The sequence below is a fragment of the Amia ocellicauda genome, chromosome 9, assembly GCF_036373705.1.
Source record: "Amia ocellicauda isolate fAmiCal2 chromosome 9, fAmiCal2.hap1, whole genome shotgun sequence".
In the NCBI taxonomy this organism is placed as follows: Eukaryota; Metazoa; Chordata; class Actinopteri; order Amiiformes; family Amiidae; genus Amia; species Amia ocellicauda.
Window position 1 is genome coordinate 34,539,268 of NC_089858.1, and position 66,149 is coordinate 34,605,416.

Consider the following 66,149-nt stretch of genomic DNA (forward strand, 5'->3'; position numbering starts at 1 on the left):
TGGAAATTCAAACTTGAAAAAGATAAATAAATAAAATTCCAATTTCATCAGGGCTAATGGAAAAACAGAATACATGGCTGTGCATGAACAACCTTTTCCTCTTTCCTTTCCTTTCTTGCCTCAGTTAATTCCTGACTAATCGATTGGGGGCGTCAGCTGTTTGTCAGTTCTACAGGCTAATGACTTACATCAGTGTCAGTCCAACCCCTTTCGAGAAAACCCAATCCCAATAATCAAAAACGTCCTGGCAGGTTGTACTTGGACAGAAGAAACCACAGGATAATCTGGGCATTTCTGGGAGTTTAGGAAGAAAGACCAATAGGGGGCGCTGTGTTATTTAGGGACCTGTTTTACAGACGGGGGCTCGTCCACACAAAGAAAAATGAACAATGCCAAGATGTTGTTCTTTCCAGAGCATGGTGGTGAACCCTGGTGCCCTGAAGAGCCAGCCTACAAATCACCCCCTTGCTGTAGATTAGTCTGCCACACTCACCACCACTCCCAAGGGCCCTCTTGCAAATATAAATCTTTATTATAATGGGAATTGTACGTTAGATAACATACAGATGTGTGTTTATGCTTATATACATTATGCCATGCGCTTAGTGCCTCCTGTTATATCAACATTTCTCTTTCCTGAGCCTTTTCCTCCCCTATGTGTGTCCCTCTCTCTTGTACCAATGCCAGCCCGTGTCCTGCCAATTTTCAAAGCCCATCCCAGCTCTGACTATATATTTCTTTGGACAGCAGGTTAATCTGGGAACGCGGTGCCGAGATTGGACACTGAGCTGGGTGCTCGCAGAAAATGAAAGGAACGCGCTCTCCGCTGTAGCCTTGTAGGAGCCGATTTGAAGAAGATTAATACCAGCAGGCAGGGGCTGCGTGTCTCTAGTCATTGTTTTAAGCTATTAAGGAAAAAATAAAAGAGCTGCTGGGATTTTAAACAGCTTGCATTCAGTACACATCCTGCAGGTCAAATGAGAATCACAAGCAGCACGTAAGAGCGATTTAGATACATTTTTCTCACACTGGTCCATTTTCAACGAGCTCTGCAGATGTTAAGTACGACTGTTTTGGCAAACGCCAGAGCTAGGCTGTCATTTACTGGGTTTCTCTTGCTCTTAACCAGGATTGTTTTGCAGAAAACATGTGTTTTTAAGGTTCCGACCAATTTTCTTTGAGTTTTAACTGTAGCTATTCATACTGTTATCCATAAACCTGTGATTTTGTTCCTTTTTTATGTTTCATAGGAATGTCAGTTTGAATGATCCCTGACTGTGTTTGCATCAGCACAACATTATGTAGGTTTTATTTCCCAGCTCTATTACAGATTCACTGTATTGTTCTGTTGAAACACATACATCCTTCAGGTTTATTGTTTTTTTTCACCAAATGTACAATATGGACTTTCATAAATATTCATTCAGGTATAAACAAACCTTTAAATGTATTTCACAGGCGAATTGTATTGCCTTTCGGAAAGCAGATGAAACATGTTTAGAATAACAGGAATACTGTAGAGACTTCCGCAGCAGATACTGACGGCGTGGAGCACGGCTCAAAGCGGCAGAGCCTGTTACCGTGATGTCAGGCCTCTGTACTGCGTAGTAGTGCGTGATCCCCCGTGTCGGAGGGTCGCTCTGTTGACGTCAGGGGTTTGTTGCCGTGTGGTTTGTTGGTGAGACTGTGTGAGTCAGACAGGCGTGCGGGGGTTTGCCTGACAAGACAGATCCAGTCTGAGGGGAGGTCTGATTGCACACATACAGACGTGGCCAAAAGTATTGGTACCTTTGCATTTTATTCAAATAATGTACCATTCGCCCCGGAAAAGTGTTGAAATGAAAATATCTTTTGTCATCCATACATGCATGGCTTTGGTTTGTAGTTGAACAAAGCAAAAAAACAGTGAAAAGAACTGAATTCTTGCTTATTCTGTAAAGACATTCTAAAATGGCCTGGACAATATTATTGATACCCTTTAGAAGTTATATGAAATAACTGTATTGTAGTGATACCTCAAGCAGACCATTCTGTTTTAATTAGTATCACAGGTGTCTTCAATCACATTACCACTCATTCAGTAAGTTTAAATGAAGAAAAGTACTCACTCTGCTGTTTTGTGTCACTGTGTGTATCACAATGAACTTGGAAAAGAGAAAGAAAACCAGAGAGTTGTCTGAGGAGGTTAGTAAGAAGTTAATAGCCAAGCATTGTCCTACAAGACCATCTCTAAAGAGCTTGATGTTCCTGTGAGCACTGTTGCCAATATTATTAAGAAGTTTAAGGCACATGGGACCGTAGCCCACATCCCTGGACGTGGCTGCAAAAGGAAAATTGACCCAATGATGAAGAGAAGGATTGTTCGAATGGTGGAGAAAGAACCAAGGAAATCCTCAAAACAGATCCAAGCCGACGTTCATGCTCAAGGTGCAACAGTTTCAAGTTGCACCATCCGTCGCTGTCTTTTTGTCTTCCAGCAACAGCCCCCTCTGTGGGTCCGACGAGGCACCTCGTCACCCACCATGGAAGTCTGACAAGGCACAACCCTCCTCCAAGGCACCCCACCATATACGGCCAACGGGGCATCCACACGCAAGGTCTGACGAGCCATCGCCACCCAAATGCTGTTAATGGTCCAACCCCCCCAACCCCCGATGGCAGGCGAGAGGCCCCCACCAGAGGGAAGACCACAGCCAGCAGAACCAATCAAGAACTTTCTGATCTCTTTGCTGCTGTAACAACTAACCTGCCTGGAAAGGCAACAAATAGGCCTAGGCCCTAAGTCGTGGACCCACAGAAATTCATTTTCTCCTACATGCCATCCATAGGAGTTTTTTTAGTTTTTCTCTCATCCGTGCCAAAATGGTTTATTTATTTAAATGTTCATTTACTTTATTTTAGATCATGTAAATTGTTTAAAGGTCTATTTTTATTTTACTTTATTGTATTATTTTATTTTGCAGTACATTTTTTGTATGTTTACCAGTCTGTAAAGTGCTCTGTGGCTACCCTGTGAAGGGTGCTATACAAATAAAAATTGATTGTCTGAATGAAAATGGGCTCCAATGGTAGAAGACCTCTCTCTAAGAGAGAAACACAAGAAAGTCCAACTGGAGTTTGCCAAAATGCATGTGGACAAGCCACAGTCCTTCTTGGGAGAATATCATTTAGACAGACGAAACAAAAGTAGAGCTTTTTGGTAAGAGCTGAAACTTGCAGTTGGGAAAAGGCACCCATCAAACCTGAGAGAACAGGAGTGGTTTGCTCAAGAAGAGTGGGCCAAACTACCAGTCGAGAATGGTAGATATCTCATTCAGAGCTACAGACAGCGCTTGATTGCAGTTATTGTCTATAAAGGCTGTGCAACGAAATATTAGGTTAAAGGTCCCAATATTTTTGTCCATGCCATTTTAATTTGTTATACTACCTAAAGTAATAGGTTACTTCATAAATCAAAAGCAAAGTTTCTGTTCTATTGAATGTGAAATAAAGAATCGTGGATACCAGATATTTTCTACTTAGTTCAGAGAACATTGTGAGTGTTTTTAAAAAAGTGGAAGGGTACCAATACTTTCGGCCATTTCTGTACATGTAAAAGCGTATGTGTGTGTCTGATGATACAGATGTTTTAATGACAGCAATAAAAACATCCTCTAGAGTCCCAGTCCTGTGCATCAACCCCTCTGGCTGTGACCGTGCATCCCAACCCCCTGTGATCGATCAGCCCATTGCCACATACCTGCGTGATACATTCATGTATTTCTATAAATATATATGCATATATTTCCACCGCACATGACAATACTTTTTTCCCATTCTTTGCAGAGCTATTAGGCTTTTTTTTGTCACACTGCGCATTGGGCCCCTCTCACACCGCCACAGTGTTCCCAGAAACAATCACGGAGCTTAATTAAAAGATTATAGAGCTGCAAAGCAAACTGCCAGCCACCTCCTTCCCCAGAGAATGGCTAAAGTAATGCTGTGTGGCTTCTCCCATTGAAAAAGACACTGAAAATATTAATAAACTATGGCAGGGGCGTATGTTTACATACAGCATACATGCACTGGCCTGGATATTTATTAACTTATGGGAGCCATTGTATTATCATTATCTATGGTGCAAAACTGACAGCGGAGTTTAAAGAGTAGAGAAAAGCAATAAGTTACAGGTATCCAGTAAATGGACTGGCAATGCCAACCCTGGAGCTGTAACACGTAGCAGAATTAAAAGCGAAACAAAAGGTGATCTTGAAATCTACATGCCTGCCATGTATATGAAAACAAGCAGGTAGAAACGTTGCAATTTATTGATTGAGGGTCATTAGGCACCTTTCACTTTGCCTTTTCCATTATTCATGACAGGGACAGAAAATTAAGCGTAATAGATTGCCAAGTCTGAACTTCTGCAAAGCAGGTGGTTGGCCCTAATTCTGAAGAGATTAAGTGAGATTAAAACTACTTAATACCTGGCAGTCGTGGGCTGGGCTCCTATCCATTAAGGGCCGGCACCAAAGGTGACTTTCGAAAGTGCAAACACTATCTGGACACTTGTCATCTCTGAGTAGCAATCAAAGCAAAGCTGGAAAAGAAGCGCTTGTGCTTTCTGCTGCCTGGGTAATTGAGCACTTTAGCCTGGGAAAAGAAAAATAGCGAGTCGGAAATTATAACCTTAAAATTCTCCGGCTCTGAAACTCTGACTGAGCATTGCGCCAATCTATCAGACACAGGTCAGCTGTTCTTATGAAGATCTATCTGGTGCATTCTCATGGTTTCTGTCCAAATAAAAAAATATACATTATAAGGATGATAATAATAATAATAGTAGAAGTTTATTTGCATCCCATCTGCGGGATCTAGATAAATGGAGATAAATATTAGTCTGTGGGTGAGAGAAAAGGACAGGTTCCACAAAGACGTGTGCCAGGAGGCCGGTGCTGACCCAATTATTTATTAAGTGATGTCTCCCGGAGAGGAGGTGATCGCTAAGGATGCATTTCGTGTTTCCACTAAGTGCGCCCAGTCCAGTCAAGTCCAGTCCAGTCTTACTAAGTGTCCCAAGCAAAACTCCAAACTGCACCTGTAGGTTTGTGTTACTCTCTCAACTGAACCCAATACAGTACCGGGGCATCTTGCATGACCATTTTCGAAGGGTCCATCATTCTGTTAATCAAAAAGAAGGAGAAGAAGATGAACTCCTGTAGTACACAGTTTTGTCCCATATTTGTAGGGGTTACTGGCCCACCCAGCACAACTCCTCACAGGATCCTGAGTTCAGATCCAGATCCCAAACCAAACTTGACTCCTGCCTCAAGATGGCCAGGGGGGCAGGGATGAAGATTGGTCTGTGTCGTCGCCGTCTTCGTAGGGAGCATTAACTGCGCCTTCACGCCCCATTACCTGGTTCTTCCCCAGGTCAGCGCTCAGTATGCAGCTAACAATCGTGAACAGAGACGCCGGGGCGTTACGCTGTGTGCTATGTCAAACGTGGTCAGCCTACGCATCGCTCCGTTTCCACCATGTGACTGTTATTCTGCTGAGAGTCATTAGCGTGTCGTAACCGTGGAAAATCAAACCCACGTGGTGCGAGATTTAGAATCTGCCACAGAGCTGACATTGAAGGCTGAAGTCGTGTTTTTTTTTTGTCGCTTTTGAAAAGAAATTCTGTTTTTGTTTGTTTGTACCTCACTGTATAAAAAGGCATTAACCCAATTACGTTTGCAGGAAATGAAGAGTGTTTGAAGAATTAAACCGTGAAATGTCGAAATTGCATTCCAATGTGCAAATGCATTAACATCGCGGTCGCAGTCTGGGAGCTGAGAGAGGGGAAGGGTGCGCTCTGGGACAGCTGGTGGTTGGAGTTCTGTCAATAGGAGATGGAACTGTAACTAGCTTAGAGGATTTATAGCTCCATTTTTAATATCCATGAATGAGCACAAATAAGGTTTAGACTCCTTGAAAAATCCGAGGTGAAGGAGGGGGTTCAGATCAAGTTAACACGCAGGGTTTAGGCAGGTTTCCTGGCTGGCAGTTCATCTTAGTACAGCTCCTGTCTGCTCATGGCACCTAAGTCCCTCTGCTGACACCACTGTCCTGTCCGACCTCCCAGCTCGAACCGCCAACCAGCACGGCCTCCCAGTCCCTCAGCTGGAACCACCAACACAGTCCCACACTTCCAATCACTTCGGACTCCCCTCCTCTGCCCTGAGCGCCACTCTCTGCACCGCACTGCATTTCTCTCTCCCAGGTGCCACAGCTGCTCCATCTGACACCCTTTACACCGCCTCCAGATACCCACCGTTCTGTTCGGCCAACCTGACAACTGCTAGTCCCTCTAGGCAAACCAGAACAGCTCCAGCCACTGCACCCCTCTCTCCCACCCCCACCCACACTGTCCCTCAGCTCCACTAACTCCCATTCCCTCGGCTCTGTGCACTTGAGTGGTTTTTCTCTGGTCCTCTGGGATCGCCAGCGGTGTTGGATTTTTTAATGTATTTTTTACTTTTTACCTTGGACCATTGTGTTCTGTAAAACTGCACCACTTTAGGTGATACAGTAGGTAGAACTAACTCAAAAAGCTCTTAGGCATCAAGGAAAATATCATAGTTTTGATTTTCAAGGTCGAGGGGGCCTCGATTGGACCCAATCCTTCCTGGTTAATTAAAATTCACCCGTTAGCAACCGAATGTTGTTAAAGGAGAATGTAGCTGCAGACGGCACCGTGGGGGGGCTGTGACGGCTGTGTCGCCAAGGCAAACGAGGCTCATTAGAGCGCCAAACACGTTGCGTTGCCAAGTGGCAGACAGTGCAATTCCACGCCCTCGCTGGCAGGGGCAGAGAATCGAGGCTGGCAGGGTCGCAGAGAGTCCAGGCACCCATTTCACTGTCCAGTCCCACTACTGTGGAAGCCCAGACAAACCATTCGGAAAGACAGCCAGCATGTGTAAGCTGGAATTCTGCAATCTACTGAATGCAGAGCGCCATCGTTGAGGTGGGGTGGGCCGACAACAGAAGCTTTCTTCTTGTCTTCATACATAGGCAAAGTTAGTTTTTTTTAATCCTCTTTTTTCTTTTTCTCATCTTGACAGAACAGCACATAGAGCCCAATTTTCCCTGTGGGCAAATTGCCCATCTAATTAATGCAGCACAGTGAAGGGCAGTGTGGAAGAGGGGCCACAGTTTCGAGCTTTCTCTAATCAGATGATTGGGTTTTAGCGGCAAAGACCGGCTTCCTTTGTCTCGCGATCATAAGGAGCTGATGTTTTTGTCTCTGCAAGGCTGTGCCACAGAAAAATACATATTGCATTGTGAGGTGGTGGGGGGAGGCAGGGAAATGAACTGACCTGAGTCCGAGCCGCTCAGTGCATCACACGCTGTTTGTCACATTATTGTCAACCCCGGCAATAATCCGGCGTTAGTCACAGAGCAGCGGGGTCTCTTTGCATGCAGGAGAAAGCCGTTAGGATTCCTCTGGCTGCAGATGTGGGGCCAGAGACAATGAAATGAGAGACAGAGAGAGAGAGAGAGAAAGAAAGAGAGAAAGATGTACTTCACAGAAGGCAGTGGTACGTGAAATATACAGCTGCCCCAGTTTGTAACTGCAATTAATATAATGTTCCTCGCAATCCTGTTAGCTCCTTCTAATCCGGCTCAGGATGGCACCATTCCCAGATCACTCTCCAGTTCGGCGCGAGGATTACCGGGCAAGGCAAGGATCGCACTACCACCGCCCAATGCAAACATGCCCAGAGGCTTCCTGTTCGCGGCTGCCAGGCTGCCTCACGGCACGGCCTCGCCAGCTCTCTCACGGTGAAACACTTGGACAGACCGGCACTGACTCACGCACACCCGCGAGCGATCAAACTCTCATTGCGCTCTCATGCGTCCACACTCACCGTCACACTAGCGTCAAACACGCGATCACCCAACTCGCATGAAGACACACACACACACACACACACACACACCCAGGCAAACAGAACCGCACGCAGACGCACAAACCATCACACAAAATGAAGACATTCTCACTCCAACACACGCACGCACCCCCACAGACACCGAAATTCCACCCACTAACATTTGCTTTTGCGCTTTCCTAGAATAATTGACCCCCCGTTATCTTTGGTAAAGTCATTACCACTTCAATCAGCTTCAGAAAGAGAGTGAGAGAGAGAGAGAAAGAGAGAGAGAGAGTCTCAAAGTGAGGACACCAATACAAGATGAATTCAAACCAACCACATAATCAAAGATGTGTTTTAGATCTGTGACTCAGTAAAAGATCAAATAAGGGGAAGCCTGTCACAAATATCATTTAAATCTATAAGTCTAATGGGGCTCACAGTGTTCAAAATGACTCTGTCGCCGTGACATCACTGCCTTTAGACTTGGTGGAGCGTTCAAAGCCCCCCCTGTGGCTTTCGGAGACAGGTCTTGGGAGCCGCCGGGGGGGCTGTGGTGTGAGTATCAGGCACGCGGAGGCACTGAGACGCCAGTTCCAATCCGAGCGAGGGTCTAACTGTACATGCGACATGAGCAACAAGCTGTAAACGAGAAGGTAAATAAATGTGGGGATCGTATGACTGGCTTAAGGCAGCCGTCTGGATTAGGTCGGCCTGCGCTCCATCTGATTTAAGGCCAAAATGGTAAGTGTAAGAGGTTTAAATATGAGCGACCTTCACTCACTACTAAACAAGTGTGGGATTTCATTCTGCAGGGAGCTGGGAGGCACAGGGGCCACATTGCAGGCACCGAAGCTTGTGCATCACCAAAATGCTCCCCTCCTTTGTTTCCTAACTTGGGGGAATATTTACGAGATATACAATATTCTGGGAGATGTTGTCACAGCATCTGATGGAATCCTTCAATGAGGCAGATAACAGAGAGTCCCTAGACACACACAGATGAGGACAGGGAGCATGAGGCAATAGAGAGGATACTTTTAATTTCTTATGTTTTCCACCATGTATTTTTTAGACCGTTCCACAAATCTTCTCTGCTTTGCAATAACTCTGACTGCCTGAGGAGATGTCTATGCATTTGGTAATGAATACCTGCACCCGTTGACTGGTTTAGTCAGAGAGAGAGAGCAATAAACAATCCAATAGACTTTCAATTTCCTATGATCACTTTATCGTAGGTGCTTTCGCTGAGGCTCTTTACAGTGAGCATCTGTTACCCTGGTCTGGGAAAGAGTAGAAAAGCTTTCACTGTGAAGCACGCATAAGAGGGGATAGAAAATATGTTTCAGACACAGAGGTCTTGCAAAATGCAATAGTTCTCTCAAATTAATTGCACACGGAGAGCGCTGTCACAACTGCTCAATCGCTGGGGTATGTGCGAGGTGCCTCATGGTCACACATGGCTTTGAGGAAACACACAGGACATCTGAAGAAATGGTTAAATCTGGTGTGAAATACGCATTGCTCAATTATGCATGGGGCCAGGCTACATTAAAAGTGTGGTTATCTTTTTAAATTTTTATAATGAACATTTTTAATTGTTAAATGTAGGTCTCCTTCTCTGTCAGCTTGAGATACCATAGTGAAATGTAAAGGGTTTGTTTACAGTCTTTCTAAAATGCTCTGCTATATTAGTTAAAAGGATTGAACCCTTTTTCGGAATATACCGACTTTTCTGGAGTCTTATCCCAGTGGCACTTGCTCCCAGCAGGTGGAAAATCGGTTTGGAGACAGTTGACAGAAGCTGACAGACGTGTTGTGCGGTTAACACAGTTAAATTAAAACAGAAATGCTCTGGATGTCAAGTGGTGTATGATAAGACCTAAGTGTGCCTTAAAGCGGGGAGCAGGCGTCTTACGTGACAATGTCGTTCTGTTCCACTGTGGAGCACCGTGGTGTGTGCTCGACCAGCGTGCCCAAGTCTGGAGTATGTGAAATACTCCCTGGCGTGTGACGGGTTTCGGGGAGGGTGCAATGTGTGAAGAGCATGCGTGTGTTCCCGCGTTCCTGGGTGCACTCTTCTCACGTGGCCGTGCAGATTCGGAGTGGCAGAAAACACACAAAGCTAGCGAACGCCGGCCTACAGCATATGAGCCTCGAACTGCACTATACTGCACTATAAGAACATAAGACAGTGTCCAAGCGAGAGGAAGCCATTCGACCCATCGTGGTCGTTTGGTGTCCATTAATAACTAAGTGATCTAAGGATCCTATCCAGTCTATTTTTAAATGTTCCCAAATTGTCTCTTCAGCCACATCGCTGGGAAGTTTGTTCAGATTGTGACGCCTCTCTGTGTGAAGAAGTGTCTTCTGTTTTCTGTCTTGAATGCCTTGAAGCCCAATTTCCATTTGTGTCCCCGGGTGCGTGTGTCCCTGCTGATCTGGAAAAGCTCCTCTGGTTTGATGTGGTCGATGCTTTTCATGATTTTGAAGACTTGAACTGCACTGCACTGCTCTTACTCCTACACCAAAAGCATGGGAGGGGTTGGATTCTACTGAAACCTCAGGGGGGTAAAAGTGATGAGTGACATCACCTGATCAGGCAGACAGACACACAGTGTGCCCACATTGTGCCGGGCATGCTGGGAAAACGATTCCAGATTCATGTGAGGTTCTCTCTCTGCTCAGCAACTGCTGCTGTTACACCCACTGGCTCCTGATTGCCTGGCTCTCCGACTGGTGAAGTGGGAAAGTGGGAAAGTGCGCACCTGGATGTGTGTGAGTGGAGGAAGGGGAAGAGGAAGGCCAGGGGGGTGCTGATGATGATGGTGAAGGCGATAGGGGTAGGGGAGGGTGCGCTCTGAGGTCGTAGAGAAGGGCGGACTGTGCTGCCAGCGCTGCTCTCTGACAGCCAGTTGATGGATGTCTCACTTAATTTATTTTTTATTATCGTCTGCTCCCCTCTGGGGGGGCGGCTCGGCACTCTCCATCCCCCAAGAGTCCGCACCTTCACCGGCACGCCATGTGTTTACCGGGGAAAGGGAGAAGAGGAGGAAAGAGGGAGAGAGGAAGAGAGAACACAAGAGAGGGATCCTGGGGGGGGGGAGTATGATCTCTTTCACTCCCTCTATCATTATTTTTCTGTATTTGACTTTTGACAGCTCTGACTTTTCTGTCGCTCCATATTTCATAGGTAGATTAAGCTGATGTCAGAAATTAAGTACCAGTCTTTCTCTCTCTCTCTTTCTCTCTTTCTCTCCCTCTCCACCCCCCAGTCTCACTCTCACTCTTTCTCACTCTTTCTTTCTCTCTCTCTCCGTCACTCTCTCTTTCTCACTTTTTCTCCCCCTCTCTATCTCTCTTTATCTCTCTCCCCTCTCTCTCTCTCTCTCTCTCTCTCTCTCTCTCTCTCTGTCTCTCTCCTATGCAGAAAATTGCATGTAAGGAGGACTGCAATGTTTAATTCTAACATAAAGGCTTGCTACAGTATTCATGAAATGAGTTATGGGTTTTTCTATGCATTGAGCAGTAATGTACTATTAAAGCAAGTAGCCTCTCACTTTATTAGGGTGTGGGTTGGTAAATGCCTTGTCAGGAACACAAGTAAGTTCTTCCCTTGCAGATCTTCAATTTGAAAGGGGAAAAAAAAACTGAAGAAAAAAGAATTGCTTTGATTTAGTCTGGAGGGGAATGAAAATCTTGACATAATTTAGATGGATTAACCAAAAATTCCCATCTCTCTCCTTATCTTTTTATCTATCTCTGTCTCTTTTCATAAATTTGATAAGCCTATCAAAGTCACCGCAGGTAAAGGGAAAGCCGGCGCGAACATACAACAGCCAAGCAGATTTGCCTGAAATAGATCGATTTATACGGCATAACAAGGAACATGCTCACAGACTAGCTATGGCATATGGACCTGGAAAATCACGAGACGTCAATTCATATATTTAAAAAACAACAACAACAACAACAACAACAACAACAACAACAACAACAACAACGCATAAGCAGAAATGTTAATACTTCTAATTGAGTTGTCGAGTTTGTGTTTGCCAAGCAGCCTCAATAACAGCGTTGTTCAGGTTGTCCCTAAACCGAAATTAATGAGTGCAAATGGAGCTTTAATCCTTTGCTAAATTGACACTGTTGTTTAATTGTAATGAGGCAGCGTTAAAATATAAGAGTCTTAAATAGTGGGGGAGGGAGCAGGCAAGCAAACAAGAAAACACACCATCAGATACAAATATCTCTGCCGTCTAATAGCGGTTCATTTTTCATTAGCGTAGTGTGTACGTGTTTCTGGGAAATTGTTTACCCTGTTTTTATTGTGGCTGTACCAGGGTTTTACTGTGTTTTCCTATGGGTTCGATGTGTTGAGAGGCTTGAGAGTTGTTTATTTATTTTTTCCTCTTCTCTTTAAATGCCACCCTCATATTTATGTCTTTTTAGTTTAGGCACCAGAACACAACACTTTGGCAAACTTTCTTCCCACGTGGCAGATGCTGCCAGCAGATGAAACAATCAAGACTGAAACAATAGATATATTCCGTACCGATGTCTAAACCTGCAGGAGCATATGCCCAGACCATAACCTTGAAGTAAGAGCGGAGACTTTGCGTGGCGCTGGATTTAAGCACAGTGTGGGGAATACAACGGCTCTCATCATGAAGGTTTCGCTGATCTTGAAGCGTTCGAAACTTACAAACCTTCGGTGTTTAGAGGTGTTCAGCCCAGCAGGTATCCATGCCTGTACATAACTAGGTCACTATAACCTAGATAATGTTACCCTCAAGACTTGGCTCTTAATTAAAGCTCACACATTTCAAAACAACTGGATGAGCTGCTCTCCAGACAGCAATAAAGCAATGAATAGCAACACTTTACGAGCGTGGGGGGGGTGCAGGTACAGCTGGTCCTGTGTCGGCCTGAGAGTCAAATTTTGGCGGAAAAGTGGTATTTGTTGAAAAGGAAAAAAACTAAAGCTTGAGGAGACATGGAGAAGACGAGGGGAGGAGAGCGAGAGAGGAGAGGAGAGAGAGAGGAGAGGAAAGAAAGGGAAAGCAGAGAAAGGGAGAGGATAGGAGAGAAAGGAAGAGGATGGAGAGGAAGGGAGAGCAGAGAAAAGGGGTGAGGAAGGGAGGAGAGAGGAGAGAAAGGGAGAAGAGAGGAGAAGACAGGAGAGGAAGGGAGAGCAGAGGAGGGGAGAGAAAGGGAGAGTAGGGGAAGGGAGAGGAGAGGAGAGGAGAGAATGGGAGAGGAGATAAAAGGAGAGGAGAGGTGAGGAGAGAGGAGAGAAAGGGAGAAGAGAGGAGAGAAAAGGAGAGGAAGGGAGAGGAAAGGAGGGGAGAGAAAGGGAGAAGACTGGAGAGGAAGGGAGAGGAGAGGGGAGGAGAGAAGGAGAAGAGAGGAGAGTTGAGGAAGGGAGGAGAGAGGAGAGAAAGGGAGAAGATAGGAGAAGAGAGGAGAGGAAGGGAGAGGAAAGGAGGGGAGAGAAAGGGAGAAGACTGGAGAGGAAGGGAGAGGAGAGGGGAGGAGAGAAGGAGAAGAGAGGAGAGGAGAGGAAGGGACAGGAGAGAGGAGAGGAAGGGAGAGCAGAGGAGAGGAGAGAAAGGGAGAGGAGAGGAGTGAGGGTCAGGAGGAGAGGAGACTAGGCCAGGACAGGCCTCAGACTTGCTGGAACACAACTAAGGGAGCGCGGGCTGTTATTGACGCTCGTCCTGCTAATTAAGCAGCGCCGATTGTAAACCGCAAAATCTGGGGCTAAGAAGTCCCTGTTGTCAAGGGTGACAGCCAAGCTCCAGAGAGAAGTCGGTGGCAGTCAATGCTTCTCGCCCACACACAGTCAACACCCACACTGGCTCCTTCCACAGCACACCTCTCTGCCCGAGCTCGCAGGCAATGTACAAACAGGAATCCGTCTTTAGGGGAAGTTGGAATCATCCTTTTGATTTTAATATTTTATTCTGTTGATATTAAAGAGAGTTATTTACTTATATAACTGCAGTTTCATGTCCCTTGTAGCTTCTGAAAGCTTTGCTCTGGGGCGCTATGGAGAAGGAGTTAGACATGCGCAGAAGCAATGCTGAGCAGCAACAGTAACTGGGAGCAGCAGGGACAGTAGCTGGGGTGAACGGCCTGAGAGTCAATGTGAACATGTGTGTGTGTGTGTGTGTGTGTGTGTGTGTGTGTGTGTGGTGCGTGTGATTGAGAGTGCATTGGGGTGTGTCTGGGTTCATGTACTTCTATCGCCAGCCAGAGGAAATTAAAGCGGAAATCGAGGGAACTGAACTGCCTCGAGAGTGAGGTATCACTTCTGTGCATTGGGTTGTGTTTTATCATATTGAAAATTCATTTTTTTTAAACGTGCAAAATGTTTAAGAGAGGGAATGTTACACATCAAGGGGAAACAACTGTGATAAACATAATAGAGAGAGAGAGAGGAGGGGGAGGCGGGAGTCAGGCTGCCTCTTCCCGAAGTAATTATCTCAAGATGTCACGATTTTCATCTTACCCAACACACAACGACTTTATTTGCGGAGCCGAGAGCAAGCAAAAGCAGATGCCTATGGTAACAAACCAATGAAGGCCTCTTTTTTTTTAATTTCCCCGTTGTAAGCTGTTCCCGTTTACCAATGAGCAGAGGAAAGAAAACAACAATACAAGAAGAGACAAGAAACAAATGAGCAACTATAGTAATAAGGATTGCGCACAGATCCCGTAGATTGTGCCAAGTTCTCTCGGGATCCTGGTGTTTATTCAGGTCAGTGTCTGCAGTAATTTGCTCCTCGCAAATTGCCAGCACACAGCAAAAAAAAAAGATAATATGTTTTATGATCTCTGGATAACTAACGGGCGAGCGCTAATATCTGCAGACGATTATCTGGTGCCCACTAAGGTATGACCGCTTTCTCCTGCCATTGGCCCTTAATTAGGCCCCGCCCTCATCCTCTGCTCAACTGTGTTGAACACTCCATTATCGCACTGCCGCCCGTGTTGGTGCCAGCGTAAATCAGTGTAAACCGTCATGTCTGCCTGTGCTCGGCAGGATTACAGGCCCTGGGTAGGTGGCCGAGGAGGGGGTTGATTTAGAGTGAGGTTTTTCCCAAAGCGGTGCCTTCAGGTTCTCACGCTACGGCTAAAATATATATGACAGTTATCTAATTACTCGGCTGACAGCTTCCTTGTTTGTTTTCAGTGTCTGTGTGTTGTTGGGTCGCTGGGGGTGATATTACCAAAACAGAAATGATAGTGATTTTCAGTTGTGTTTTTGTTGTTGTTTTTTTAAGTTTGCTTCTCTTGCTTTTTTTATTTTTATAGTTTCAGAGCTAGTTTATTAGTTATTTATTCATTTTGATATCTAGTTTAATGAGGAATACAGGTCTATAGTTGACAAGTACTGCAGGCAGGGCGCTATATTGAGAGCATCACAGAAGTGGTACATTGAGAATTTAGTGAGTCATTACGTACCAGTCACTCCCTATGCAGGTAAAGAACATCTGGCATCATTATTTGGCAGTCTGCTGTATATTTAGGTGCTCTGTCTGCCACCGTAGCTCTGCTGTTTGCGCTGTGGGCTTGCAGGGTGCCCAGGAGGCTGGCATGCTTGGGGGTTGCCTACAACACACACACTGATTAAACAATAAACTGGGAATGAAAATCAAAAGAAAAAGATGCCAAAATAAGTTTGTTGTTTCTTTCCAGAACTTGCAGACGTTTCCCTCAACTCTCCATTGTTACTTCACACTTTGACTTGCAAAAAATACCCATTTGAGAATCTTCTTAATCTTCTTTTCCCCCCCCCCGCATGTCATGTGAAGTTGTGACCACACCTTGTGACGGCCCCGGCAGCTGCACTGCTAAACTGCGCTGCCATTAAATCATCTCTCCAAGGGTGCTTTTATACACTTCATCAGACAGGCAAGACACAGGCAGGGGCTGATAGCTGTTGTTTGTCTGCTAACCTTTCTGAAGGGCCCGTTTTAAACAAACAGCGGCTATATTTAGCCCCGCAGCTGTTGATATCATTAATATGCCTCCAGATGCTGCCTATTAATTAAAGCAATCATTTACACCACTGAAATGTTCTCCAACTCCCATTCCTTCTCTTCTCATCAAGGTGAAATGAAACCGAGCAGTTGGCGGCCGAGTGGAAAAGCGCTTTTACGAGGGGCGGTTTGCGGGGAAGCTGAATCAGACTCCTGTCGCGTAGCAGCTTGATCCGTTTCGGCCTTTACGAGCTGCAGGCCCTCGTGCGGTACGCGCGGTAATGAGCCAGAGGAGAGATGAATTTCGAGACTGACTTTGCACGTCTGGCGATGCAAATTCCACCCATGTAAGGTCGTGATCTTGGAACAGCCAGCTCCCGCCGTCGGCAGCGCGCACTGATAAAACCTGGGGAGGCTGAGACCGTGGCGCAGGGGGAGTTTTTGATTGTTTTTGTTTTTGAGGGGCTGCAAGCATGCCACGGATGTCTAATCATTTCAAACTGGTCCCCTTTGCCCTGAGTAAATTTGCACAGCCGGTCATGTGACTGAGGCAATGACGGGAGGCATCACACCGCTCTGCTCGCTTCAGTTTGCGGCAGCTAATGAAAATCTGAATTGAATCACGTAATGGGAGTCTTATCTGTTTCCCCAGTAACTTAATGGGTATTTCCGCTCTAGACCAGCTGTAACTTTATCGAGAGCGTCATCGTTGCAATCTCGACCTGTAATCTAAAGGAAGCTTTTGAACGGAAACTTCTTTTTTTTTTTTTTCACGCTGGGCATTATCAGTGTTCCTGAATGCCTCAGCGCCCACACTGCGCTTCATAAGCATCATTTCACTGCCGTGCAATGTTATACAGTGAGTGGCATTGCTGGGCTGGGAACTTAAATCTCTCAAATCCATTCTGAGTGCGCCAGGGAGCGCATTAGTGAATTATCACGAATGCAACAGAAGCAGAATTGTCAATCCGCATTTCGGATGTGCTGGTCCAGCGAAGGCAAGGTCTTGGATCTCATGCAGATGGGGAAAAATGAATAGGAAAATTACATCCGTTACAAGTCCTAGATTAAACTGTGGCAGAGTATTCTCCTGCACACGAATCTGCCCGACAGTCAGGGCTGCTGCCTTCTCTTCAGATATCAGTGAAATGTATTTATTTTCAAATCAAAGGCGTAGTTACAGAAAGAAAATATGCATTTCATTGGTAAGCATTAAATCTATGTTTTGATAACTGTTTATGCAGTATTATTGCACTTTTCCAGTAGTACATATTACAGAAGCGAACATTTAGTCCTAGTTTTCATAGCACTGTAGCACTGAGAGAGATGCACAATTACACACCATCTTTCATCCATCTTTATTAGCCTTTTCGGTCATATTTAGGCAAAACAAGGAATTATATAATCTAAAAGTAACCTTCATATAAACTTAGCTTTCAAAATGCAAACACCCGATATACACTGACCTGCATATTGGTTAAAACAAGAGATCAAATCACATTCGCTCCAGTCATCAGTAAAGCAGGTCTGAAGAGTGAGCAACCGCACAGGTCTCTATCTGACGCTTTGAGTGTCGCCACCAACAGGCTGCGCCACAAACTACAGGTTTGTAGTTAAAAAAAAAACAAATCCATTGGGAATAAACTGTTTGTTTGCCTCTAATCTGAAGGGTGTTACACATCCACACAAAACAGTGGAATCTAAAGGCCTCTGTGTGGGGTGGGCTTAGTAGCAGGGCTTGGTGTGCACAATGTCCGTGAGCTAACTGTTCATTCTCATTGAAAGGAATAGACTCGGTTTCAGGCCATCAAAAACAGTGGAAGAATATAAAAATGTGCAGGGATTGACCAGTTCTGATCTTTAATTCATGCCTTTCATTTCTGACTGCTGTGCAAGTGGTTTCACGAATACATGAATCATGCAATGCTCGTTAAGTCACAAATACATAACAAGCAAATGCATGAATTAATATCTACCTGCACTCTCACATGCCGCAGTTAAATACATTGAAAGCCAGATCTGGGCTGCCTTTAAATCCCTGTTCGTTCCCATCCCGGTGAACAGAGGGTTCTGGCTCGAGAAAACAGCTGGACGGGCCTGCGATCTCTGCCTGCTTTTTACACGGCATCGTGCGCCACTTATGCGTGGGCCTCCATTGCAGATGCTCTTCCCACAATCTCCTTAAAGGGATCGCCCTGCCTAAGCCTCCTAATGAAAAGGTATTTATGGACTCAATGGTAAAGTTATCTGGAGCAGGATAATCTGATCTCGCTTGCATGTAATCTGTTTAAAATGAGCCGTCATCCCCTGACCTTTCTCTCTGTTATTTCTGTCTGTTTTACAGTGAAATATTTGGGGGGGGGGGTCAGATTGCCAGATACAGGGCAACGTTATTTAAATGGGCTGCTAACCAGTGTGCATAAGTTCTGATTGCACTGGGAACTCCTGTGCCAGGATTTATTGATTCACAGCTTGAACTTCAGTCAGACAACCTTATCTTAGAGTAGAATCCTGCCGAGAAAAATAAATTACATAACATGACAGCCGCCCCCCCCCCCCCGACACACTCACACCTCTCTGTACCCGCACCCCCCCTCTAATTAAGTGTTCACATTTTCAAGCTTTTATTTTATTTCTCCGTGTTCTGTCTGTTTCATAACTGCATTAAGTCTGTGGTCGGAATGCAGCCTTGCGTTGCCATGACAATCAGCTACTAGGAGGAAGGGAGGAAAAAAATAAAAGCGGGAGAAAAGGGTGACATTCCCAGCACAGTCACTCGGACAGACTACTGGATGCGTCACACCTGACAGACACACCCACGCACACTGCACACCTTGACAGGGCTCACACTTCAACATTGACTTTTCCTTTGGATCACCTGTCATGTTCTTCCAATTATGACATAACCACTTTGCGATGAAAGTGACACTGACCGCATTCTTGCATATGTAAAGCATTCCTCCAGTCCTTCTCCAGGCAGCGCAGATTCCTCCATTTCTTCCTCAGCCAGAGCTGTTCGGACCAACACACTGAAAACCCCACACTGCTAATCGACTGGTCGCTAAGTGCAGCACGAAGCGCAACACCCACCCCCCACCGAACTGTGCTCATCTTGAAAAAAACAACAACGGTAATGAGTGCTCTGACCGGCACATTGCACACCTGATTAGATCTAAATATATCAGCTACTCCCCACCTGAGCACGATTACTGTGTTTTGAGAGCTTGCGCATATAGCAGAGTTTCGGGAGTTCGGACAACCCTGATAGATGTGTGTAATATAAGGTGAATGGTGTTTATTTGGGTCTAGACTAGCTGGACTTAGGGAACAATGACCCGGCCATGAGGATGAGGCCATCAGAACCTCACGATGAGATGGAATGAGCCAAGGAACTGCTGCAGGGCAGGCTGTGCGTGGGGTTGAGGAGCGATGCAAAGTGATGAATGCTGGGAAAGTACTTAAGCTGGGCGTGGAGATAGTCAAGGCAGAGAGAGAGGTCATCCTCCTCCCAAATCTCTGTTAAAAACTCCATGTAGACCGATGGTGGGCCATGCCAGGCTTGGAGAGCAATACAGCCTTTTGGTTTTCGCTCACTGGTTGGATTGCTCCTTTGGTTGGGTCAATGGGACCAGGTAGGCATTGTTTTCAGGTGGGAAGCAGCTGGCGGGTGATAGGAGACCATAACGTCCTGCAGAAACTTGATCTTCAAGGAACAGGATGGCCAGCTCCAATACCATCCCGATCCCAGTTTTCCCTCAGACCAGTGTTCCTCGTTTTTCCCAGCACTCTTCTGCATGTGCTCTTGGTTACTCAATTGAGCCTTTAAAGTGGACTAACAAGTTGCAAATTAGACTTTCAATTAAGATGTAAATTGAAACCTGCAACTTGAAAACGACGAAAGAGGTTGAATTACACCAAATTATGAGTTCAATTGGGAATGAGCAAACTCTGTCAGAAGGCAAAGTAAAACTAAAGCAGTAGACACTGGGCTGTTCTAGATGTTTGTAATCACACACAATCACACACGCACTACCACTGCGCTTAACGGTCCCATACACTGGGATGGGCTGGAAGTAGGTGGTTTCTGTTACAGCATTGTTCGCACAGAAGATGTTTAATGTCCCGAAGATGTTGTATAGTCTCTGTGAGGGTCCAGGAGCTCGAGGACGACTCCAGCAATGAAGGATGCTGGCGCCTGGGAACTGCTGTGGGTCTCATCTCGTCTGTGGAACCTCAACCCAAATATCGGGTCTTGCGTTAATTAAAACACTCCATCACCCAGATCTGCAGAATTTTTGTATTTGAAAACATAAAAAATGAGAGATTGAACTAATATCCTAAGGGAATTTAAATTAGGTTCTGAGCTCATCAGCTGTGTTTTAATATCTCATAAGTAATTCAATAAATAAAATACAAATATTAGACTTATTTGGTGCAGATTCAGATTCAGATTGATATATATATATAGAGAGAGATATATCTAATTTCGATATATATGATTTATATATATAATTTAGAACACAGGGAAAAAAAGACAATGGTAATAACCTTTTCCAGCTTAATGTAATTAAAGCTCCTCCACTCGTATACACTTCTAATACATTTGAATTAATTTCCTCCACACCGAGCGTCACCTATGCAGACCTTTGAAAAAGACCAAACTGAAAAGAAAACATATATATGTTTCTATTAAGTCAAGCTGTTTCACACCCTCTCAAAGCTAAATCTCTCCTACGAAGAGTTGATACAGAAAGCCTCCCAACTGAAAAAGTGAAAAAAATTATCTTGTTGCAGTTGACTCATTAATAACTAAACACACTTGTAATAAGCTCCTAGGCAGATGACTAATATATCAACTTGTCTGTCACTTGCCTACGGGTCTTTGGGGGGTCTCTCCGGGTCAGGGATGCACAATTCCTCATTCATCCGTCTAAAAGCTCTCGACAGTTCCCGGAGCATCAACATAAATGTATTCACAAGCCTGAGCTGTGACCCCACGCTGTAATGCAAGCCCCGAGACCCTGAGACAGACCCAGCCCTGATATTCACCCCAGCTAACCCAACCCTAACTCACAGCACCAAAACCTATAGAATGTGGCGTAGGAACAGTCACCGATCTTAGCAGCACTGTTTCTCCAAGCCAGTCCCTGCGGCCCTGCCCCCGTTCTTGTTTTTGTTCCGTGCGGAGTCTCCTGATTAGGGAGCTGAGTTCTGCGTGTTGTCCCTGGTCCAATGCAGGTGATGATTCAAAGTGACCAATCATAGCGCCCGAGACTGTCCCCCTCCAGGCCTGGCTTTGAAGCGTGTGCTACGTGCTGCTTTCTTTGAAGACAGTTGAATCATAGATAGAAAGCTTAAGATGTTCATGATCATTTTGATTGTGATTACTACTAGTAGTATAGTAGTAGTAGTAGTGGTGGTGTTGGTATCATTCTCTGTGTGCATTGTGTCTCTCATACTAGGCCTGCAAATTAAGGATTCGCTGTGTTGTTTTCCTTTTTTTGTTCTTGAAACGAGAGCAATACTTTAGGGACCCCACTTTCTGCGAGATGCGCTGGGTTGCTTTGCATTCGCTTCAAAAGCCCGAGATACTGTACGTACAAAAGAGAAGAAGAAGGGGAAAAGAACGATATAAAGTGAGGAAGGAACAAAGACAAAAAGAAAGGAAATTGGGTGAGAGCAGCACATTAATCATGTCTTCTGTGCCACGCGCGAGGGGAGCCTGTACAAACGGATCGGGCTGGGCTTCCCGGAGACGGAGGGAGGCAGGGGACGCAGTAGTCATGCTGTTAAAACACTTCGTCCCCTGAGCGCCTGTCAAGCCCAGCACTGTTTTAAATGTAGTTAAAGCTCCCCATAGCGGAGCCCAGGACCGTCCCAGGGTCAGGCCGCCACAAAGCAGCGTTTTGCTCCTGACTCTCTCCGGGCCAGAGTTACTGACAGGTGGCGGCTGAGAGCACTGCTGGAGAGTTCTCTGCATAAACAGGGAAAGGAGTGAGAGAGTGAGTGAGCAAGAGAGTGAGTGAGTGAATGAGTGAGGAAGTGAAAGAGTAAGTGAGGAAATTAACGAGTGAGTGAGGAAGTGAATGAGTGAGAGAGTGAAAGAGTGAGTGAGTGAGGAAGTGAATGAGTGAGTGAATGAGTGAGTGAGGAAGTGAATGAGTGAGTGAGGAAGTGAATGTGTGAGAGAGTGAGTTAGAGAGTGAGTGAGTGTAAATGAGTGAGGTGAGTGAGTGAGTGCCTCTTTGGAAAAACACCAAACACCAGCCTCTCACCCTCCCTTTTTCCCTTCCTTCTCTGTCCCCTCCCTCGTCCCTCTGCATGCTCAGTTACTCCCAGGTGGAAGGACTTCCTGTAGAGAGGGAGCCGTCTGAGTTGCCCTGTCTGCAATGGCGCTCTTTGCTTCGCATTGGGCTCTTGTGTGTCTGTTTGTTTTTTCGTTAAGGCTAATTTACCGCCATTACGGTGACAACTGTAAGAGTCTGTGCGCTGCCATTTGGGTATTGAACGCCAGGCAGACGGCTAAGGAAATATTATCATTCCCTCTAGATCCACTTCAGTTTCTGGGCGTCTTTCCAAAAGCATGTACCAAGTCTCACCTCTGTGTGTAATCTTTGGTCTGTTTGGATATACATTTTGAGTGCTTTTGAGTGTGCCTGACATTATTGTAATTTTCATCAGTTTCACCTCAGGATCAACTTAAGTGTAAATAAGGGTTCTCCAAAAAAACTAAGATCGCTGCGTACATTGCTGGGTAGACATTTAAAGGTCAGCTGAACAGTATTTCATGGAAACATAATTGTGAACTGAATCTGTTCTACTGCCATACCATTACAAAGATGATACAAAGTATGATTGTTATATGGGAGCAGTTTTTGTGATTTGCAATTTAGCAGGTGGATTAAAGTTTGTATTTGGTCTAGGCCTGAGATAAATAAATTAAGCACTGTGGCACATGGAAGGAGACCCACTCAGTCCATCCTTAACTATCAGCCTCAGCTACATTTGACACGTATAACTCTTTGAGTGACCAATCGTCTCTAATCTCCAGTCCTACACTGACTTCTAAACCTCCGTTTGTGACCTTGGGCTCTGTGAGTCATTGCAGAGCTACAATAGTGGTCCCTCGGGCTGTCCTTGTAAGTGCCTGTGCAGAACAGTGAGCGCCCTGGGTCGAAACCCCCAAACTACTGTGGCCCTAACCTCAGCCATGACAATCAAAGAGAACAAACCTCTGGGGAAAGCTGCAAGGCCAAAATTGTTCTAGTTTGAGTAGGCCTAAGTCCCGAATATCTGTGGAGTCTGCCAGTAAGTGTGCGAATCATTTGTTTTCTGACATCTCTATACTCAGCACCTAACTCAAGAGTCCACAGTGGGTGTGTTAACAGTCCTAATACAGGTCCACTCTTGTTTATCCACCAGATTTTGTTTTCTGAAAATTTGCCGGATTAACAAATTGGGTGGATTAATGAGAATACATGCCTTATGCATGCATGTAATTTGTGAAGAGGGGGAGATAAAGGCACGGGAGTGAGAAGCTGGGTGGTAGAACGCTGTGTTGAGTGCTGTGCCGCTTGAGAATGAGCAGAAGGAAACAAAAGGGATACATACCTTGTACTGGGAAACTGCGGCAGGAAAACAGCTGAACGCTTGCCGTTTGGGAGTGTGGGCAGTACGGAAAGGGACCTCAAACCAAACTAGCTGTTTTCTTCCCTGATTGCAGCTGATGTGCATATTCTGCAGATCAATTAAAGTAAGACAAGCAAACCCCTCTCTCTTTAGTGGTTGTGACATTTCCCCCTCGAACATTACTGCATGGAAACATGTTTTAATTTAATTCTATCTACCTTATCTTAATGAGGTGGGACATAAGGAGAATAAGGGGTTATTTTAATTCATTTTAAGTGGGCTACTATTGCCATTTGTGTACAGCATATTATCAGAACCTGGGGGGGCTGGGGTTAATTGATTGGGTAACTGGCGCTGCCTATGGGGGTTTACAGGCATGTGTGAGTTTATTATTTTACTTGTTGAGTGTTTTTTGCACATTGATTTCTATTGGTTTGAAGTGTGTGTCATTTTGATCCTATGTGTTCCTGTTTGGTTTAAAGTAAACACTTTAGTTTGGAGTTGTGTCATGTTTTGATTTATCTGTTAAAACCCTTCTATGCGCACTCACGCTGATTGTATTTAACCTCTCCGTTCACTGAAGTATTGATAACAGCGTCACTTTATATTGCTTTTGTCTGTGATTATTGAGAGATTTAATTGCATGCGAATATAAAAACAAAATAAAGCGTATTATTTTATCATGTCCAATTGTCAACTTTTCAATTCACATTGGATTACTGATCATTTGGTGGACTAACGAGAACTAGATACAAGTACAGACTGAGACCTCTTTGACGGATGGCGGTTTGCGAATTGGTGAATTAACAAGTAGTTTTATAATGGGAATTCATTTGTTCTTGACGATTTTTGGCGGAATTGCGAATTTGGCAGATTAGCGTTTGGCAGATAAACGAGAGTGGACCTGTAGTTTGTAATGTCACCAGTATCCTTCCAGTCAGGTATGAGAATGATTGTTGCCGCCCCTCTGGACTATTATACATACCGAGAGCGGCTACTTGTCTTCAACCACAGACTGCTTGCTAGGTTGTTGCATTGCTACTGGCTGCTCTATCAGACAGGTTTCCTGTATGCTGAAGGAACAGAACCTGCCCACTGTCCTTCAGATGTTTTTGCCTGAAGGCTGCTCTTATGAGTATTTTTCATTTGGCAAAACTGAAATTCAGAGAACTGATATGCAGCAAGAGTAAAACAGCATCTATTATTATTATTATTGCTGTTGTTGATGTTGTTGTTAATAATTATAGTTATATCTGTTTATTCTGTATGTTTTTTAAGGTACTCTCCTGAAAATGCTCTCCTTCCTACGCCACCTGAGAGAGCTACATGATCACGGATGGTTAATGCACAGAAATCCTGTCATGTCTTTGTGTTTGTGAGCGTGCAGCAAAGTGTTTTTTCCATGCCAGTTACTGCGCCAGGATAATGAATAGCTTCCATGCCAGGTAATTGTCTTCTAAGTATCAAGCGAAATCTTTTTATTGTTGTTGTTCTTTTCTTATAAATATCTTACAGTACAAATATCAGCATAGTTCCCAGGGCTGGTAACTTAGTGTTAAACTGATACTTCTGTTGGAAGAGAGGGGGGGCTGGACTGTGTGTGTGTGTGTGTAGTGGGGGGTTACAGGGTACAGGAACAGCTGCGGGGGTTAAATTCCTCATTGCATCGGGTCCATTAAGTGCAGCTCATGCAGAGCGCAGAAACATTCAGCCACTTTACTCTGAGCCCCGTTGCTGGCAGTGTAACCATGAGAAGTGAAGGCTGCAGCGGGGATCCAAGCAAACACAAAGACCACAGACGACGCCCACCTTTCGAACTAGAGCAGCTTTAGCGGGTGATCTCAGATTTCGGCAGCTGTGTCAGGCTCACCTATTAACACGGAAGTCAGTGAGCCTCGAACCCCCAGCACGCAGACCTCCGAGCTGCGGGGTATTTGTACACCCTGTGAAAAACATATGACAGTTATGCACAGTGAGACCCTGGAGGGAGAGTGTGCTGTCTGGACTTGTACACTGTCTAGAGTTTTTAGCACCTGAGCAGATTAGAAGTAGGTCAGAATCAATCTGCAGCCAGTGCCCAGACAGCACACTCTCCCTCCAGGGTTTGGTTGCTAGAGGTAGAGGTCATCATGGAGATGTTCGGGGCAGCCTCATCCATTTCCCTCTTCTGAAAAGTTCTTGAGCCTTCCCTTTGCCCCGGTTTATCCCACAGTTTCTGACACGACCCCACCGCTCCATCAATGCTTCCCCTCTCAGGCACCATTTGTATGTATTTCAGGCCGGGGTGAAGAGTCATTCAATGGTAGCTGAGATGATTTAATATAGCACACAATATTGCAGCGTTTCCTTTGTCTGGCCATGACCCATTGTCCTGGCACTAATTTAAGACTTCACAATGATTGGACATACTGTTTTGCTTTTTTCCTTTTGCAATCTAAACCATTCATTTATCGTTCAATTTTGAACACAAGCGTGTTTGTGTGTGTGTGTATATATATTTATATATAAGAAAAATGTATCTGTAATGGAACTGCTGTGACTCACAATCAGGAATTTGTCCGCAGACTAATCATCTATTCAAGTAAATAACACACCCACGCATGCACACACACACACACACACCTATCAAGCTGACAGTCACACAGGCAACAGGCATGCGCATACACAACACACACGAACACACACACACACACACACACACACACACACATACACTTCTGCATCTGATCAAGAAAGAAGAGAAGCATGTCTTTAAAAAAATTATAATTAATTATAATTATTATAATTAATTATAGAAAAGCAAAGAGCAGTCATACAACAGAGCACAGACACACACTCACTCACTCTCACACACACACACACAGACCCACAGACACTCTCACACACATGTGCACCACCCAGCTGATTCAGGGCTCCAGAGTCTGGAGATCCAGGACTTCTCAACGGTCACTGACGGGTTCCTGCAGGGTGGACTATAGCCGGCCTGTAACTTTGTAAGGTAGGATCAAGCCACACTAGGTTTTACAAGTCAGAAACACAAGCTTACATTCAGTCCTGAAATCAACAGGGGGATTGCCTCTTTCTGTTCTGGTATTAGTGCCACAGAGGTGCCTTACTATAACATTTTTGGGGCTTTTTTTCCTTTCTTTGTTCCTTAATGATTTTTAAGACCTCATCTTGGGAAAAGGAAAGGGAACAACACAGACATGTGCTTTACTGCGGAGTACAGAGTGTCCCGCTTGTCTGGCACTCGCATGTCAGACCACTTAGGCAGCCCACTCTTCTTATACACAGGTTACTCCTCGCAGACCGGATGAACTGTGAGCAAATCCAATGCCATCAAGTGTGCCATGCTCTCGTGCCTTGCTTCTGCAATGAGGCAGTTCATTGAGGAGGATGCAGATACGAGATAAGATGCAGTCTTTTAAGGGCTACTCACAGGTGTCCATCCCCACTTAGGTTCTTACTGGAAGATAAGAGGAGATCATGCCCAGCAAATGACTTCATCCTCACACAGTAGGAATGCAAAGCATGGATACTTACAATGGGATTCAGGACATCAAAGTTATTAAGATTTGCACTCACAATTTACAATTTACAATACTGGCCGCAGTTCCGATGTTACTGACCCGCATAACACGGTTTAGGGTCAAGGTTAGGGAACACAACTACAGACTAAGGCTGGTGTCTGGGTATTTGTAGCTCGGAAAAGAGCCATTCAGGTATTCATACATTAATTCATAAGGAACTGCAGTCCATTACTGTAATGTGTGACCATTTTACCTTGGTAACTGCAGACAGAAATCGGTATGTCTGGTTTCTAAAGACCCACTGTATTTCTCCACAGTTGGCATAGACCTCTACTTAATTATGTAAAAGCAGGGTCATTGGCTGAATGAGCAACACTCTATATGAAAGTTATAGGACTAAAAAATGTAATCAGACAATTCAGCGCGAAGCTAGGACGGACTGTACAGTCCTTTGTTTCAAAGGAATCAAGGTGCTGGTGTATTCATGCTGACTTAAAAACCTTGACTGGGAATTCATGTAGATATTCTTCTCGTGCGTCCCAGACACATTGAAGCTGAAAACAAAAAACAATAATCAACAGGAACCTTTCACAACATTTGCAAAGGCACTCTGCGCTCGGTGGATGTTTGCACCTGAGATGAAGATACTGTCTGTCCAAAGAAAAGCTGCTGCTGCTGTTTGGTTGTTTATTTATTTCTCTCCGAGCTCTTTTCTGTGTGTCTTAAAGAGCTGCTTTATGGGCTGTTTTATGTTACGGACCACAAACATTTCTGTGCTGACATGCTGTTATTTAATATCATCAGGGATAAAAGTCCATCATCAGAGACACACGATTTACCAGCCGAAGCTATTAAAGCCACAGTGTGAGGGGGTTTTGCTTGGGGGGGGCGGTGTAATGATACAGGAAATAGAAATAAATATCAGGTAGGAGAAAATACATATTGGGCAAAGTTTTCATATTTTAAAAAGACATGAAAAGAAACTGTGTGTTGGAAAATCACGTTTGTGTTGCTTGGTCGTGGGTTTGTGTGTAGCGATACACAGTAGCATCAAGTGTATTTGCACATTATCAATGAAGAATGAATAGATACAAACCTGGAAAAAATGTAGATAAAAAAACCTCAGCAAGAGCCAATTACGTTTCCCCAAATCCCATTCTACTGCACAGCTTTTACTAATAACATTTCAGCACCTTCCATCAGTTAATGTGAGCAGCTCAGACCGCCTTTGTCTGTTCAGCATTAGTGCCTTTTGTAAGCTAATAGATACATCTGAGTCCTTCTCTTAGGGGAGAGTCTCCTGCAAGTGATTTTGTACTGTTGATCCCGAGGAATTAGACTTTCTTCTGGAAGTTAATGCCGCACAGTAGCGCCTGCTATCCTGAGGTATTAGTGTCTTCCGTAGGTGGGAGCTGAGCAAGCCTGCCATTTGGAGCTGGATTTTTTTATTTTATTTTATTTTAGAGAGAGGGAGATGCTATCAGGAGATGCCAAGAGCTGTGGTTGGAGGTCTCTTATGGCATTAGAAAGTAAGATTTGATTCCTAAGAATGGTACTACGTGTAGGTGGGGTAATGCGGAAAAGAGTCCCTGCCTCAAAAGTCCAACAGTTAGTTTCATCCGACGGGTTTACAATACAGACGGCGTCCACGTCTCGAGGGAAGGGAAGAGAGGGGGCTAGAGCCAGCACTGACGGCAGTCAGGAATATTGAATGTGTGTTCAGGTATTTCATTACCAAGAATGTGGAGGATTTTTAATCAAATTCAAAGAAAAGAGAAGAAATGAAAGAAGAAGCTGTGGGGGCGAGTCCAGTTCTGCGGTCAAGTGAATTTCCGTCAGCGGCAGAGATGAATTTGATTAAGTCCAGCAAACAAAGACAACAAACAAGCACACACACGAAAAGAAAAGCCCTCATGACCTGGGCTAGTCTTCTGTGCTTTTGACAGACAAAGATCTTCTCCTTTTGGTCTTGCCTAGAATGGCATTTCAGTCAGAGCATTAAAATTACCCCCTATCTACAGCCTTCTAGATTCCCCCCACTCCTCGAAGTAAAATGACGCAAATCAGACTGTGAGAGAAACAAACTTATTTCCCAACACACTGGGACAATAGACACTTTATTTCATTGTTCGCAATGTATTTAACAGGGTGTACGCCCACTCTTGGCCTTCAGTTAGTAGCCAAGGTTATATAACGGAACACAGCAATTGCTCCAGGTCTGAATTAAAAGGATTGTAATTAGGAAGCTATTCAGCTGATGCCTTGATCCAAGATTACTTTTGTGGAACAACACAACAGTATGACAGTTGTAATTGCGAAGAGCTCAACAGTGCTGAATTTACAGTAGCCTCGGAAATGCATTGACGGCCTGAATTAAATGTAAGTAAGAGTCCGTTTAGCAAGAAATAGAAGTTCTTTTCAGTACCATTAAATACAAAAGTAAGGTATTATCAATATTGTATGTATTGCAAGAGCATATCTTTCAAAAATAGTTACATGTGTTTCTAAATACATGCTGTTCTAGTGTCGTGCTTGGTGAATCCTCCTTTGGCATTGGTAACATTGAGGAAGCAGTTTCTGAAACCCCTTCATAAGTTTGTCAACTTTTCAGGAGGGATTTTGGACAAACCCTTCCAACGCAGCTCCTGTCCTGGTGTATTTTGCAATACATTCTGTATCCAACTCTGACAAAACCGGACTTATTCCAGGTCTGTAGGGAATGTCCTACGAGAGACTGAGGGAACTGAACCTTTTCACCCTGGAACAGAGGAGACTACGTGGGGACTTGATTCAAGTCTTCAAAATCATGAAGGGCATCAACCACATCAAACCAGAGGAGCTTTTCCAGATCAGCAGGGACACACGCACCCGGGGACACACATGGAAATTGGGCTTCAAGGCATTCAAGACAGGAGACACTTCTTCACACAGAGAGTTGTCACAATCTGAACAAACTCCCCAGCGATGTGGTTGAAGCTGAAAATTTGGGATAGGGATCACTTAGTTATTAATGGACACCAAACGAGCACGATGGATCGAATGGCCTCCTCTCACAAGGTGAGGGGTTATAATACAATATGCTTGAAAACTGTGTAGTTCTTGTTGCAGGACTAGGATGTTAAATCACCAATGTTTTTGCTGTGACTGTTTTGCTGCCCCCTGATCTTGGTGGACAATCTGAGTCCTTAAGTTGTCATCTAATAAATATGAAAACAAAAAGATGCAAGTGCAATAGGTAAAGTTTTACACACACTTTCCAGGATAGCCTCACAATCTAGGGTTCGACCTCAGCAAAGTGGCAGTCCCTAAAAGGTGTTATTTGTGAGCATGGATGAGCAGCATTGTTTGTGTGTGCATGCGTGCATGTGTGTGTGCATCTCCACTGCCTTAATGAATGGGTGGCAAACATCTCTGTGTCAGTGAGAGCCCAAGACTGTGATGCCGCTGTCAAGCCAAAAAAGCACCGTGTTTGGATGATGCATGGCTATTGCGCTAATCACCCACTCACTGACATCAATTATGCTCAGCAGTGACAAGCAATACTTGGGTTGCCTCTAATGGTTTTTTAAATGAGTGAAGTTGAGATAAACTCCGGGAACAAAATCAGAAGAAAACGGACACTAAAAAACAAAAAAAAGAGAGAGACAGAGGAGAAAGGAGTGATTGACTATTTGGGTTTCTCCGGGGATAGGTGGTGGTGGTAGTGGAGTTGTTTGTTTGTTCTGGTGTGTTCGTTTCAATAAATCTCCATCTGTTTCCTCGACTGGCTATGTCGGGGGGCCGAAATTAATTGCGTCTGGCTCTTTTGCATTAATTACCGGGGGATTGTCACGGCACAGGGTGGTTCACTGCCTCTGTCTTCATGCGTGCTTCATCAAAAATGGATCACGTGGCCCCAGCCGGCTGTGAGAGACATGATCTGCTCGCAAAGCCGGGTGCCACTTCATCACCCAAGGAGATCAGCCGACGACAATAAGAAATTATTTGTCAGACGATTCTCAGAAGCAAGGAGGGGGAGACGAGCTGTTTATCTCCACAGTGTTTTCAATCAAGTATTCCAGGACTGAGTGGCTCCAACTGGAAATGTCTTCAGTCAGAGCACAAATTGGCCCGTTTATTTATTTATTTATTTATTTATTTATTTATTCATTCATTCATTCATTCGTTTCTTAGTTTCTTCTTAGGCTGCCAATTTTTGATACATTTTGACTCGGCATGTCCTTCACTGAGCTGCTTAAAAACGTAATGTATATTACATTTGGTGTTAATAAATGAGTTATAAATAGTTTATAACATAGTTAAGCATTAATAACTTCATTTATAAGGGAAGGAGGGAGAGCAGAAGGGAAGAGTTTCGGATCCCAGTGACTGGGGCGAGGTGAAATAGCAGGGGTCTCGCCTTTCAGATTGGATGGAAAAAGACTAAGAAACACAGTATAAACAAAAAATAAGTGAAATTGATACTGAGCCTGGTCACTTCACGCCTGTTTCGAAAGCTGGATGCTCAGCCACGAGGGAGGCGGGGGGGGGAGTAGAGGATGTGCAGAGGAGAAAGGAAAGGGAAAAAAAAAACATGTTCGTCTTGTCACTGTGCAGATCTGGTCTCTGCAAATTAACAGCACCGTTGCACGTCAAAGCTAACCCCCCCACACTGCCTCGGAGCGACGGGCGAGGACCGGGAGACATTACTCTCCATCACCACGTGTCAGGTGTTCAGCGACAGAGGAGAGGCATTATGCAAAACTGGGCTGCACGCAAGGGGAGTGATTCATTACAACGCAGTGCACGGAGCCCCGGCGCAGGCTGCTTATCATGCGCCACACAGCCTGTCAACGCTGCCACCTCTGCCCAGCCCTGACCCTCGTGCCCAGCATCCAGGGACCCCCAGCCTTGGTCCTGCAGAGACGCCTCAATCCGCTCTGTCACGTCATTAGTGGAGGTCCCTCTCTAATCCCTGGCAGCTCAGAGTGGTACTGGAACGCCACGGTTGTAGATTGGCTAGTAACTGTGTCTCATTATGAGGGAGGTGGTGACTAATTATCCATTTGCTTAATTAACACTTCACCTGTCTCAGCCACGGGTGTTCACAGCAGTCGTCTAGGAAAAATAATAATAAAAAATGTGTTTGCGGTTGTGCACCCTCAGCAGTGTCCCCTCCGCGCTCTGCTGCCACATCTACCTGCAGAATGGGCTCCAACACATCTTTTTTTTCTGTGCTCAGCAAACTGTATTTAATATTCCCCACGACCCCCACTGTTCAGCGCACACTAATTTATGTGAGGAGATGGGGTTCTTCATCAAACTCGCATGACTGATGACTGGAAGCTAGTCCTCTGTTTTAATTTTTTTTTTTTGGGTCCCAGGGATTTCTTATCCCCCCCCTTTTAAAAACTCTAGCGGGCAGAATCCTCCGTGTTCGTCTCGAGGAATAACTGTATCAGCGCTGTTGGTGATTAATTTCCATAAAGACGTATTGTTTCCTAATTAATCTCGCAGCCCAGTTCCCTGCTTCGTCCTGTCACTTCCTAAAAATGAAACATTGCCTGTAATTTGTTAAATCAATTATTCCCCGAGAAGATGTTGGCTCCGTGAGAAGGGCGAGTCTGCAGACTGGGGGGGGTAGTTGGGTGTTTAAAAAATGTAGCCAAAAAATCTAAAAATGTATGGAAGCAAGAACAATTAAACAAAAATTAAGATTACCTTCTCATTCTCTCTCTCTCTCTCTCTCTCTCTCTCTCCCTCTCTCTCTAGCTCTGTGTTTCATCTCTGTGTTCCTCTCTACCTGCCGTCATTGAACAACACTGACAACCTGGGGATGGAAAGAACTCCGGTTCTGTTGTTTTAATGTGCTTTTGAATTCAAACTAATTTGTTTAAAGTTGCTCAGAAATTGTATTTTAGTGGTTTCTTTCCGATTTTGGACACAAAACCTCACCAAGACTTGCTCCGGCCCTGCAGTGTCCCGACATTCAACCTCAGATGGAATCATGGAATGAATCCCAACCCCAACCTTAGCTGGAATAACCTGAGCTGGGACACTGAGTTGGATTTCTTGACTAGCAAGTGAGACAAAGTTTTGTTGATGTGCAGCCCTTGATTCGGATGCGGTACCCGTTACTACAAAGAGCTCGTTCTGGGTACAGAGCCAAAACACACTGAACTCGACTGTAATTAGGCGATCTTTTCTGTGACTTATTAAGGAACTCTGCCGGTTGCCATTGTATTAACAGCAGGCGGGAAAAACCTGAAGAGACCATGGAAGAAACCGGAGGCTCTAATTGGTCTGGTATTGTTGCGAAAATATATTGTTTGTGGACTCAGTAGTGCCTCCAAAAAGTAATCATTATATTGCCGGTGTATCGCCTCAGATCAAGGGTCCAATGTGGAATGGCTGTTATCACCCCAGCCTCCCTGGATCCTTCGTTTCCACCTCTCCTCATTAGAAAACAGTTCGTTGTCACCTAGTTTCTGAGCGCGGACAATTGCGCACCGCCGGTACAAGAGAGTCACGTACCTCTAACCCGACTAATTAGCAAAACTCAGCCGTGCAAAGTAAATGCCGTCCACCTTCTCAGCCAGCCCTCTCTAACGAAGCCGGGAGATGATTCCCTCTGTCCCGTGCTAGGGGTTTGGCTGGGTATGTTTGCCGTCACCCTAAACTGTTTTAAAAACGTTCTTTTCTATTACAAACTGCCATGAAAAATTGCTGCCAAGAAACATTAAGAAACATTATTTTCCACTGTGTTTGAATAACGCATCTTCATCCGAGTTCAACCCCAAACTCCAGTCCTAGCCCTAGCACTGATCTTAACCAGAACCCAACACTAACACTCCAACCCTGAATCCGGCGAAAAGTCTGCGGGAGAGAGGGATTACCGTATCAGTCACAACAATGCCTAGCCCCTGACCTCGGGAACAATCCATTCCTTGCTTGTGCCGGTCCATTTGCGTTGAACCCGTGTGAGTGAGAACCCTGAATCCAAGCCTGCGAAAGACTGACACGGACACAACTGGCATAACAAGCCAAGGAAAAAGACGAATTGTAAAAAAGTTTGAGGAACCAGGAAAGCAAAAAAAAAAAAAGATCTGTTTCATTCCTGGAGGGGTTAATGACATGCATGGAGGTAAGTGCTGGCTCCATTTAAATCTGTCACTGCGATCTTGTACTGAAGCATATTTCTCATTAAGTCTACCAGCTGGAGTAGAGGCTTTGTACAACCTCTCATTCATCACTCACAGATATCAGGGGTCTCTCGCTCGCTCTCTCTCTGAGCGAACACACTGAAGTCATTCAAACCACCGTTCAAACATCGGGCTCGGAAGCAGGACCCGAAACCGTCGGATTTATTCACGGCTCCCCCCTCCTGATAAAGACCCGCTTTTCCTTTCTCTCTCTCTCTCTCTCTCACTCTCCCCTTCTCTGTCTGTCTCTCGTTCCCATCATTGTGGTACCTTTTTTTAATTACACATATATTTATTTATTTCCCGTGCATTAGAGAGAGGTAACCCACCGTTTCTCTTGTGGCATAATGGCTTTGTAATTGGTACTGAAATAGCAGGGGGAGAATGGAGCAGCTCGATCACAGCGTGAGAACCAGAGGTGGGTTTAAGGGAATGACTCGTTTCAATCATCGGAACCAGAGGGCCCATCAGATATATTGCGGCAGTCAGGGAGCCAGTCCAACGATTCTCTGTGGTTATTAGCCTTTAATCGATGTAGTTATTGCCAGCGACGCCACTCAATATGGCATGGGTGTAAATAATGCCTGATTAAAATGTTAATGTCTTCCTCATTTAAGAACTACTATTAAATCTTTTAGCTCTTGTAGCTGTAGTCTTCCCTTAAGTGTGAGCATGTCACACCCCGAGTACCTGGGGGGTATTCATAGCTGTCATGACGGTGGTGAAGGAGACACTGATAAGTGTTAAAAGACAATGATCAAATGGACAATGAAACAATCACACATACTTTATTTGTCCATTCTTGCTAACACATGCATCCATTTAAACCCATCTCTTTAGGGAATACCTAAAGGACAAGGGTTGGACGCCACTGATATAGACTGGTGACTTAAAGGGGACTTACGGCATTCCATAAAGAGATGGGTTTATATGGATGCATGTGTTAGAATGGGAAGCTGTGTCTCTGGTTGTTTGGAGAGGAAAAGGACAGATTACCAGAGTGGCAGCTGAAGTTATTATACTGATAGCTCATTGTCACCGTCCTGATTTGACTTGTCCGTGCACCCCTCCACTAAACCCATGAACCAGTGGCTCAGAAATTGACTTCTGACCTGTGACTGGTGGCCCATTTTGCTGTCACACACCCCAAACCCACCGAGCTCCTTTTCTCACATATGTTAAAGCTCTCACAATCATGTGTTATAATGAAGTAACACATGAGAAAGACCTAGGAGTTTACGTGGACTCCTCAGTTTCTCCATCCAAACAGGATGTTAGGGTATATTGTCAAAAGTGTAGAATTGAGAACAAGGGCAGTGATGTTCAGACTGTACAATGCACTAGTTAGAGCTCATCTGGATACTGTGTACAGTTCTGGGCTCCACACTTCAAGAAAGATATCGCTGCTCTAGAGGCAGTTCAGAGGAGAGCAACCAGACTTATTCCAGGTCTGAAGGGAAAGTCCTACTGAGAGACTGAGGAACTGAACCTTTTCACCCTGGAACAGAGGAGACTACGGGGGGACTTGATCCAAGTCTTCAAAATCATGAAGGGCATCGACCACATCAAACCAGAGGAGCTTTTCCAGATCAGCAGGGACACACGCACCCGGGGACACAAATGGAAATTGGGCTTCAAGGCATTAAAGACAGAAAACAGGAGACACTTCTTTACACAGAGTCGTCACAATCTGAACAAACTCCCCAGCGATGTGGCTGAAGCTGAAAATGTGGGAACATTTAAAAATAGACTGGATAGGATCCTTGGATCACTTAGTTATTAATGGAAACCAAACGAGCATGATGGGTCGAATGGCCTCCTCTCGTTTGTAAACTTTCTTATGTTCTTATGTTCTTAATCCCCAAGTAGTTTTAAATCACCACCCACCTTTTTTGCTTTTTACCATTCGATATGTTCCCAGGAAGATTCACTGCTTTTGTTTGGCATAATTTGAAATGATTCTCTGTCTGCTGCACGTCTTTCTGATCTAAAGCACTTTGGGATACATTGGTTAGAAAAGGGGTTATATTGAGCGGCTGTGCCTCTTGTTGTCTATAATTCCTGTAAACGGAGTGGCGTATTTATTATTATAAGAAACTCATGCGTTCGCAACATCGATAACACAAACGCTTCTATTCCACAAGGGTGCTTCAGTTCTTCAGCAAAAACGATGATGGACTGGGTAAACAGAGAGAGAGAGAGAGAGAGAGAGAGAGAGAGAGAAGGAGGGAGGCAGGGAAAGAAAGGGAGAATTTCGCCAAACAAAATGAATCATATAGCGAGGGAGAATTCTGTCATTTAACTAAAGAATAGAGAGAGAGAGAGAGAGAGAGAGAGAGAGAGAAGGAGAGAGAGAGAGAAGGGAGAAGGAGAGAGGGGGCGGAGAAATACAGGAGGGAGACGTGGAATTGAATAAATCCCTGGCCTCCCCATTGTCTCCCTGATGTCTTGCATTGGTCATCGTCGGAGTGGATATTCAAACTCACAGACCTGCGCTGTGTGTGTGTCCGTGTGTGCGTGTGTGTGTGTGTGTGTGTACATATGTGTGTGCGTGCGTATGTGTGTGTGAGTGTGTGAGTGTGTGTGTGTGTGTGTGTGTGTGTGCGTGCGTGTGCGTGTGCGTGCGTGTGTATGTGTCTGTAGCTCTGCACAGCTCCGCAGCTCTGTGCTGGACACATCTACAGACAGAGCCGTGGGGATTCTTTTAATTAGCCCAGTTCTGTCCTGCAGTCGTCTGCAGAGCCAGTGCAATGTGACAGAGTAAAGGTGTGTGTGTGTGCATGTGTGTGTGTGTGGTGTGGGGGGGGTGTGCCATCCTAGAGAATAGCAGTAGTACAGGTACATTGTTAGGCAATGGCCTCCACCCCGGACCCACAGAGCCCCATTCCAGTCAGTGGTACAGGCCACCCCGTAAACTGGGCACACAAGCCAGTTACTGATCAATTAAAAAGTGCTATGACGTCACCACGGTGTTGGGGGAGTTCTGTTCCCCCCCGAGTCTTGTTCCTAGAGGAACAGAGGCAGTCGAACCCCAGCTGCTGAAGTCACGCTGTTCAATTACACTGTCTCCGCAGTCAGCTGTGCCCGACGGAGAGATGACCACCTTCTGCACGACTCCATTCTCATCTCTGTAATCTCTCTCCGTTTTAACTTGTTATTATAATGGAAAGTAATATGGATACAATATAAATATTATTTTACAAAAGCTTTTCCGTTTCCAAACCGCCCCCCCCGCAGTGTAGTGCTGTAATTAGTTAAATATGTAAACGGCAACAGCTGAGAAATTCTGTAATTGTCTGCAAGTGGATTTAATCAAACTTACCTTTCCCAGTGTACAGGCTTTCTTTCCCTCAATCTGCTTTTTTGGTTTCAGTTTTGATTACTCTACACTCCTTTGAATTACATGTAAATTGGCTTTCATTCTTAATTAACCTCAACACCCTCAGTTTCTGTTTTAACCGACAGACGCATTCGGTTATTTCTCCTGCCAGGAAACTCTATGTAGGCTTTTGATCCAGTTTCGATGATGAAACGCACAGAGAGAAGGGTCTCAGTCCTCTCCAATTCAACACCATTACTTCTCCAACCAAATACACGTCGGCCCTTATTTATATAGCAATGTATCTGCCATTTCAAATTAGTGTTTTGTATTAAATGAAGACTCACTGGTCTCAATATGTTTGGAAGAAACACAAAACCAATTAGCACTTGATCCTGATGACTGACTACAACACGGCAGTTTAGCTTTTAAACAAAATTCTTTCCTTCGCTAAATTCTTTGCAAGTGTCTTCTGAAGTTACCATGTGTATTTTTAGATACTGCAACAGATGGAGATGAGAAAAAACTTTGAGCGACTCAGGCTGTATATCAGCTCTCTGCTGCGCTATAAACAACATATAGATATGTATATATAATTTATTGTATATGAACATTCAGAAAAACTCAGTTAAACTGGCCAGACAGTGGCAGTCTGTGTAGAGAGAAGAGTTACACAGTGTGGGCCATGTGGGGGGCCACAAACTGCTGAGTGGGAGCCACACACTAATGGAGAGATGAGATAATGAAGAGTATGACACAAACACATCTCCAGCCCTGACCCCAGGTGCGTGTGTTGTAGGAAAGAGCCCCAGTCAGAAATATTCCCAGCCCTTTTCATCTCTCACCCCAGGATGCCCCTCTGAAAATCCGGGGCAATTAACTGGCTCCCGAGGGTCAGACCGAGCGCTCTTTGGAAGCTGCTCTGCGGTGGCAGCCGGGCAGTCGAGCACTGTTTCTCTGTGAGGCCGGAAAAGTCTGAATATTCATCGCTTCTGCCGACGGACTGTCCTTCTGCCACCGCCGCCCTCCCAGGCTCTCGTGGCATCTTCCTTTCATCCGTCACAAGGGAGAAAGATCATGTTAATCTTGGCTAATTAAGCCAGTGATTAGTTAAATTATGTAATTGGGAGCTGGTGTGGAATTAATTATGTAGACCTTTCTGTTCCCTCCTTCCAGATCTGCTTGTTCTTTCTTTCTTTATGAAACAAATATCCAGTCTTGAATTATTTAAAAAGAGAGGGAAAGAGAGGTTTTGGGTTTTTTTTCCCAGTGGCTTGGCGTACAGTGCAATTCCAGGGGGATTTCCAGGATGGGAGGCATGTTTTTATGGCGATCTTGAACCATCAAATATTAATGGTGGCGAGGAGAGGGAAAGGATGGTGAGGGAGTTGAGGGCCTGCTGAGGCACCGAGGCCCAACTGACTCCCAGCGCGGGAGAGCAGAGATGCCGAGGGCGGTGGGAGCCACTGGGATCATGTTGATATAAGCGCAGATCAGGGAGACGTTCTGACTCGCAAACAGACCCAGAATTCGGGAGATTTATGCGCTTTTCTCTTACCTCGGTTGGAGCTCTCCTCCTCAGTCAGTTCATACTGGGAATCAGACTTTGTTCTCCATCTGTAGAGCTCACAGGCGCAGGGTGTGCCACTGGGGGGCGCCAGTGCACAAAAACAAGGGAACTTTAATCCCAGCCACCCTTGTTTGGGCATCTCCAACACTCAGCACAGGGTCGATGTTAATTTCCAACCGTGTGCAGCATTTTCACATCAAAGACGAGTGTTTTTGTCTTTGAAGCAAATAGTGAAATAAGGGGTTCACCTGTCCTCCTCTTAAAAGCTCAGCAACACAGAAGACAGGTAAGACTGAGGGTTAACATGACTGAGAACAGCAGAACCTGGTCAGGCCTGATCTGACTTCCCTAGAACACCTCTGGGAGAAACTGGAGTTGCAGCTGCCATATAGGCTGAGATCGGGCCTGTATTAGAGCCGATTACATACAGTATATACAGTCCTCTGCCGTCTCTCTCCTGTCCCAATACTTTTTTTCTCATTGTTGTATTGTTTGTCATATTGATTTGAGCCTTATCTCGAGTCGGGAAGGATCAGAGCTAATCTAAGCCGGGCACAGGGCGACATGAGCTGAGTGAGCTGAGATGCTTCTGGAAGGATAACAATCTGAGGCTTAATTTTTCGCCATAAATTCCTGTAACATTATTAAGAGGGAATCAGAGCACAATCCATCACCGCAAATTACCGGGCCGTGATTCCGCGTCGCACATCTGATTTCCCTGAGTGCAGCTGCAGTCGGCGCTTAATGAACACTTTCCCCGCGCCGAGGACGACTTGGGTCATGTGGGATCCCTCCGGGGAGTCAAACGTGAAATGTTAACATTGTAATTATTAGTTAATTTATTTATTAATTAATCAATCGACCAATCAATGGATTAATCTGTTTACAAGAGTGATGATTAAAGTCTGGTCCAAGTCTTGTGTCAAGGTCATGTCTGCACTGCTGTGTAGGGGTTTTGGGTGATGGCTGGCGACTCTGGTTTGGGGCCACAGGGGCCCTGACAGTTTTCCAAGCTCTCAGTTGCTTAATTGGAACCTCAGTTGTACCAATAATTTCCTTCATGTGACTTCTTCAATTGTTTAGCTCACAAAAAGTTTGAGAAAGCCAAAGCGCAGAATACCCACATTATCACTTCAGTGAATGGTCCATTCGGTAACTGTTGATAAAGGACATTAATATATCCCTTTTTTTCTCCTTCTCCAGATTCCTGCACTTGAATGATTGGCTCCAGTCTCGTCCAGTTACCATCAGAGCCCCGGACATCCGACCCTATCTATCTATCTATCTATCTATCGCTATATATATATATATATATATATATATATATATATATATATATATATATATATATATATATATATATGTCTGCTTGTCTGTCTGTCTATCTATCTATCTATCTATCTGTGTGTGTGTCTGTCTCTCTGTCTGTATGTCTACTTGTTTGTCAATGTGTCGGTCTTACAGTCTGTCTATCTTCCTGTGCACCTGCCTGTCTCAATTTATTTTATCTTATTTTATTTTGGTATCTGTCAGCGAACAATGCAGTACATATCTTCCCATCTCACCTCCATTCTTATCAAGGCTGATTAAATTGTGCATGCTGAACGATTTAAATCTTTCATCAAGCAAAATGTAGATTTAAAAGCGTATGGCGTGCAGGGCGCACTCTGGTCTGCGCACCCTGTCCCCGCAGTCCGTCCGGAGCAGAGTCAGCGGCCGCTCGCCTGTCTGTGGGGGTCTGGCGCCATCAGCTGTTGGCGTGCGGAACTACTGTTGCAAAGGGGCTTGCTTTTCAGTGTAATGTGCTACGTCAATGTTTCGGTTTTGTTTGTTTGCTCTGGGTTTTTTAAAAATCTCTTTCTCCACCGCCAGAGTGTCTTCTGGTTTCAATTCCACATCTGAGCTCTTAATCACAAAATGGAGCTAATTAATAATCTAACTGCAGCACTGGCACTGCTTTTCACATGTCTAATGGTGGCAGGCAGAGATCTAAGGGGACCTGTTTAACCCGGCTGGATTGAGGCCCTTGAGGAACCGAAGCATTTAATATTTAATATTCCAATCTCAATTAAAGGCTCAATAGTTTAATTGCACTGTCGGTGGGGCCAAATGCCAAGGGGATTTATGTCTGGGAGACACTGGGATCAGATTCACCTGATGGACCAGGGAGTCCTGGCGAAGTTTGCTATGCATTATGAAGTTACACTGCGCTACACTACACTAAACCCCTGGTTTGGGTGTGGGTGTCTGACAGTCTCAACTGGAAGAAGGAAATCCATACAGCAGTTCTGGAGCAGGGTAAAGAATTGTCTCCAGAGTATCAGATACAGGACAGACAGACAGATAGAGTAGATAGACAAACACAGAACAGCACAGACACAACCCTACTCAGCACAGTGCAGACACAGCCCAACACAGCACAACACAGTACAGCGCAGACACTGCACAGCATTGTATGGTACAGCTCAGTCAGAGTACTGCACAGCACAGCACTGTCTGGCACAGCACAGCAGGCAGCCAGGGTATCAGTAGATGGAAGCTAATGTCACAAAAATACACAACAGTGCACACGGGTAGCCAGTATGTACAACAATAAGCCTGATCAGTTCTCCAACTACATTCTCCGCTCTACTGACTCACAGATTGAATAGTTTCCAGAGGCAGGGGAGTGGAGATAGTCTCTCTTGAGAGAGAGAGAGAGAGAGAGAGAGAGAGAGAGAGAGAGAGAGGCTCATATTGGGAGTGGCAGTGATACCAGTCCAGGCTCTGGGGGGTCTTTCTCTCTCTTTGCTTTGCTTATTACAGTTTTTCTCGATTACTAAATCAATGTTACTAAACCATCATCAGAATCATTATTTTTTTTCATAACTATAAGTACTTTACAGTTCTTTTCACACAGAATGCAATTCATAAACGTGTGTGCAAATCACAAAATACAAGTTTCAACAGTTGATGGGTCTTGCAAATCAAAATCAAAGCATTTGTTTGCAGCAAAAAGCAATCGATTGCACTTGCATTCATGTTCACCGCACATGTGCCACACACAGCTCAGGGAGGGGGGAGGAGAAAGACCAAGATCAACACCCCTGGGCCCCACTAGGAAGGGCTGTCTGTGGACTTGGCATTGGGATCACTGTCAGCAAGAAGGACATTGCACTAGGGGTGCTTCTCTCTACAGGAATGGTGTTGTTTCCAATATCCTCCCACTGGTCCCTACAGTACAGCACACCTGCTTGTGCTTTTCAATACGATGATCAATAGTCTTGTTCCCCTACAGGACAGGAGACTGGGGGACAGAGGGGACAGACTGGGTGGTAATGTGGGACAATGTCAGCTTCCCCCTCTCTGCTGGTGTTGAGAGTGGTCTGTTTGGTGAGGAAAAACATTTGATATGATATCGATGAGGACGTGTGGCCAGCAGTGGCGTTTCCAGAAGGTTTTCAACGGGGTGGGGACACAGGGACATTGTAGGGGGACATCCTTATGTCATCAAAGCGGGGGGGGGGCAGGGTTCTGACGGTGTGTCGTTCACGATAGCGGGGGTGCTGACGCCACACTTCCGCTTTGGTCGTGATTTGTAGGGGGAGCCCCCCTTCTAGACACGCCCCTGGTGGCCTGACCTGGACCTGAGGCTGGAGACAGAGTACAGTGACTGTTTCATCGTCCAAGGTTATTTCTCTTCACTTTGTCCCATGGTGCACCTGTGTGTCTGTGAGTGTTGTGATGTACTGTGAGCAGGTACCCTACACCATGGGAAGAAGAATGGACAACGTTTTTGTTGTCAAGACAGTTCTCATTTGTCTGCTCTTGAGTGTAAATCTGTCAAGTGTGGGAGTGTTTTTGTCCACTGAAAGAAAATATATTTAGCTCTTACTCAATTTTAAAAGCAAAACGGATGACAAAGTGATAAACCATGTGGTTTGTTTTTAGTTTGTATTTAGTTTTTATTGTAACGTTATAAAATGTCTGACGATGTGAGCTTTTCATGAGATGAAAAATACTGTTTACAACAATATTGTATGTACTTATTTAATATTGTGACATACATTTGATATTTTTAGAACAATCTACAAAGGAAATGTGTTATGAGTTTAGTGTTGTGTTAACACAATAGCACAATGTTTCAGGAAATGTATGTAAGTGATTGGGAAAAACTGCAGCTCAAGGGTGGCAGTGATTAGGGAAATTAATAGTTTCACTATAGGCTGCAACAATGAGGAGAAATGAAAAAGAAACACAGATGTTTCTAAGCAAGCCAAGTCTTAATATTGTGATGCTGTGTGAAATACCTAGTCAATGGAGAATTCAGCTCATAGAGAAATCAGTCAAACACAGGTGGATCTGTTGTTAGGAGGAATGCAATTAAGGACAGGTGTACACAACAAAATATACAACATATGTGTGTGTGTGTGTGTGTGTGTGTGTGTGTGTGTGTGTGTGTGTGTGTGTGTGTGTGTGTGTAATAAATGTGTCTGTGTGTGTGTGTCTATTTTAAGCAGCCCTTGATGGTGTCTGAAGACATTTGTTTAATTAAAACTGAATTTGTTGTTAAAATTGCTTTCTGCACTGAAGCAGTTGGAGAGATTTCAAGTTACCCCAGCAAACTGTATGAGTTTCTCAAATTTTTTGTGTCTGTTGGTTTGTTTGTTTGTTTGTTTTTTGTTGTTGTGGTGAGGAGCTGGAAGGCAATCACAACATTTGAAGCTCTTGCTTCAGAAATAAAAAGCGTGGGACAACAGTACTAATGCCCATATGTACAACACGTGCTGCAGCCTGTACACAATCCATAGGAACAGCCAGAGGGATTGCAACAGTTTTGCATGCCTTAATCACTATAATAATTAGAGTTTGATGAGGCAGATCAAAGACACTCGCTGCAATGATAAGATGGAGTCAAGAATACAGAAGCTATGAGGAACCTAGCAGGACTGATCGTGTTCAGATTCAGGTGCATTTGAGCAGTGAGAATTACAGGTGCTATACTTCTGTGCAGCACAAGAGGGCGAGATACCCCACAAACCAGACAACATAAAACCAGCCTAAATATAGTCGATAAGACAACTGTGTCCGTTTCAGGTAACCCAGTAAAAATACAGTCCAGTACAAACTAATGTGGACATTCAATGGGACCACATTGTACCATGTTTCTATTGTGGTAATCTACAATGTCTACCTGTACATACACCACACTATACTTTATCATATTTTGCTTTACCATGTTTAGCACATATCACCATGGTACACCGCAGTGAAGTGTAGTGTGATGCAGTGTGGTATGTAGTGGGGTAAAATGAAGTGTTGTGTACTGTGATAAATTTGGCTCATATGGTCTGTGTGTGTGTTTGTGTGTATACTATAGTTTATCATATTTTTACCATGCTACACCAAACAACATTTTAACACTTTTAACTATAATTTTATCATGGTAAAATATACTTCATCACCACTACAATGTGGTGACACCTTATGACACATTTGATACCGCCTTCTACCACACTGTGTCTTCTCCCTATTGGGCTCATATTTGCATATAATAGAGGGGTTATGTTTTGGGGATATTTCCATTGTATGATCAATATAATAATAATGCTTACATATACTTATAGAAACATATACTAGCATGAACATGAACATATATTAGTCCACAGCTACTAACCTACTTACTTTTACATATTATTGCTGATGCACACTACTTCTAACTTAAATTATACAGTAAACTACTACGTTGATTGCAGACTATCACTATCACATATTAACGTGCATACTACCATCAAAAATAATAAATATCCAGTAATATATAGGGGCTGACTGGGACCAAAAGCGGCCCTGGACTTTTACCCACACTATGGAGAGCGGGGGGTAGAATGTGCCTAATGAAGTGTGGTCAGTACAGTGTGTACAGTTGGCCAGTCCACCCCTGGTAACAATGTCACAAGCACTCCACAAATCAGCAAAAAACTGCTCAGGATATTCTATAGCCATGTGGCAAAATGTTTTGTGGTCTGATGAAACTAAAATTGAACATTTTGACCTAAATGCAAAGCATTATGTTGGACGCAAACCCATCACAGTGCATCACCCAAACAACTTGAACAGTTTTGTAAACAAGAATGGTCAAATATTGTCAAATCTAGTTTTGTATTCATATTTATATACATATGAATTCAGATTTTTCTTCTGTTCACTCACTTTTCATTTTGTTAATTGATAAATAGAATCTATTAACATGTCTATTTTTGAAAGCATTCTTACTTTACAGCATTTTTTCACACCTGCCTAAAACTTTTGCACAGTACTGTATAAATATATTCACAATAAAAACATTTCTCCACTAAACAGTGTGAAGTATGGTGTGTAGATAAAAGGAGAAAAAAAATCTTATTTACATGCATGAGACTAAGACACTGACACAGCAAAGTGTGAAACAAGTTCAAGGGGGTGCAGACTTTCTACAGGTACTTTAGCCTATGAGTTTTAAACCGAAAGTGCACTGTGATTGTTGCGAAATCTCTTCCGGGTGTCCCGTACGACACACGTGGAATCGCTAGCAGACAGACACAAGCGCGACCATTGCGTGTTAAAGGGCCACAGACCTCAGAGGGCTGGGGGGCCCCGCACTGGCGAAGCGAGCAGAGGGACTAAGCAGAGGGACAGCTAGTGGGGATACCGTACTTTCACAAAATTACTTGAATGGTGTGCCCTGTGTACTAAATAACATGGCAATGCATGTAAATGACGCCCTCTGTAATGCATGCATTGCTACATAGCATGACAAAAGATGTACCTGTCCCAGCAATTACATCCTAAAAAAGACGAACGCTGAAGTGCGCCTCTACACGCAACTACAAGGTAGTGACGTATTTAAACCGCGACAAGCCTCTTGCGGCTCTCGGAGCCCCGCCCCCCGCCTCACCCACCCGGGATAACGTCGGTTGGAATGACGTCAGTGCGGGAGGAGGGTGCGCCATTTTGAAAGTGGAATGAGAGGGGAGGTAGAGAGAGAGAGAGGGAGAGTGAGTGAGTGAGTGAGTGAGTGAGAGAGAGAGTGTGTGTGAGGGAGAGAGAGAGCGAGAGAGAGAGAGGCAGGCAGGCAGGCAGGCAGGCAGAAAGGCGGCCGGCCCATCCAGCGCCCATAGCTTCCCGATCTGGTGCTATTACTGTCGAGTGCTTGCGGTTGGTCCGGGTCGGCGTCGGCGGCAGCAGCACCCCATCGCGCTCCGGAGATCTGCGCTCTCGCCATGGCAGGTAACAGCAGCGCGGAGAAAAGACAGCATGCACTGCAAAAGCGATGGATGCAGGCGCCCGGTGTGCCCTCCCTGCGAGAGCCCGGCATCCACTTCATCATGTCCACCCCTGTGCGTTTCCCCCCATCCTCCGTCTTTCTCTCCCGCGGCTCCCCACGTTGTGCTCACGTCCAGCCGGGCCGAGGTGCCAAACCCCCCCCCCCCCGCTTGTGCATGTGTTGTTATCCATATAGATGTGTGAGTATTCATACCAAACCTCCATATTCATGTGCCTTGATTTAATGCCTGAACGGTGTTGCACGGTGTACAGCAGTGTGTATGTGTATGTATGTGGGGGGGGGTTGAGTATTTAGCCTACTCTTAACATCGGCTGCCTACGGCTTCATATACTTCCACCCCCCCCCCCAGTTATATTGTACAGGGCCTAAGTGGAAATCTCCTTTTCCTTATTCTTGCAAAACAATACATATATGCAAACGGGAGACCTGTGAATAATAATATTAGTCATCACTAGCGCCGTCCTCCAGCACAGCACAGCACAGCACAGCCTCCTGTATGTAATCGGCAGCTGATGCTGGGTAATAATATCGGATCCTCGCCCAGGGGGGTGCATTAGTATAGTGTCGTGTAGGTGCAGCTGCCCCGGAATTGAAATAGCCTTTATTTATTTATTTAAACGATGCATAAATAAATAAATAATACAGGGAGAAGGAAGATGGATGTGCCGTTTCGGAATGAAGGGTTATGGAGGGATGGAGGGAGATCGGACTTCCTTGATTTCACAGTATGCGAGATATGGAGGCACCTTGCGCCTGGTTTATGAATAGGTGATGACGACCCTCCCCCCCACCCACCCCTGACATGTGTTGTCTTTTGCATTTATATAAATAGCCAAATAAACAGATCAATAACTCTGAACGAGCGGTCTAAGACTGATCGGGTGTTAAAGATAATCGTTCACTTGATTAAGTTAGAAAACGTTACTCTAACCCCCTCCATGGGCTCCAGATGCTTTTCACACCACGCAGGCGTCTCCTCTGCCTCTGAAACTCCCAGTGGATTTATGCAAGGTGGCCACAGTCCTATGCATGTAGAGTAGATTTAAAGAGAGACAGATGTTTCTTTAGGTGTTTTCTATAAATAGTTGCAGTGAGTTCTCAGACAGGCAGTCAAAAACACCCGTGCTCCTACCATTATCGCTGTTATTGATATTATAACCCCATTTGTTATGTCATAATCGTTACATCAAAGCTGTAGCCAGTGGGCTTCACATATCTGTGTCTGCCCGTTTATAATGTGCCAATGCACTCTAGAAAAGTGGTAATGGCATTTAGAGTGAACGTGATACTTTACTCAAAACCCCCACCTGTACTTGTCATTTTTCTGTCAGCTGGACCACGGGTAACCAAGATCGGACCCTCCAGGGCTCTGAAACTCGCCTAACTTTGCTCTTCATGGCTTAACTGCTCGCAAAGTGGCATCCTTTACGTTACTTTTCCAGGAGGAGAGATCGGAAAAAGACCCAGAGCTGTTAGGATGCAGTCCTGTGCCACCCTTTTAGTAACAGCATGACGGAGATGGCCAGGCATTGCTTGTTTGCTAGGCTGCTCAGACCGTCGGGCAGTGGGAGGGAGGCTGTGCGTCTCGTTTGCCGGGGGACTCTGCACAACGCCGTTCCTCACAAACGTTTGGGAAGTTTGAAAATGGGTCGTTTCTGCCTTGCGTGACTGGGGTAGCTGCGTGCACTACCCTGGGCGCTGCCGCCCTGGGCCTGGGGCCGCTCAACCTGCAGGGTTTCACACGTGGCTTCAAATGATTGAGTGAAGGTTTAGCCTATGCTCCCCACCCCCACAGTCATGTTAAACTCCTCTCTGTACACGCAGATTGGATAACCGCATTATCTTTTCAGGGAGACCCGGTTCTGAAGCCGGTGGTTTGGATGGGAGATCGATTTCATTTTGGTTCCCTTAGATATGTCAGGGAAGCGCTGTGGTTTTCTCCTCCTCTGTGGCAGCGGATTCCAGTTTGTGTCTCGCACTGTGAAACCATCCAAAATCAGGTCAAGATCCCTTTTCTATCCTATCCTGTCCTCTCCTCACCCCCTCTCCTCTAATCTGATCAGATGTGCAAGATTATTCTTTGTTGTCGTGCAGCCTGTCCCTATTTTTCCGCAAAGGAGAGAAATACACACGTTTAGGATATTTTAAAATCGGCTTGATTGCTCTTCCTTCATCTTAATTAATTTTGATCCCAGTTTTAGATGTTTAATTTGGATTGTATTATATGATATTCAGAAATTTGCTAGTCGTGCACACACACAATCATGATCACAATCCCTGTGGCTATATGCTGTGACTGGAAGTGCAGGCATTTTCAGATGTCATCGAGCGGTTAGATGATTTGTGGGTGTGTTTGAAGTCCTGAGTTTATAGAGGTAGACTGAGGTCGACCCCAGCCAGAACCAGGCTGTCCACTTCTGCACGATGCTGATCTTGTTTTTCTTTTTTCGCCTCCCTCCCTCCATTTTTTTTTTTTTTTTTTTTTTTTAAAACAACCGGTTTTCTTTTTTCTGCACTGTTCTGTATTTCTGTGTTAAAGGTACTATGACATCTCTCCAGAATGCAGGGTGTGGATATAATTAAGTAAAAACATGCTTGTGCTTTAGAGATTTATGTGTGTGTTTTAAAACCAGAACCATTCAGTGTAGAAGAATACCTTCATTCAATACTTAATTTATTTTTCCTGGAAACTGAGACATAACACATCGTGCTGTGTAAAGCAAAGCATTAGAGTCTTGCCGATGTGGTCGCCATGTTTACAGTATGTGGTGCCTAATTCCAAGACTATGGGGTCCTTTCATGACTTTCCAATGTTGAATGGGAGCTTCACACACACAGTGTTTCTCCCCACCACTGTACGAGTGGAGACCAGTCCCATGTGAGTGTAGCGACTCCTCTCAGACCGCGGTGGCACTGGCTCTGCGCTGCTTTACGAAGGAGTAAGAATAGCAGCCCCATTGTGTAGCAGCCTGCTCTATCCTCTACCAGCCATGCCCCGCTGCAGCCTCCCATATGTGTCCGTGTGCCCCGGGTGGTGCCAGGTGCCGGAGGTGGACTTTGTCGTTAAGATTTGCATGGACAGAAGTGCCAATAAAAGTACATCCACTGTATTAGTTTTTCGCTGCTTCGTCAAGTTTGCAAAAGCGTCTGCAGATCCCGACTGTCTGTCTGTCTGTGCAACATGGTAGTTTGTTTTGAAAGCAGTGGTGCAACATTAACATCCTTCCCCCTACCCACTTCCTGGATGGTTGATGTTTTTTTTTTTTTTTAAGCATTTGATAAAGACAGACCACGCAGATAAAATGTTATCTGTGACAAATGTGTATGGGTATGCATCTAACACACAGAAGAAAATCACTCAATTCTTCATATATTTATATAAATAAACACCTCCAGTCATTATTCTAGAGTTCAGTCAGCTAATTTAAATCAATCACACCTTCACAGTTTGTTCCCCCCCGCAATATGAAGAAACAAAATTCTCAGACACAGCCTACACTGCGAGTCTGTCACACCTCGCCAGAGAAACCGTTCCTCCGAGTGCCGTGAGAATGGAGGAGAGAGCGAGGAGGAGAACATCACTATCTGTATCAATAATATATGAAATTGCATTTGAAGCTGACTGTTCTGTCTGTCTGTTCTTCCCAGGCGCCGGCGGTGGTGGCAATGACGTCCAGTGGTGTTTCTCTCAGGTTAAAGGTGCCATCGATGATGACGTGGCAGAAGGTAAGATCTCGGACCCTGCTCTCACTGTGACCTTAATGTGTTTTTGTGCTTCGAAATTTATAGCGTTTGACACCGAACCTGAGCTTGTTAGCCTCTCTCCGATGCAGGGAGTTCAGTGTTGTTCAGTGGTTGTCTTTTTACTTCCAGATTTAAGGGTTTGTTTTTATTTATTCTGCTTTTATTATAATATTATGCATAATTTATTGTCAAGGGAGTAGGGATTTCTCATGCAGTCGCTTGTGGTTTTGAAGCATTGAAGTTTGCGTGCGTGAGCGTCGAACACGGCACACAGATGTGGAAATGACTCTCATGCTTGGGGGGGGGGTCCTGTCTGCTGGCGCTGTGCAGTGTGGCGGACACCACCAGAGATGCTAAGGAAGGTCATGGTGGGTATCGGTGATGCTTGACTTGCTTGTTGCGTTTGCCTCAACAGGGAGTGTTTGACGACTATCTGAAGATCTACAACTGCTGTTGTATTGATTTGAAGCAGGTTTGGGATTGAGTTGGGGTCAGGTAGAGAGAGTGCATTGCAGAGCAGGGGTAGTAGGGGTGGATTTGAAGCTAAGGGGTAGGGGTATTAATAGGCAGTGAATTGGGGGATGTGTGCAAACTGGTTGCAATTATTCTTATTCAAACCTGAAGTCTGTGGGACTCGAGCAATGGCCGACTGAAACAACTGGCAGACATTTGCTCTGGTCAACTGATTTGACCTCTGCAAGGAAAGCAGCAAGATTGATCTGGGAAATTTAGCAGGGGGAAGCTGGTGATTTACTTGGATCGATAATAATAGTTTTGCCCTTCCCTGGTAATGCCCACAGCAAGAGCAGCGCAGTGTTGGCGTCCCCAGGTGCTGGGCTGTGCCAGGGTGTGTGGGTGGGGCGCTGCCGGAGACCGGGTGACAGGGTTGGCACTGAGGTTTGTAACAAATGAGGAGAGAGAGAGAGGGGTGAGGGGAGGAGGAAGACATTTACAGCATTAGAGAGGGAGGGAGAGCGAGAGAGGGGCAGGAGAGGCAGGGCAGAGACTAAGGAGAGTAGGTGAAAGAGAGAGGTTGGGCTGGTAGGGGCACCTCTCTTGGCATGCTGTCCTCATTGTCTGCTGTGCAAGCAGTAGCTGTGTGTGTTGTACATCATGTGACAAAAAAATAATACAGCTGATTTGCCAAGTCATGATCATGTTATTTTATTATTAGTTTTATTTATTTATGATTGGTTGGTAACCTCTGGGTATTTGTACTTTGAAACATTAAAGAAAATACAGATTTGTCGAGTCAGGAAGTGGTTACAGCACTTATTTTTAATGCACTTTTCTTTTTAGTGCACATATTGGTGATTTATTTGTTGATCATTACTAATGTCTGGCATTTTGTGCCTTTCGTGGGCGCAACAGGACTTTCAAATTCAAAAACTCCTGTGCAGCTAGAACGATCCTTGAGTTATGAAATGTAACAAATCCATATGAGTTGGATATTGTTCTTTAAACCCATAAGTGCCCCCTCAGCATTGGATTCCTGCGATGCTTTGCTTTGCTTTTTAAACACCCCGTCTCTTGCCTGTTGGGTGCTTTTCCTCTCGCTGGCCAGGTGTTGGTTTCTATATCGCCCTGCGGTGTGGAGGTGGATCTTGTTAAAGCCACCTGGCAGAAACAACGGGGACACAATTCTGTCAACACACTGCCAGCTGTGCTTTACTTGACACAGCACCGTGGCCCGGTAGCTCAGGTTGCAGCTGAAGGGACCGGTGTGGCCAAACAAGGGGACGGCCAAGTGTGAGTGTGTGCAGTGTGGAGGTTCGGGGTATTGTGTGGGGGTCGCAGGAGGCGAAGCAGGTGAAAGTGGGCTCGCACAGGTTGGTTATGGTGGCGTCTTGGTGTGGGACCAGCTGTTGGCATGTTGTTGGTGTGTGATCATGGAGCAGATAGTGTGTGTGTGTGTGTTTCCCTCTGCCCTTTGTTAGGGAGCGGAATTGTGTGTGGAGCAAACTAGATCCCTTCTCTCCTCTCTCGGGCACGTGCCCAGCACCCGGGCTATCGCTGCCCCACACCAGGCCAGTGCCAGAGCTGTGATAAGGCCTGGATTGTGTGTGGCGCACAGGGGAAGGAGGGGGCAGCGGGGCACATCCGTAGAGCCCTGACAGATGGGGCTTTGACAGGGCCGGCGCAGGTGTGAAGCGTAGACAGCTGGGGGTTAAGAGAGAAGTCCTCCCTCTGCCCTGGCCTGTCTCTCACAGATGCAACAATTGGTTTGAGTAAGAATACGTCTGTTCAGATTTCTTCCACTTTAATTAGATAAAGTAGAGGGGGATAATTAAAAGACAATTTAGATTTTCCTAAGGCCTGCATAGTTGGCAAGGTTGCGTTCGTTCTTGAGGTCACAAGGTCACATTCTATGACGCTTTCGGCACTTTTCCGAACATGACAGGTGTGGCTTTGTATTTATAAACCGTTTAAAATTGCCCCCCAGGAACGCACCTTCTTGGAAAAAGATCGAATCCTATTAGAGTCACTTGGCACAGCCGAAGTCATGGAAGGTATTTGACACGGTGATGTGGTGCGTATGATGCCCATCGGTCACCTCGTGTGCCCCCCTGAAAGTGGTGCGCTATGATGAGACTCCCCTTGCCCAGCAGTTTGATCCACAGCTGGTTGTGGGCGTGAAGCCTACAAGCCATCCGTGCTTTTCACTTTGTCTTTCTGCTGACATGGTCATGTTCTCTCGCGCTTTCTCTGCCCCCTCACCCTCATCCCTGCCGCTGTGCTCCCTGCCCCCTCTCCCCGGCCCCAGGGAGGTTAGCACTACACAAAAGACCCCCCCCCCCCCCCCCCCACCTCCTTTCTCCCTCTATTGTCCTTCTACTTCACTTGGCAACAAAGAGTTAATGCCGGCCTGCCCTAGCCTTCATGAGAGTGAAGTGTGTGGGATTGTGGGATTGTGTGGAACGGAGAGGGGAGAGTTTTCCGAATTGTGCAGATTCAGAAATAGCATGCCCCCTCACCACCCGAGTCTTAAGCACCATCACAATTTTTGTTAAAATCTCTGCTCCCTGTGCTAACACGCTTCAGATGTCAGCTGTAGGTGGCCAGGTGCTCTACTGCTTCATGTGGGAGATTTGTGGTTCAATCCCAGCCTCTACCCTTCTGTACACCCAGCAGTGCAGTGACTGTGCAGCGGGTCAGTACAGTGCAGTAGATGACTGCAGCAGTACAGTACAGTGCAGTATACTACAGTCCAGACAGTGGCCCTGCAGCCACAGTGCAGTATACTACAGTCCAGACAGTGGTCCTGCAGCCACAGCAGCTGATGCACGACTCGTCCAGGCTTTTGAAGTGCTATCTGGTTAGTTTTAACAGACGCTAGAAAAGGGCACAGTGAGCACAACCCCCTCTGCACAGGGACCCTGAGGATGTATTCAGACCTACTGCATGTGCACAATCCCTTTTCATTCTAGTAGTCTTTATTTATCTCTTTCTGCTCCATGTACTGTTTTCTCTGCTACTCCTGCATGCTCTCACAATACTGGTGATTTACTCCCCCTCCCCCCCACCTCTCTCTCTCTCTCTCTCTCTCTCAATTCGTACCCGTTATATGCAGTCTGATATTAATCATAAAAGGTTGAAACAAAAAGTCAATAACCAGTTTAAGCCAAAAAAGCGCCCGGGCGCTCAGGCGGCTGCTGTGAGTCTCGCGGTGGTGATATCCGGCGTGGCGTCTGGCAGATGTCTGACTTGGCCGGGGCCGTTGCTTGTGTGCAGAGATTACATAAGGCCTTGGGCAGCGACAGTGTGTGTGCGGAGGCTCAGGTACAGAGGATCAGGGCCGGAGATTGCTGTACTGTGTGTGTTGTGGGGTGGGGGGGTAGCCATCAGACACCTGTGTGGGAGGGTAACAGGATGTGCCCCCACTGCGTGGCTCTGTGGGGAAAAAGCCATTGGGTTTTCAGGGTATCTATCTGGCCATGCAAATGAGACCTCATGCAGGCACGCATGCAGAGAAGGCAAATCACGCCAAACATGAAAGGGAGTAGGCACCAACCCAGTGGGAGGCAGTACAGGTCTGTTCTCAGGGGGCCATGCAGGGCCTGAGGCAGATGGTATTCATCAGTAATTTTGGACTGTATTATTCTTATTGCACTTTTGTATTGCTCTTATATCCTGCAAGTCACCCTGGATAAGGGCATCTGCCCAAAAAAAATATAATAAAGATCTTGTAAGATAATGGTGTTTTAAGATTTGAAAAATTGTGAACTTAAGATATCGAGATATACACAACCCACTTTCCTGGCGCTAGCTCCCACTCGCGGTGGCGTTTTCCTCCTTTTGGGCCGGACAGTGTTTTAAAATGGGGAAGTTTGTTTATCGATTGGCGTCTGTTCTAAATTTTTCAGGAATCCACTCGGCAATTCTATCGTTTGAAAATTAAACGAACGGTGTCTCTTGTTTCCTTAAGTGCTTTTTTGAATGCATTAGGGAAGGTCCTGCTCCCTACACTGGCCCTGGAAAATGGTGAGCGCTGAGCAGCTGCGTTAGGGCTGTGTTTAGTTTTTGTATTAATCTGTCCCAGCACTCGGGGTACCTGACCTGGTCATGTCTTCTCTCCTGCCTCCTGCAGCTGATATCATCTCTACGGTTGAGTTCAATCACTCGGGGGAGCTACTCGCCACGGGGGACAAAGGCGGCCGAGTGGTCATCTTCCAGCAGGAGCCAGAGGTCAGAGGTGTTCCCTACCACTCCCTTTAATCTCCGTGCAGCACCCCCCCCCCCCGATATCTCCCCTTGGCTTCTCTGTTGCTCTCGCTCTGGTTCACCCCTCAGTGCTTCCTGTGTAGTTCACTCTCTCTCGCTCTCTATCCCCTGCACTCTTCCTCTCCCTCACTCTCCCTCTCCGTCGCTCTCAGAACAAGAGCCAGCCCCAGTGCCGGGGGGAGTACAATGTTTACAGCACGTTCCAGAGCCACGAGCCGGAGTTCGACTACCTGAAGAGTTTAGAGATCGAGGAGAAAATCAACAAGATCCGATGGTTGCCCCAGAAGAACGCCGCGCAGTTCCTGTTGTCCACAAACGGTGAGCGAATCATGCCAAGATGTAATTGAATGAGTACGTGATGACTCGGTTCAAGTGCCACAGGAGGAGAGAAGGCGTTTGTGTCCCATGCTCTCATTTCCGTAAATCCCCTCCCCAAGGATTCCAGAGTCAAGGAAGTGATCCGCCATTACAGTCTGACCCGTTGAGGATGTGCAAGAAGCAGAACAAAGATAATCAGTTAGGTTCTTCCTGTCGGCACTCCTTCCTCCATCCTTCATCCTCAAGTCATTGTCTTATGAGTCCAGCCGCCCGGGGAGCCAGCGCTCTCTGCCCAGCAGGGTCCACTTAATCGGCTTTGGCTGTTTTCTAGTCCTAGTGGAGCAGACGGAGAATACTGTGGACTCTGGGTCTCGGTCTACAAGGGTGTTGAGGCCTTCCTCATACTGTGCTCACCTGACTCGACTCGGCCCGGTCCAGGGATGCGGTCTTATTTTGATCTACATTTGCTGTCAGAATTTGAATCCTTCGTTTTAGTTTCGTAGAATTTGTGCAGGATTTAGTTTTCCTCTGTTTTTGTAAGTGGTGTCTGTGTCTGTCTGTAGAACGCCGCATCTTAGTAATTAAACCATATAGGCCTACACTGCCTAAACTGAAGGGTGTTTGCTGAGTAACTTAAGAGAAACGGCGTGTTTTGCAGATAAAACAATCAAACTGTGGAAGATCAGTGAACGAGACAAGAGGCCAGAGGGGTACAACCTGAAGGAGGAGGACGGCCGGATACGAGACCACTCTGCGCTCACAACACTAAGGGTAGGGAGAGGGAGAGGAAAAACTGTTTTTATCTCTGTCCACGTGCGAGTCTCGCTATTAACCCCCTGCCCCCGCCAGGTCCCAGTGTTCCGGCCCATGGACCTGATGGTGGAGGCCAGCCCCCGGCGCGTCTTCGCCAACGCACATACCTACCACATCAACTCCATCTCCGTGAACTCGGACTACGAGACGTACCTGTCCGCCGACGACCTGCGCATCAACCTCTGGCACCTGGAGATCACCGACCGCAGCTTCAGTATCCTCCACATCGGCACCAGACTGTAGGCCGGGGCCTCTTCGGCCGTGTGTGCGCGCTCCTGCGTGTGCGAGTGCGCTTAGCCGTCTCCCGTCTGTCCCTCTGTCTGTCCGCTCCGGTTTGCCCTTGACCCCCCCCGCCCCTCAGACATCGTGGACATCAAGCCGGCCAACATGGAGGAGCTGACGGAGGTGATCACAGCGGCCGAGTTCCACCCCAACCAGTGCAACACTTTCGTGTACAGCAGCAGCAAGGGCACCATCCGGCTGTGCGACATGCGGGCCTCGGCGCTCTGCGACAAGCACTCCAAACGTCAGTACCGCTTCCTCTTGCAGCGAAGCGCAAAATAAACGAGCCGCTTCGGTGTTTGTAGGTCAGAGAGACCCGTTTCCGAATCGCGTTTCACTTTGTTTGCTTGCTTCCCCCCCGTGGCAGTGTTTGAGGAGCCGGAGGACCCCAGCAACCGGTCGTTCTTCTCGGAAATCATCTCGTCCATCTCCGACGTCAAGTTCAGCCACAGCGGCCGCTACATGATGACCAGAGACTACCTGTCCGTCAAGATCTGGGACCTCAACATGGAGACCCGGCCGGTGGAGACGTACCAGGTCAGGAGAGGGGTGGGGGACTGGGAGGGGGCAGCGAGGGGAGAGGGTGGTTGTAGAAGTGAGGAGCAGTGGGAGGAAGGGAGGCAAGAGCGGACACAGGGGAGTGAAGGTTTTGGGGGGAGAGAGGTGGAAAGGATGGAGAGAGGCAGAGTGAAGGGAAGGAGAGATGGAGCTCTTGCCCCTGCATGGGGTTTTCTACGTGCTCAAGGCCAGCAGGGGGAGCCCAAGGACCAGACTGGCACGGTAGAGGAATAACCGAGGCCTAGACCAGAACAGCTCCGCCCTGAGGGCCTATTTGCCAGCAGTAGAAAGTGACCTCTGACAGTAGAACAAACCCCGGTCGGGTACAAGTGTATCACGGATCGGTCCAAGCCGTGATTTTTGTCCGGGCCGTAGTCTGGAAAGGGAGCGGCTCGATCTGGGGTTTGGAGATTCTTTTCCCTCCCCTCTTTTCCATGGCTCTGGTGCCCCTCGTAATTGAAGGTCTGTGGTCTGGGACCTCTGTCACTTCGATGAAAAAGCTATTTCATGTTTTCCTCTAGAGTGTGAACGTGTCCGTCTTGCAAAATAAGCCGACCGTGTTCTCCCGGGGCAGGGAGATAGGGGCGGCCATTTTGAGTTTTGCCGTTGCTCTAAAATAAGAACTAAATCTGCAGTTTGTAGGCAGTTTGGGTTTGTTGCTCCAATGTTCATCTCATTCAACACTGATGTAAATGCTCTCACCCCCAGGTCCATGAATACCTCAGGAGTAAGCTGTGCTCACTGTACGAGAATGACTGCATCTTCGACAAGTTCGAGTGCTGCTGGAATGGAAACGACAGGTAAGACTGACGGACTTGTTGCCCTTCTTTGCTGTGGTCTTTTCTCTGGAAACTTTGCCTTTTCTGAAATCCGAACGGAATATAATTTTTAAAGCTGAAAGATCAGTTAACCCGGAGAGTGGGAGAATACTCGTTCAATACACTGGGCAGAATCTAGTGGCTCCCCACTCGGGCAGAGCATTGGCCGATTCACAGCCGCTTTCAAGAAGTGAGACGCCAACAGCTTCCACTGATCTGGTGGATGTGTGTTTTTGTTTGCATAAAAAAAAAAAAGAGAGAGAAACAATTGAACAAAAATAAAGTAGCTGGAATTGGCTGCTTTGCCCAAGAGACACACATGGTCATATTTACAAAAGGGTTCATTTGTATTAAAAGATGAAAAGCAGTCACCCCATGCTGAGAAATAAACTAAGAAACCCAGCATTGAATTTGCATTTGATCGCCTAAATTAGAACAAAGTTTTGTGTGACTCTTCCAGCTTCTTATTTTTAATTTGATTTATTTATTTCTCTTTGGCAGGATAAGCAGGTATTAACTTCTAGCATGAAGCGTTTTCTGACTGCCCTGAGAGGTGCCCCTAGGGTGTGAAACGGGTCACGTGGCCTATTGGCTGACAGTTTATTGGCTCCTGAGGTGTTGATTTGGCTAAGGGAGCTTCCCTGGACTTGTTTGGCTGCTCAGGTTTAATATCAGCAGTGCACACTGGGCTCTGGAGAGACCGTATCACTGTGGCTCTTTATCTCCGCCAAGCAGTGTGCGTGCGTGCGAGTGGGATTAAGTCCCTGGGGGAGGGGAGGGTTGTCGGGCCAGGGCATGGGAGTGGGAGTGGTGTTTGGGGTGGAGGGAGGTCTCTTAGTCAGTAGCATTGTTGCAGGAGAGAGACGGACAGATAGTGGGACACACACAGACACAGAGATCTAAAGTTTGCATTGGGTGGTGTCCACTTATTTATGCGTTTTGTTCATTATTTCCAGTCCCTTTACCCCCGTTGTGCCCTGAGATGCACTTTCTGCTGAGGTTACAGTTCTGATCAGGAAACCCCACCCCAGCCTCCAGCAATAAGCCCTGACCACACCACAATCGGGCTGAGAAATCTGTCTCATTCTCTCTCTCTCTCTCTCTCTCTCTCTCTCCCCCTCTCCCCCCGGCAGTGTGGTGATGACGGGCTCCTACAACAACTTTTTCCGGATGTTTGACCGCGGCCAGAGGAAGGACGTGACACTGGAGGCGTCCCGCGAGAGCAGCAAGCCCCGCTCGGTGCTCAAGCCCCGCAAAGTGTGCGCGGGCGGCAAGCGCAAGAAGGACGAGATCAGCGTGGACAGCCTGGACTTTAACAAGAAGATCCTCCACACCGCCTGGCACCCCCAAGACAACATCATCGCAGTGGCCACCACCAACAACTTATACATATTCCAGGATAAAATAAACTGAACTGAGAAATCCCCACAAAGAGTTAAAAAAAAAAAAAAAAAAAAAATTAAGATAAAATAAACCCAAAACAAAAAAATGACGACAACGATGATGATGACGACAACAACACAGACACTACCCCTTGCCCTCCCCACTGCCCACTACCACCACACCTGCCTTCTCCCCATCCAAAAGACAAACACGCACGCACACGCACACACATGTGCAAAACATGTCAATTCCCCTGCCCCCCACTCACACACACACACACACACACTCACCTCCCTCCTTCCCTCTCTCTCCCTTCCCCGCCCTCTGCCTCCCGCAGCCCGAGCGAAGGTGCCCAAACTAGAACCACAACGCTAGAACTAGAAGCAGGATCCAAACTCCAAAACGAAAATATTGAACCAATCTTAATTAAAACTTTTTTTACAAAACCTTAGAAACCCATAGTCTTCTCCATGTGCCCTTTTGTTTTTGTTTTATATTCCTCTTTCTTCTATCATTCTTTTTCTAAATGGAGCATGGAGGGGAAGGTGGAGGGGAGGGTTCTTCATCTTTTGTGCCATAATCATTTTTTGTTTTTTATCACTGTGTATTTGGGTTGCGTGCAGGCTCTCCGTGAAATCTGATACCCGTCACCTCTCGGCTTCCCCCTCTCTTCCTTCTCTCTCTCTCTCTCTCTCTCTCTCTCTCTCGCACCTTCCCCTAGTCTTGATGCTTTGCAACGTGGTTTGTCGGGTTGTGTTAGCTGTAGCCCTCCTTCTAGGTATTATCCACCCCACACTCGTCTCTGCCCTGAGAGTTGTTTAGTTTTGTTTTCAGGATAGGGGGTGGCAAGAGGAGGAGAGGGGAGGAATGCATACCCTGTGCCAGGCTCTTGAATGTCTCATGTGCCCACCGCTCTTTTTTTGTGTTGGCTTGCTTTTTTAATTTGCATTCACAGAATGTGGAGATGTAAGTAGTGTGCAGTGTTATGTTGTCACAAATTGCAAAGTAGGGTGCAGGTATTTGTGTGTGTATGTGTGCATCCACATAGACATCCTGCCATTAAACGCGTATCTTTGACACCCTTTAATACGTACACAACATTACACCAAGCACAAAATGGAGCATGCACAAACCCAGCATTGTCTGGCGTTGTAGAGGGCTGATGCTGTGTGGACACCATGGGCATGCATTATGGATTGTTGTGGGGGGTGCTCATTGTATTATGGCAGGGCTCGGTGTACATGTATAGTGTTTTCTGAGGCTCAAAGAAGTGAAACTGGGATGGTCAGGTGCACTGTAAGTCTGTAAAATCAACTATAGTTTTATGATTATAGGTGTTTTTTGTTTGTCTTTAAATTCATTGCAAAAACTCTAGATTGATTTGCACAGTAAACATTTGTTTCACGGTTTAATTTCTTTTTTTTTTATATATATAATTCTGTCCTGAATGAGATTCTTACATTCTGATTTTCCACTTTATGATCCATTATCTAAAGACGTTCTTCATTTTGCAATACGTGATTCTGTATCACTGTCGGGAAAAGAGAGTTCATTATTTTCGCTTCAGTTGAGCTCTGGCCAACAGTGGCAACACATTTTTGTGGGACCGTGATTGTGTAGATCTGTACGATGTGTCAGATGCCATGGTGTCTGTGTCAGTGCTTTCTTGAGAATGTCCCCTCCTGAGCTTGAGAGTTGCTTAAAATAAGTTCCAAACGCTACGGTTTTTAAAATTATTATTCCGGGTTCTGTTGACCGAAACGTAAGCTGGTGCAGACTGGAAACCTGGAGGAAGAGCTTGGTGAACACAACCTTTTATACATCTAGGGCAGCTGTAGGCATCTGCAGCACTCCCTTTCAGATGAACTGCACATCTTAGTCCCAAAATAAAAGCACTGACTGGATTGCCAACAAGCCCTGGAACAGAACAGAACTGAACCCAGTAGAAGAATTAAGGTTCTCGTCGTCTTCTGCCACATGGGTGCAGCTCTATAAATCTACCCGCCTCTCCAGCTCCAGTCCTCATGCATCAATCCTGCCACCCCCCCATCTCCCCATTTCACTTCCTTCACATTCACCAGGGCTGGCCACACCTCCTATCCAATGAAAAGAGGACCTGTGGGTGGCCCACAGTCCAACGGAAAACACCCTCCCCTCTCCGTGTCCTGCCCCTCAGCACAGCGACGGGACTGACAGGAGTCACTCTACCTGACAAACCCTCATCCGTCCCCTAGACTCCAGCCCTTAGGACGGGGCTTCTAAATTCTCAACCCAGACCACCTCTCCGTTCCTCCACTGAAACCGAAACCGGACTGTCTATGGAACCTGGCTTGCTGGGGTCATGGGATCTTGACCTACATCTGAGATCTCGGAGGTGATCAGCCCTGGGTCCCTGGGGAGCTCCCGGGATCTTCTGGCCTACCGTTCCGAGCTAGCAGCAGTCCGTGGTCCATAGGCGCTGATTTCAAGAGCCAAGGAAACCAGATTCATTGGAGCTTGTTGACCTGCAGTGGCTGGGGCTGCTCGGCCCTGGTTCGTGGGGGGTGGCTGTAGTCCAGAGATGCTGGTTTATTTTTAGTTGAAGGAAATATCAGATAGATTAATTGGGGAAACATGAGGCCCAGTTGCATAAGACATCTTAAGCACTCTATAACTTAAGTAATAAATACAGCAGCTGTTCCAATTACAGGTGTGTTGACTTCAGTGGTTCTCTGTGCAACACCCTGAAACTCAAGAAACACCTGAGAAGGAAACTTCACGAGTGTGTTTTATGCAGCAGGCCCCTCATATTTGTCAGCCAGGACCAGAGGGGAAGACTCTAGATGCTCACAGTGCCCATTAGGGTACTTTTTGTTTTTATACATTGTATATAAATAAGTGTATTACTTTGCTTTTTGGCTCCCAAGACCTGAGTGATCTGTGTTGGTTAATCTCAAGAGCTGTTTGAACATCTTTGACTGTAATCTCCTTCTAATTTGCCTCTGGCACCAGAACAGAAGGGTTAATAATAATTTTTAAAATAATAAAGAAATACAACACTGTACTACTGAATAAAGCAAAAACGACCAATTTAGTCCTGGAAATTAGTCTCTTGGATTTTTTTCTTTCTTCAATCTACCTCGGTTTCCAGACTTGTCCAGCCCTTGTCTCTGTAATGATATATAACTACAAATGAAATGAATTTGGGTTTTATTGGGTTTAAAAAGCACTGCACACCAGTTTCAATCTTCTGCTGCGTTGAGTGTTTATTTATTTTCTTCCTCTGTTTATGCAAACACACTGTGCTGTTTGTGAAAGTGTTTTTGTACTGTGGCACTGGCATTATACACTGGTTTTGCAATGGGTGTGGGTGAGAGGCCGGGTAGTGCAGTGATTTTGATGGACCTTCCTGCTTTCTCTCGGTGGAATCCGATTGTAACGTGACTCACTGGGTGGGGGGGGCTCCAAATTTGTGGAGGGAATTCAAGTAAAAAGAAAGAATGTGATGATTCTAAGTTTATAATAAAATAATAAATAAATAAATAAATAAACAAATGAATACAAGTGGCACCTGAGTGGGTTCTTTGTGAATGTCTGTACGTGGTTCTTTCAATGATTGAGGCATTCAAGTCTCGGTAAGGGAAAGCATCATTAAAATTTAATAAAAGGTTTAACTTGGGGTTATCAAACTGTAATTGGTGAGAGCAGTGTCTCATATTTGAACAAAGCACATACAGGTTAGTGATCACATTTACAAACCAGATTTCCAAACAGTCACAAAGCACTAACCCTCCACAGAAAGGTAACTAGATCAATTTAAACTTGGTATCAGTATTTTATGGTTTAATTATTACTAGTGGTAGTTAGGTTAGTGTTAGTATTGTTCACTTTTGTAACCAAAGCTGTGATCATATTAGATCAGTGCAGGGTTCCCACGGGGCCTTGAAATCCTTGAAAGTTTGTGAATTTGAGAGAAAAAAATCAAGGCCTTGAAAGTTTTTTTTTTTACTTTTTATTTCAAGCCTCTATCTTTTTAATTGCTGTCTGTGAGCTTCTGTAAAGCCTGCTAGTCTCATTATCAAACAATTCAGTGTTGTAACAGTAATTAACCTTGATCCGTGTCTCAAACTATGCTGTGTTGGGTCCTTGAATTTTAGCTAATTGGGCCTGGAAAGTCCTTGAAAAGTCCTTGAATTTGATGTTTAAGAAGGTGTGGGAACCCTGTCAGTGGTTCTCAACCCTGGTCCTGTGGACCCGCTACCCTGCTGGTTTTTGTTCCAACCGAACTCTCAATTACATAATCGAACCCTTAACTGAACTAATCATTTCCTAAATCAGAGCCTTATTTTTAACAGTAGGGGTTTTAATTGTATATGGAAAATATTAAGGAACCAACTTTTTATCAGTTACACAATTTAAAGAGTCAAACCAAATTACTTAAATTAAGGGTTCAATTAAGTAATTGAGAGCTCAGTTGGAACAAAAACCAGCAGGGTAGGGGTCCTCCAGGACCAGGGTTGACAACCACTGCATTAGACTGAATCAGGAGGGTGATTATAATTAGCAAAAGTGTGCTTTCTGAGTCATTTTATACATGTTTTGCAATGGAATAAAAACAGCACAATATATCATATGTAACAATGCATGCAGTTACTTGCACGCTGCGAGCCGCAGTACAGTATCGCAGAACGCGATGCAGATGCAATACAGAAACCGGAGTTTGGAAAGGGTGGCGGCTACCAAGCCGGGGGGGGGCACTGGCACGGACACACACGCTGCTCTGACGTCACGGGTTCAGCCGGGGCCGCGCGCACGCCCCGCCCTCCCGCGCGCCTGTGCACAGTCGGACGAGCGCGCGCTGCAGTCACGATGTCCGCCGCCCACCCGCGCGACAGCAACGACGAGCTGGGGCTCAACGGTAAGACACGGCCGCGGCCCGGCGCCCTCGCCTCCTCGGGGCGCCATCGCTCAGCGCCCGCCAAGCGCTCGCGTAGTCTGGCTTGAGAGCCGCACGAAGCCCCGGACTTTGAGAGCCGAGGCAGAGAAAACGGGCTGCCTTTCCCCTGCGCTCAGGCAACGGAATTTCCTTTGGGTGAATCTGGGCGGGGAAGGGGAGTGACGTCAGCGATTGACAGGGGTCCGGTCCAATGGCAGCGCCGAGGACTCCGGGGGGCGGGCGGAAGGGCGTGGTGTGCCTTGCCCGAGGTCGTGATGGACAGGGCTCTGGCCAATCGGGAGAGCAGCGAGAGCAGCGAGAGGCTAGTCAGCTGTGCGGGGGGGCGGGTCTGTCTTGATGTCAACAAGGCTGGGACAGAATCGAAGAGAGAAAATGGGAGGGGGCCCGTTCATAAATAACACTTTTATTGATTATTATTGTTATTTATTTGTATTTATCAGACGGGGTGTGGATAAAACACCCACGTTTACACCCTCAACGATAAATGTCGTCAGTTTTGAGGAAGGAGGAGAGGGTGAATTGGGTGAATTTCAGCGCTCAAATTTTATGACGCTTTGTGTTGTCAAAAAAACAGCTAATCGCCCATCTGGGTGGCGGTCCGGGGCTGCTCGCTAAAGCGGCCAAAGAAATAAAATAAAACTAACAGGGTAGCCATATGTAATCATTGTTTCTGTGTTTTTCTGCACTGGGAAAGTGGGCTTATCGGCTACCAGAGCCCGATCTCGACCATGTTTATCCAGTATATAAAAACGTGTGAATAAACATTATTAATGCAATTGTGAATGGTGTGATACGGCCATGCAGAAACCCAGCTCAACATGATCACCAACACTGCCTTCCTGTCGCTGCCTTTATTTACTTTATTGCATTTTTTGTATGATTATTTTAAATAATAGGATATTAATAGAAAAAATAATGTGTGTGTGTTGGGGGGGGGGGGGTTAGAGAAATGCAAACTCTTATTTTGCTGCTCCTATTTCTGTAGACATTGTTGACACACGCAATACTTGGGCAGTGAGCAGATAGATGACCTAATGCCAGTGTGCTGTGGGATCTGACACGTCTCTTGTGTTGGCATCTGTCCCTACTTGTGTCACACTGGGCCACAATCTCCATGCTCTTCTACAACAGAAAGAAAATACTTAAGAGGACTTTGTGACTAATTATCTGTTTCCCAGATTACCTACCCCCACTTCCCTGCAACCCTTTCTGCCCCAGAAACAAGTCGTGGCATGCCTATAATCACCGGTTTCAAAGTGTCCTGTAGAGTTGTTTCCACACTTTCAAACACTAAGTCTTGTGTGTGCCCTTAGATGCTTTTTGTGTAGGTTTGTGTCTGTTTTTTTTTTTTTTTTTTTTTTTTTTTTTTTATAATCGTTAGAGAGAAGTACTAGAAGTAAGTCTGGGATTCAATACATTATTTCTTCTTGTATGAAAAGTGCCCAGTTGGTGCTATCTTACTTTTGGTGTGATTGGGAGAACACAAACCGTACATCTGTGGACTAAACAGGCGGCAGCAGATTAAAACCACAACCCCGCTCTGCCTCGCAGGAAAGGAGCAGGTTGAAGATCAGTTACGATTAATTATTTAAGGATGCTGTGATATTTATATTAATGGCAACAAAGTGATGGTACTGATGTTGTGTGGGTACATAGTGGCAGTAGTGCATAAAATAAAAATAAATGGATACAAATAAGAAATATTGAGGTTTAGATATTTCTTTCTCTCTAAGGTACACTGCACTGTGACTTAGTGCTAGAGAGAGACAGAGGAGGAGGAGTGCAATGTGCAGCGGCTCGTAAGAGTTACATAAGGTTGCCATCCATGTGCAGTGGAAATGTGTTATGGCTGAGCCTGGAAGCACATGCTGGCAGTGTCAGTGTAATCCCTCCTCTGTTGCATAAAGCATGTTTTCAGAATTGTTGCACTGGTGTGGAGCTTGATTCACTCCCTCTCTCTGTTTCTCCCTCTCACTCCCTTTCTCTCCATTTTGCACTCTCTGTCTCTCTCTTTTTCTGTGTCGCTTTCAATGGTGTACTTTATGAATGTATTTATTTTAGTAGTAAGTGATGTACAGAGTTGTTTGTTGCTGTATTTGTTAGTTTCACTGTTCACTGTGATGGGGCTATTCAGGCCAGCCCAGCCCGTGTAGGGTCAAA

General features: G+C 45.7%; 2 protein-coding genes across 2 annotated transcripts in view; both read left to right on the forward strand.

Annotated features, from left to right (window-relative positions):
• The first annotated feature begins 46,065 nt into the window (after positions 1 to 46,065).
• Positions 46,066 to 60,465, forward strand: LOC136759286 (serine/threonine-protein phosphatase 2A 55 kDa regulatory subunit B alpha isoform). The gene is made up of 10 exons (XM_066714206.1): positions 46,066 to 46,357; positions 50,064 to 50,141; positions 54,748 to 54,845; positions 55,034 to 55,199; positions 55,858 to 55,970; positions 56,049 to 56,226; positions 56,374 to 56,538; positions 56,662 to 56,831; positions 57,561 to 57,652; positions 58,804 to 60,465. Exons 1-10 carry the CDS (start codon positions 46,351 to 46,353, stop codon positions 59,081 to 59,083), a joined length of 1,347 nt encoding a protein of 448 aa, XP_066570303.1. The 5' UTR covers positions 46,066 to 46,350; the 3' UTR covers positions 59,084 to 60,465.
• A 3,399-nt stretch (positions 60,466 to 63,864) lies between these two features.
• The window catches only part of bnip3lb (BCL2 interacting protein 3 like b), a 15,005-nt gene continuing 12,720 nt past the window's right edge, over positions 63,865 to 66,149 (forward strand). The window contains exon 1 of the mRNA XM_066714207.1: positions 63,865 to 63,950. Within this exon, the coding sequence (XP_066570304.1) occupies positions 63,902 to 63,950 (49 nt within the window). The 5' untranslated portion in view covers positions 63,865 to 63,901. The remainder of the gene's footprint in view (positions 63,951 to 66,149) is intronic.

What these genes read in the sequence shown, in the direction of transcription:
- LOC136759286 (XM_066714206.1), top strand. An exon ending in CGATGATGACGTGGCAGAAG is followed by an intron (nt 50,142 to 54,747) that starts GTAAGATCTCGG and finishes TGCCTCCTGCAG; the next exon opens with CTGATATCATCTCTACGGTT. An exon ending in CTGCGACAAGCACTCCAAAC is followed by an intron (nt 56,539 to 56,661) that starts GTCAGTACCGCT and finishes CCCCCGTGGCAG; the next exon opens with TGTTTGAGGAGCCGGAGGAC.